This window comes from Microcaecilia unicolor, chromosome 12, assembly GCF_901765095.1.
Source record: "Microcaecilia unicolor chromosome 12, aMicUni1.1, whole genome shotgun sequence".
NCBI lineage: Eukaryota > Metazoa > Chordata > Amphibia > Gymnophiona > Siphonopidae > Microcaecilia > Microcaecilia unicolor.
The window spans coordinates 254,743-326,831 of record NC_044042.1 but is presented as its reverse complement, the minus strand read 5'-3'; the positions used below and the strand labels follow the sequence as shown (position 1 = coordinate 326,831).

Sequence of the window (72,089 nt, the reverse complement as noted above, 5' to 3'; positions counted from 1 at the left end):
CCCTCTCTTCCCTCTTTCCATCCAGCATCTATTTTCTCCATCTGTGTAGTTTTTCTCCTCTCTCTCTCCTGCCCTCTCCCCTGCCCTCCCATCCATACTACTACTTATTTCTATAGCGCTACAAGGCATATGCAGCGCTGTACACCATACACAAAAAGACAGTCCCTGCTCAAAGCGCTTACAATCTAGAACCAGATGTATCCATCATTCTGTGTTCACTGCAGTGTGGCACAGGTGAAGAGTAACCATACCACACATTTATACAGAACCCTGTCTGATTTTGCAGGGCACTTTCTCCACATACCATGTTCCAAGACATAAAGCAGCTCTGAGGCTCTGGGAGGAGCAATAAATTCTGTGCTTTTTATTCTACATTTCATCCTATTCTCATTTGAGATTGTATTTCAAAGGAAACACTGTGCATATTTTACTATTTATGGATAGTTCCCTGGTGCAACCACCATTCTTCAAATTATGCTCAGAATACAATGTATAGTCTACTACACAAAGCTCAGGAGCAGCTGGTTCCAATAGTAAAGGAATAAGGCTTAACATACCCACTCCTATTAAAAGTGCAGCACAAAGACATTAACCCTGCCCGGATCCTTGCTAGCCCAAACTTCTGAACAGGCTACTTCTTTTCAAAATGCAAAGTGATTTTTCTACATTCTCTGGCTACAAGAACCATAAACTCTTCTTTAGCATTTCAATTAAAATTTTAAAACCGAGAACAAAAATGTTTTTCTTGCCATTGCACAATCTCCTTTTGGTTTCTCATCAGTTATGTGTCACAGCAGTTTAAGGTTCAAACGACATTTGACCTTTTTAAACATTTGTAACAGTAGCCAGAGATAAAACAAAGCACCATTTAATAGGGAAAGACTCAGTGCTTGCAGCAGTCTGTTTCAGGGGTGTAGGCAGGAGTTCAAGGAACGTACAGCAGTATGTAATGAAGACAAGGCAGGAGAAATGTATTATAAATATTAAGACAAATAATATTCAAATCTGAGTTAATGTAAAACTCAAACAAGGAGATAGAGGTTTAGAACCATGGCCATTAACTGAAAAGAAAAAAAAAATAACCCTAAACATGAGCCCTTAGGACACTTTAGTCTCACTTTCAAAGACACATTTTTTCATGAAATAAGAGGACGACACAAATTAAACTTTTTTCTACCTCCTGTTAGTTTAAAATCTATTGCTTTGATTTACCTGACTGAAGGGCAGTGAAAGCAAAGCAGAGCAGTGCACAGCAGCCTGCCTCTTGTCTTCTCTCCTTATCTCTCTCAGCCTCCCGCCCTTGTGTAAACAGGAAATGAGGGCGGGACGCTCAGAGAGGCAGTCTGCTGTGCTCTGCCCTGCTTTGCTTTCACTGCTGTTCAGTCAGGTAAAATCAGTTTTAAGCGCTGGCTGAGCTGCAGGAAAGCAAGGAGGGCAGGCTTCAAAATATTAGGGGTGCTCGAGCACCCACAGCACCCACAGAGTCGGCACCTATGCCTTCAGGTCTATGGCAGGGGATGTGCATGTAACTTAAACCTGTAGGCAACCAAAGACACCCTCTAAAGGCAAACATTCCTCTCAATCTCCTTCCAATCACCTCCTCCTCTCACTCTTCAACCCCAGGGCACGATCTCAGCATTTTCTTTCAAAACTACTTCCTTGGGCTGGGCTTCCTCCCAGTCACTCTCCCCCAGTGACTCTCCACAGGGACTTACTCTCCTTGTAATCCCCAACCTAACAGGGAATTACACTTCAGCCATGTTGTTTGCAGTGTGGGGACCATTTCAACACCAAATCACTTAAATAACTGCAACTCATGATTGTGACCAATAAGCACTGCTGCAAAAGCAGGTTGCCCTTAGCATCCCCTTCTTGGGTCCAGGTTGCCATAGAAACTTACCCGGTCCCCTGATGCTTGTCATCCTCAATCACCTAGCCATCCAAGCGGGGTGGGGTGGGGGATTCCTCACTTCTACCTTGGGCATACCCTCCATTAAAGAGGGGCTACTATTTTCCAACCCTTGCAAGAGTTCTCTCTCTGGAGGGCACTTTTCTTGAAATATAACCTTACATGGCCTCCGGACAACCTTTTTGGGTCCTTTGGGTTACATCCCTTGCACTACAACAGGCAAGGCCTCCTAAACTGACAAGGCCACCTTGACTGAGGCCACATCCCAAGAGAGAGAGGGGGGAGTCTGTTTGCCTCTGGCCAGCCTTGCAAATGGCAGCACTGAGACGCGCATATATTTTTAAAATGTTGCCGCTCTGGCTTGGCTTCTCCTCTGTCCCACTGGATTGGCCCCTGTCCCACCCACCCCATTCCCTTCACCGCCCAGCCCCATGCTTCCCCCCTGCCCAACCCTAATCCTCTCCCCTCTCCTCCCACTCCCCTTTTTGAGCCCAATGCCATCACTCTATTTGTGTGAGACCTGTACTCAGCATTTCGGTCATGATCTTTCTTCTGGTTTGTGTTTGTTTCATAAGTTGCAGGTTGTGTGTGTAAGTATGTTTGATGGATAACCTAAGATCGCAGTGGTAGGAAAGTGTAGACTTTCCACACAACTTGGCTTGGCTTCTGCATGGAATATTTGGATAACTTATGTTAAAATGAGTTTTGTGTGCAACCTAGCTATGCATAAAGACGTGAACTGACATCAGTATACAGCTCATTTAATGAAGGCATTATTAAACCAGACGCAAAGAAAGGAAATGGATGGGATTTGATACACTGCCTTTCTATGGTTACAATCAAAGTGGTTTACATAGTATACCACTATGGAGGAGTGGCCTAGTGGCTAGGGTGGTGGACTTTGGTCCTGGGGAACTGCGGAACTGAGTTCAATTCCCTGCACAGGCAGCTCCTTGTGACTCTGAGCAAGTCACTTAACCCTCCATTGCCCCATGTAAGCCGCATTGAGCCTGCCATGAGTGGGAAAGCGCAGGGTACAAATGTAACAAAAATAAAATAAATAAAAATAGACAGGTACTTATTTTGTACCTGGGGCAATGGAGGGTTTGGTGACTTGTCCAGAGTCCTAAGGAACTGCAGTGGGAATCGACCTGGTTCACTTAGCTCTCAGACCACTGCACTAACCATTAGGCTAGTCTCAAAGGCTGATTACAGGGTTTTGTTTTGGGGTTTTTTTTTTTAGCACTGGGCTTTTAATAACAGGTCTGAGAGAGTAAAAACAAAATTAGCTTGTTCTTCTACGGTCAGTGTTAGTGAGGATTACCTATCACAATTTTTAATGGGTTTGTTGAAGGGGATGAGTCTAAAAAGAAAGCAACCTGGGACAAGGACCTGAGAAGAGCTGCGCTGGGACACAGTAAAGAGCGAGATGACTGACTTTATAACACAGCATAATAATATTTCTGGACAGAATAATATGGTTTTGAGTGGTTAGGAGAGGCTTTTGCCCATTTAAACTCCACTCAGAGGACCATCCCCAGATCTTGAGCTGCACCTCAACTTCATAGCTCTGACCACTGTCTGGTTAGAATTGAGCCAGTCCATGGCAACGTTGAGGAGGAGATGTTATGCCCACATAGGAATACAGAACAGAGAGTCTTCTCTTTGCCAGCTTAGCTATGGGGGTGCATACACTGAATATCAGTGCTGGCTCAACAGTTGATTTATATGTTCAGTACTGGAGTCGGCCCTGGCAGTTAATATCAGGAGTAGATTTAGACCGTAGTAGTATTCAAGCACTTTTAAAATCACTGATCGCCATGGGCCGAATGTCGAGGGATTTGTAAGAAGCAGTATAATGTATGTACATTGCAAATGCCATGTGCAAATTTCAAGATACAATATTTATGCACGGAATAGCATTCCCAACAATGAACAAATTTCTACTGAAAAATTATGAAAAAGGGATCCTTAGAACAGGTGCAACTCTTAAGTGTTGATATAATCTTTTCTGTACAAAATGTAGCTACTTTTAATTCAGACCTGTGTGCATGTGCTTCTAGCCTTCTCTCCATGTTAGCACACCTTTTTTGCCTGCATCTTATTTCATACTCTGATCACTGCACTGGGAAGCAAAACTTTTTCTCTATGATTGCATTAGGTAAAATATACAGTGAGCTTAATGTGTGGCTCTAATGCAAGGTTACCACATCATCCCCTGAGACTGTTGCAGACAAACCCTCCCTTCCTTTCTTAATTATGTTTTCTATTCTGCCACTATATCACCACGTCCAGGCATTACATCACAAAATAGACAATAAAACAACTGTTCTATGGTACACTGAGAAAATAGAATACATAAGTCAATTAATTAATATCAGAATTCAAGAGGCCAAATTTGTGAAAAATAACAAACCCTTCATGTTTTCCCTAAAAGATAGTGTCTGTAAGCCCTGAGAAATAAAAGTAATGCATTCCAAATTTCTGCCATTTCATATTGTAAAGATGCAAAAAAAAAAAAATGTTTAATTGACTTTAGCATAGTTGCTTTCAGAAAACACAACAACTGATTCTGGATGTGATATCTTGAAGTAGCATCATGCAGCAATGAATGGTTTCATCATATATGAATGGGCTTCCCCTGTTAAAATTTTAAAGGACATAACACACATTTTGAAGTGGATCCATGCCACAATCGGCAGACAATGCAACCTAGAGTAGTAACTCCTGAGTCAAATTTGGTTAAAGCAAAAACAATCTGACTGATTTTGAAAAATCTGTAATCAATTAATCAGAACTTTAGAACAACCTATGAGGGCAAGATTACAACAGTCAAGCTGAGACAACAAAAGTGACTGAACAAATGCCCTGAAGGTATCTGTGGTAAAATACTTTATAGACCTCAGCTTCCTGAGAGTATAATAAGATTTCGCCATTGAGAATACATGATGTTGCATTCTTAGCAAACTGTCCACCTTGACCCCTAGAATGTTTGAGTGTAAAATCCAATGAAAAAACATTACCGTCAATGGTAAAATCTTGAATATACATAGAGTCATTACTGATGCCTAAATATAGAAACTGCCCCTCTTCGTTTACTAGGCCATGCCTAGTGGCTATTGTTTTGCTAATGCCAACACAGCCCATTCATTTTGAATAGGTGGTGTTGGCACTGCCATGCTGCACCCACTAGCATAAGCTTAGTAAACGGGGGGGGGGGGGGGGGTGTCAGTTTTATCTTTATTAATTTTAAAATGGTGAACTAAAATCCAGTTCTCTATTAATTCCATACATGTTTGAATGCATTTCAGTTTTGGGCCAAGATAGTGACAAAGGCAAAAAAAAAAAATACCCAGTAATATCATCTGCGTAAATAAAATGTGAAAAGCCATAATAATCTAGCACCTTACTAAGAGATTGCAATTGCATGAGTAAATCAAAAAGCAGTGGTGAAAGGGGAGAGCCCTGTGGAACATCCCCAAATGCCTTCCACTTTTCTGAGAAAATGCCATCTTTTTAACAGTATAAAGATGATTCTCAAAAACAAAACAAAACCCCGAAACCAGTTTAAAACCTTACCTTGGATACCACACTGGTAAAATATACTCATCATTAACTCCCAATCAACCAAATTGAAGGTGCTAATGCAAAAGAACAGCACATTGGCCTTCACATAATAGTTGTTTTCCATAAGTTACCAAAGATCCTATTGCTGTTTCTGTGCAGTGGTTCCTCCTAAACCCCGAGGGGCATGAAGTCGGTAACAAAACCCTCCGTCACCTTTATGAAAAGGGGTATACAGGCCAGCGGACAGTAATTACTTACTTCTGATAAACTTATCTTTTCTCAGAATCTCGCTTCTCTCATGTCTTTAATATTTCATCTGCCTCTTGTCCAGTAATTTATTTCATCCCCTCTGTTGTATGAGAGACTCCTGATTTCAGAGTCCTTCTGTTCTGTGTGTCTGACTTTCTGTGTACATATGATTTTCACTTTAGATTTACTTCTTGTGTCCATAGTTGTGCTGGGACGGCTTTGCATTTTTTTCTCACCTTTTAGGGTGGACTCTTCTGACTTGCAGCAAGGACAAAACTCATTCACCCACCAACAGACAAGCTTCTGAGCTCCACAGATCAACACAGGTAGTGGACAACTCAGTCTCTTGCTGGTAGCTAAAACAATGGAATTCCATCGTTCTTGGGTCACATTCAGGGAACAGTGTTAAAGACAAGGAAGAGAGAGATGAGCAGAGATCAAACTCAATCTGTGATGTGTGCAAACTGAGCAAAAAAGTTCTTATCTGCCAGTAAGCTTACTGTTACCCTAGTATGTAATACACTTTAATGTGGGGGTACCCAGGGGTGGATGCATTCCTCTCCCCCTCCCCCCATACTGTTGCCAGCCAAATACAGTGCTACTGTGTAACATACTTTTAATATGGGGGTAGAGAGCTCTACCGAACGAGGGTCACAAGAACCCTCTGCAGTACTCACTGGCAAATTCTGATGCATTGCGCAATGAACAGTATTTTAGGAATTCATTCCACAGGATGAAAAGCAGAACATCTAATTACTTTTATTATTACTTCCAATTCTATAGTGCCTTGACTGGGGCTCTTTACAGTAGCAATGAGAGTATAAGGTAACCCAACGACATTACGAAACAGCTGGATTTGAATCAGTTAATTAGTAGGGCTATGTAGTGTGGAATAAATACTTTTAGTTTTAATCAGAAAAGAGGGGTGAGGCAAGAAGGACCATGAGCCTAGATAAGTGGGGGAGCTTACTGCACATCCATTCCAGAAGTGCCTCTAGTTGTGTCTAAGGTCAAAACCAAATGTGTGTGTTTGAGGGGGCGCCTGGGTCTCTATATATGTGTGCCTGTTTATTTTCTGTACATACCCTGTATGTGTCTGGCTATGTTTTATGTGTGTCCCCGTGGGTGCACATGTATGTGTGTGCATGTATACATGTATGTCTGTGTGAGTATATGCATGTGCATGTATGTGTGTGCATGTTTGTATATGTATGTTTGTATGTCCATGTGAGTAAATGTGTGCATGTATGTTTGTGAGAGTATGCATGTATGTGTGTGCGTCTATGTGAGTATATGTGTGTGTTTGTGTGAGTAGATGAGTGTGTGTTTTTGTATGTCTGTGTGAGTATGTGTGTGCATGTGTTTGTATGTCTATGTCCATGTGAGTAAATGTGTGCATGTCCATATATGTGTGTATGTTTAAATGTCTTAGTGCATGTGTGCGTGTATGTTTGTATGTGGGTTTGTATGTATGTTTGTCTCTGTGTGTGTGGCTGTATGTTTTGTATGTCTGTATGAGTAGATGTGTGTGTCTCTCTCTCTGTCTCTCTCGCCCTCTCATTTTCTTTTCCTCACTTTGTTGTTATTTGCCCTCTCTCCCTCTCTCTATCCCCCCACCCCCACTCCACCCAGATTTCATTCATCTGAGACTGTCCCAGCTGGGTGTATTGGAAACTTTTGCTTGCCTTTCTCGGTACCTACCAAATCTATTTTCAATGTCTCTCTACAGAACTTCTGCCCCTCAATACTTTGAACTGATAATGACAAACTTATTTGGAAGATGATTACAATGGCAATGATATCCATCAAAGCCATAGATATCCATCTGCATGTGTGTGTATAAATATAGATAGATATTCTAATTTATACGGTATATTTAATTTGTACATGACTGTGTAAAGTTTACTAAACCGGCATTTCAACTGAAACGTTTTTTTGAAATGCTTCCCCACAGACAGACTAATGTTCTACATGTTTTCAAGTGGAAACTCTTTTTAAAGATCTCACATACTCTGTAAAATCGAGGAAAACAGGTGAACTGGGGACATTTCCTCTTCCCTGCACAGCACCAGGCGATGATCTGCTCTGATATAGGACTCAGCATGGTGGCAATGAGCACCTAGAAGAGGTTCCACGGGGGACAATATTCAGTTGACGGGAGGTGGTCAGTGCTGATCCCAGATATGCAATGCCGGGCTATTTACACTGACCAGCACTGAATATCTGGGATTTTGGCTGCCGTAACGTAACCGGTTAAGATAATATTCAGCACTAACTGGTTAAGTTCCTAGTGGTTAATGGTAGAACTGCTATTTTCGTCGTCCTTTTAACTGCTAAACCCAGCACTGAGTATCAGCGCTAACTGGCTGTGTCATGTGATATAGCTGATTAGCCGCTATGCGCTAACTGTGAATATTCAGCGGAGATGATGGCTATCTCCTGCTGAATATTAGCAGTTAGCCGGCTAAACACTATTTAACTGGCCAGGAGCTGAATATTGGGGAATTCCTTATTACAGATATATAACATTATATCTGTACGGGAAGAAACACTACAGGTTTAATTGGTGTTTATGTATGTTAAAAATATGTTTACTTTTCTAGTGATAGATTGTCAACAGTCCCTTCTTCCAGGGAGTCACACTGTTCTGTTAGTTTCTATGAAGGTGTGTTATTTTTGTTATTCAATTTGTGTGAGTTCAGTCCTGTGCGATACATCACCTGTTTTTCTCTGACAGTACACAATGAGCACCAAAACCAATGAAAGATGAAAAGACCAATGTCTGAAATGTGTGTATTGTTGTCCGATACCTCACAGCACAACACTGACAGTGCACTGCTCTATCCACCCTCACAACGCAGCACTGATAATAATGCACTGTTCTATCCACCCTCACAACGCAGCACTGATAATGTACTGCTCTATCCACCCTCACAACACAGCACTGATAATAATGCACTGTTCTATCCACCCTAACACAGCACTGATAATGTACTGCTCTATCCACCCTCACAACGCAGCACTGATAATAATGCACTGTTCTATCCACCCTCACAACACAGCACTGATAATGTACTGCTCTAGCCACCCTCACAACGCAGCACTGATAATAATGCACTGCTCTAGCCACCCTCACAACACAGCACTGATAATGCACTGCTCTATCCACCCTCACAGCACAACACTGACAGTGCATTGTTATTTCTATGATCACAGCACAGCACAACATTGGTAATAGATTTATATCCACTGTGACAGCACAACAGTAACAATGCCTTGTGTTCACACTCACAGCACACTAATTCACAATGCACTGTTATCACCATGAACATGGCACAACATTGACAATGCAGATATATCCACAGCATAACACTGATGGTACTTTGTAACATCCACTGTCACCAACCTGCAACACTGTTGCTTCGCACAATGCTAATGGTGCCTGTGTTTGATCAAAGAGGAGCGCACTTGCCATCTTAAATTCATGGGCACAATATAATACTGATTGAGAGCACAAAATCCACTATGACGGTTCTCCTCATTACTGATGCACCATCTTCCTTTCTGATACAATTCGATTCACTATTATATTCTAGCAACTCATGTGAAATCTTACTCTACAAAGTATCTGAATCCTTCCTGGCTAGTATTATCTGTAATGTGTGTGAGACGGACTATTTGGATTACAACCCTAATTTATGACATGTATAATGTATTTGGCATTTCACTTGATCCTTCTTATATCTTTCTGCTCAATTGTAACTGTGTAATGATTTTTTTTTTATGAGTTGCTTGTGTGATATTTGTAGCAGGGACTATGTTCCACTCTTTGCTATTCTTGCAGTCTCTACAGCTGGGGTAGGTGTGTAGTGACAGGATACAGAAATGATGGCTTTCAAGACTGCATCACATCACAGTGTGGGCAGCAGCTTTCAAGAGAAACAAGTGCTGGTTGGCCAGTCCAGCTTTTCTGTAACGTGCTGTGATATGATTTGTAGTGATAACGTTAAGAAAACCGTGTACAATCTGAGACTTGTGTACATTAAAAGTGCTCCTCTGATAATCCATACTGTTTTTAACTAATTACAAAATAATCCAGATGCAAGAACAATAAAAGCTTGTTCTAATGAAAAAATATTCTGTTGTATTTATTCTTCATGAGTCTCCTCTAATAGCCAATATAAAACAATGTTTTGTTCTGGATTAGGAATCGGTTATTGGACAGAAAACAGAGGGAACGGTTAAATGGCCATTTTTCTCACTGGCAGAGGGTGGAGTGCCACAGGGATCTGTACTGAGACTGGAGCTATTTAACATATTTATAAATTGATTTGGAAATTGGAATGACAAGTGAGGTGATTTAATTTGCAGATAACACAAAACTATTCAAAGTTGTTAAAACACAAGTGACTGTGAGAAATTGCAGGAAGACCTTAAGAATCTGGAACACTGGCCATCCAATGGCAGATGAAATTTAATGTGGACAAATGCAAAGTGATGCACATTGGAAGGAACAATCTGAATCATAATTACCCAATGCTAGAGTCCACCTTAGGAGTCAGCACTCAAGAAAAGTGTACAGAATACACTGAAATCTTCTGCTTAGTGTGCAGTGGCAGCCAAAAAAAAATCAAACAGGGTGCTAGGAATTATTAGGAAAGGGATGGTGAAAAAGACCGAAAATACTATAATGCCTCTGTATCGCTCCATGGTGCGACCGCACCTTGAGTATTGCGTTCCTTTCTGGTTGCCATATCTCAAAAAAGATATAGCGGAATTAGAAAAGGTTCAAAGAAGAGTGACCAAAATGATAAAGGGGATGGAACATCTCTAATATGAGGAAAGGCTAAAGAGGTTAGGGCTCTTCAGCTTGGAAAAAACAGCTGAGTGTGGATATGATTGAGGTCTACAAAATGAAACTACAAAGAAATACTTTTAAACCAAATAGGAGGACATGTTTTTTTCACTCAAAGAATAGTTAAACTCTGGAACTCGCTGCTGGAGGATGTGGTCACAGCGGTTAGTGCATCTGGGATTAAAAAAGGTTTGGACATGTTCCTGGAGGAAAAGTCCGTACTCTGTTTATGAGACGGACATGGGGAAGTCACTGCTTGCCCTGAGATCGGTAACATGGACTGTTGTTACTAATTGGGTTTCTACCAGGTACTTGTGACCTGGATTGGCCACTGTGGAAGCAGGATACTGGGCTGGATGGACCTTTGGTCTGACCCACTATAGCTATTCTTATGTTCTTAAAGATCTCAGCTGCAGAAGACAGCACAGGAAGAAAATCCTCTAAACCATTTCATAACATTTCCATCGGTGCCAATTTGATTTGAAATAGACAAAAAAGCGGATGGTCCACTAGGTCGAATGCACTTGACAAGTGGCCTTCTGACCTCTGCATAACAGAGATTGTATTAGGTTCTTTATTAGCAGAAGGACAGTTTCTGTGCTGTATTGTTTACAGGACCCCAACTGTAATTAGTGCAAAACATCTAAAGCTTCTATATAAAAGAGTTTAGTTGATTTATTACCAAACCCTCCATGAGCTTTATAAATATGGCAACTGAGGCCACTGGTCTATAATTGGTGACATCTGGTCCTACCTTGCTATTTTTAATAATTGGTATCAACATTATATTATCTCCTATCTGGAAGGCTACTAGTGGTGTGCCACAGGGCTCCCCACTCTCCCCGACTCTCTTCAACATCATGCTGGTCCCTCTGGCCACTGCCTCGTCCAAACCCGTTTATTTATGCCGATGACATCACAATCTCTATTCCTTTTGCAACTGACCTTAGCGAGATCCATGCGGAAATACGTCTCTGACTACAAACTGTGCTTAACTGGGCCAACTCCTTTCAGCTAAAGCTCAATACTGAGAAAACCCATTGCCTCATTCTCTCCTCCCCTTATAGCAAATACGCCCCACAAGCTTTAATTACTCCTGAGCTTACCCTCCCCATCTCTGAATCCCTGAAAATCTTAGGAGTGATAGTTGATCGAAACCTAACGCTAGAGCAGCATACGACTTCTACCATCAGAAGCATGTTCTTCACTCTTTGGAAACTTAAACGTATAAAACCATACTTTCCTAGAGGCGTCTTTCGCACTTTAGTGCAATCACTGGTCCTCAGCCGCCTTGACTATTGCAATGGCATCTATTCAGGGTGCAGAGATGAGCTCCTGAAAAAACTACAGACAGCTCAGAATACTGCTGCCAGGCTAATTTACGGTGCAACTAAATTTGAAAGTGCAAGACCATTGCGAAAGAAACTGCACTGGCTTCCCATCAAGGACTGTATCACTTTTAAAATTTGTGCCCTAGTACATAAAATCATCTATGGCGAAGCCCCAGCATACATGGACACCCTGATCCACTTGCCACCGAGGAACTCGCACAGGTCTGCACAATCGTACTTAAACCTCCATTACCCAGTATATTCTGGACTTAAATACAAAAGAACCTACGCGTCAACTTTCTCCTACACTAGTGCCCATCTCTGGAATGATCTACCTAAGCTAGTGAAATTTACCACTGATCATCCTACCTTCAAAAAGCGCCTCAAGACCTATTTTGCAAAGCGTACACACCACTACCGTCTGGCACCTCTAACTTCTGAACTGTCTTCCTCGCTGTCATATTACCACCTCTGCTTCTCTTTTTCTTCATCTGGCTTCTGTCCTTTCCCATTATACTTCTAGAACATTAACTGTTTTGACCTTGCCTGCTGTATGATTATGTAGATTGTTGTAAGCCACATTGGGCCTACCCTTGGGTGGGAAATTGTGGGATATAAGTGCTGTAAATAAATAATGTTCTGGAAAGATGCCCAAAGCAAACAGTGAATTCAACCAATCTCTTAACATATAAAAAAACAATTGAGGAGCCTCTTTCATAAGATAAGGAAGACAGCTGTCCAATGTGCAGAATGATGTACTGTATTTCCTAAAGGTCTCCCTAAGTTCCTCCATTTCAATAAATTTGAATTCATTGCACAATCTATCAGCTGGAATGCTATCCGTGTCAATATTATTATACTCCTGAGTCATTATTAGATTATTTTTAACAATAAATTCTGATGAATAATTTCTACTTTATTGCTGAAATATTTAGCCAACATACCAGCTGTAGGAGTATTTTATTCCTATGGGCCCTAATGCAGATAACTCGAGCTAAGCTTTAGAAAAAAAAACCCTTTATTTTCAAATTCTGCAATAACCTCGCAGTTCTACGCAGATAATCATGAAAACTGAGTATTCCCAGCTATTACAAACATTTAAAACATCAACAGTATCTTAACATAATCACACTATGATTGGCCACATACAAATTTCTGAAAAAGATAAGTTTTAATCTGTCACCTAAAGTTCAAATAGCCATTAGTGCAAAAAAAAAAAAAAAATACAGCAGACATTACCCAGTTTCACCACCTGATAAGCAAAGTCTCCAGTTGCTTGAGCCCTTATAGAGGGAAAGGTGATTTACTATCTGACATCATTTTCTCAGATCCAACTTTACCTCATTTATCTCTTGTTTTTTCATCTTCCAATTGTTTGCATTGACTGATCGCAATCCTCCAACTGGATCTATTTATGTCAGTTTTATCTTTTCTCCACTTCCTTTCTAGTTTTCTACAGAATTGTTTTTGGATTAATAATTCATTGCCAAACCAGACATTGGATCTCCTATTCATTCTCATGTTTTTTTTTGTGCAATTTCATCTAAACTTTCTGAGCTAATGGAATACCACCTTGCGATCATGGTAGTTGGCCCATCTGGTTCCAATATAGCCTGAGCATTAAATTTATTCCAAAAATCTGCAACATCAATTCTACTTCTCATAGAGTGTATTGTTTTACTCGGAGGATGTTTCAAGAGTTTTCTCTCCATTGAATCACTAGATCTAAGAAATAGTGATGTAACAAAACTAAAAAGTAATGGTCAAAGCCAGATGGATTCAGGTGCATAAGGAGAGGGATGACCAGTGGGAAAAAAAGAGGTGATAGTGCCCTTGTAAAAAGTCTCTGGTAAGGCCCCATTTAGAGCACTGTGTATATTTCTGGAGCCTACACCTACAGAAAGATATAAACAGGATGGCGTCGGTCCAGAGGGTGGCTACAAAATTAGTAAGCGATCTTGAACACAAAACATATAGGGACAGGCTTATGTACCTGAACATGTATATGCTGGAAAACAGGAGGGAGAGAGACGTTTAAATATCTTAAGGGCATTAATGTACAGGAAGAGGGCCTTTTCCAGTTAAAGGAAAACTCTGGAACAAGGGGGCATACAATGAAGTTAAGAGGGAACAGGCTAAGGAGAACTCTAAGAAGGTACTATTTCACGGAAAGGGTGGTAGAAGCGTGGAATGGCCTCCTGGTGGAGGTCATGCAGACGAGGAATGTGTCAGAATTTAAGAAAGTGGGGGAGAAACACATGGGATCCCTTAGGAAAAGGAAGAGTTAGGGGTTACAGAGGATGGGCAGACTGGCCTTTATCTGCCATCATGTTTCTATAGGCTTTATTTATGTGTTTAATTTATTTATAATGCTGATTTATTCCAACATATCCATCCATGATGTCTATGCAGTGTACAACAATAATAAATAATTATTATATGAAAAAAAATAATATATAAATAAATAAAGTGCACAGAAGGGAACAGGGGAGGGGAAAAAGCAGCGGATCACCTATAGGGGAGCAATTAAGGAGCTTATAGAAGAAAATAAGACTTAGGTAAAGGTTTGGGTTAGAGGGGAGGGTTGGAACTGGGTGGGGGATGAGGCTGAAGACCTCAAGGAAAAGGTGAGCTTTAAGTAGAGCTTTGAATTTACAAAAGGAAATTCAGACCTGAGATAGGGGGGAAGGGAGTCCCAGTGATGTGGACCTAAATAATCGAAAGCTGTTTCAAGAGAGATGGTGAAGTGAAAAGATGCTAAGGAGAGGAGAGCTAAAAGATTATTTTTGGAGGAGAGGAGGGTGATATATTCTCAATCTTAAAATTATTAGACAAATGTTTGTTATACACTAATAGAGCTAAATGATGAGCTTTTTCATGCGATAGTTTAAATTTTGGCCAAGTAAGACTTAATGAATCTACAAAATCTAATAGCTCAGAGACTTTTGGGTCCACTAAGTCTTTCAGTTTCAAATGTATATCTCCAACTAATAAATGCTTCAAAGCAATAGCATTTCTGGTTAAAAAATCATGAAAATCATCTTTAAAACTTAGCTATTTCCCAGGAGGGCAATAAAACAATATGGAATTAAATGCAAGGAAGCATCAGAGATCTCACAGCCTAAATTTTAAGTGCTGAACAAACGATGGAACCTAACATGAAAGATCTCGTCCTCCCTAGGTAAATGTAACCACTTGGGCAGAAGCTTCTGATTACTGGGTCTTCGACATACTTAGCCAATTTTATGTGATCAGCACAAACCCTGGTTGTCTCAGCTCCGGCCAGTCTCTAATTATATCAGCCTTATTTGCCACTGATCTACCATCTATATAGAAATAATAGGGGTGTACAAACCAAAATCCCTATTCTGCCATTTCACAGAAATTAGTTTCCTCTCCTCAATAACAGGTTTAGACTTACACCTTTTAAAACTGAGCTTAATAGAGTAAACATGGTTGGCCACTGCTAGAATAGGTTCTCATTACATAGGTGCAATTTATTAGAGAGAGTCATAAGTAGACTTAATACCTGCAAAGTACAAGCAACACCATAAACAGATGAAATCGGAATTGTAATAACATAGATGACGGCAGAAAAAGACCTGCACGGTCCATCCAGTCTGCCCATGACAACTCATGTGTGCTACTTTTTGTGTATACCCTACTTTGATTTGTACCTGTGCTCTTCAGGGCACAGACCGAATAAGTCTGCCCAGCACTAGCCCCGCCTCCCAACCAACAGCCCCGCTTCCCACCACCGGCTCTGCCACAGACCGTATAAGTCTGCCCAGCACTATCCCCGCCTCCCACCACCGGCTCTGGCACAGACCATATAAGTCTGCCCAGCACTATCCCTGCCTCCCAACCTCCAGTCCCGCCTCCCACCACTGGCTCTGGCACAGACCGTGTAAGTCTGCCCCGCACTATCCCCGCCTCCCAACCTCCAGCCCCGCCTCCCACTACCGGCTCTGCTATCCAATCTCGGTTAAGCTCCTGAGGATCCATTCCTTCTGAACAGGATTCCTTTATGCTTATCCCACGCATGTTTGAATTCCGTTACTGTTTTCATCTTCACCACCTCCCGTGGGAGGGCATTCCAAGCATCCACCACTCTCTCCGTGAAGAAATACTTCCTGATATTTTTCTTGAGTCTGCCCCCCTTCAATCTCATTTCATGTCCTCTCGTTCTACTGCCTTCATATCTCCGGAAAAAGTTAGTTTGCGGATTAATACCTTTCAAATATTTTGAAATGTAACCACCACCCATGACATTTCTTGTGTATACTCAAGACTACCACATATTTAGACAGTAGCACCAATGCTGTTTATGCCATGGAGCAGGGAGGGTATTTAAAACAACAGCTAAAAAAACAATTCCATTATTCAGTACCAGTATCTGGATAACGGCCAGCAATGCACATCTGCATACTGAGATGAGTGGCACCACTGTCCACACAGCAGTAAAATTCAGCACAAAGCACATCTGGATACTGTGATCAGTGGTTCCACTGTCTACACAGCCGTGATATCCAGCATGGCACACATCTGGATACTGCGATCAGTGGCACCACTGTCCAGACAGCAGTTTCAGCATGGTGAACATCTGGATACTGCAATCAGTGGCACCACTGTCCAGACAGCAATGATATTCAGCATGGTGCACATCAGGATACTGTGATTGGTGGCACCACTGTACAGATGGCAGAGATATTCAGCATGGCACACATCTGGACACTGATCAGTGGATCCACTGTCCAGATATAGTCAGCACAGCACACATCTGGATACTGTGATCAGTGGGGCCACAGCCAAGACAGCAGTGATTTTCAGCATGGTGCACATCTGGATACTGTGATCAGTGATGCAGTTGTCCAAAACAGCAGAGATTCATGATGGTATACGTCTGGATACTGTGATAGTCAGCACAGCACACATCTGGATAACAGCAGATTTATTCAGCATGGAACACATCTGGATACTGTCTTCAGTGGCAATGCAGTCCAGACAGCAGAGATATTCAGCGTAGTATACATCTGGATACTGTGATCAGTGATGCTGCTGTCCAGACAGCAGTTTCAGCATGGTGAACATCTGGATACTGTTTTCAGTGGCGCCACTGTCCAGACAACAGTGATTTTCAGCATGGTGCACATCAGGATACTGTGATTGGTGACACCACTGTACAGATGGCAGAGATATTCAGCATGGCACACATCTGGACACTGATCAGTGGATCCACTGTCCAGAGATAGCACAGCACACATCTGGATACTGTTTTCAGTGGCGCCACTGTCCAGACAGCAGAGATATTCAGCATAGTGCACATCAGAGAGATTCATCACGGTATACGTCTGGATACTGTTTTCAGTGGCAATGCAGTCCAGACAGCAGAGCTATTTGGTATAGTGCACATCTGCATAGTGTGATCAGTGATGCCACTGTCCAGACAGCAGTGATTTTCAGCCTGGTGCACATTTGGATACTGTGATCAGTGACACCACTGTCCAGACAGCAGTGATATTCAGTATGTAAGCCTTGTACTCAGCGCATGGTTAGACTCTGGAACTCATTGCCGGAGAAGGTAGTGACGGCAGCTGGCCTTGCTGAGTTTAAAGGGGGTCTGGACAGATTCCTGAAGAAAAAGTCCATTGATCGTTATTAAATTTTGGGGTTTTGCCAGGTTCTTGGGGCCTGGATTGGCCACTGTCGGAGATGGAGTGTTGGGCTTGATGGACCTTTGGTCTTTTCCCAGTGTGGCAGTGCTTATGTACTTCTGGCTGCTTTCAGTCAGAGCCTGGGTCTCCTTCTGCTGTGTCCTGCCCACAGAAAATTGCATCACAGGAGGCAGGGTTGCAGAGGGAAGACCCAGCAGGGCCTGGCTGAAGGCAGCAGCTCACAGGAGGTTTACAGGACTACTGGAGTGTGGGGGGGGGGGGGGGGGAAGAGAGAGAGAGAGAGAGAGAGAGACCAGGTGAAGGGTAGGAGAGACACTGGGCCCACAGGGAGGAGGAAGAAGAGAGAAGGCTTTAAACATTAGATCAGGTGATGTCAAAGTCGAGGATTTTGCAAGTGGTGTTCAAAGTACTAGGTCAAAGTACTTAAGTATGAAAATATACATTTATTTTTACTTAAGTAAAAAGTATAGTGAATAACAGTAAAAAATGTACTTAAGTGACAGTAAAAAAATTAAGACAATATTTTTTTCAGTAAAAAGTAAAGGTACTGCAACTACTATTAATGTTTTATCCCAATAACTTTACTGCTCTACAATTCAATCCACTTTGCTTTTAGTAAAACTAAATTTTGATAATGAGTCATTATTCCAGCATAGCTGAAAAGGTGTTGAAAAACTGCACTGGCAGCTTTGTCAAGGGAATACTCTTCATACACGGTCTTACTCCATTGACAAAGCTGTCAATGCGAAACAGGCTCCTGTCGGGACCACGAGTATACCTGGGACTCAGTACAGATAAGTGACACAGATTGAATATATGACCGCAGTCAGTTCGGGCAACGCACAATATTGAGAGATATGTGCCTGACACTGTGAAGACTGTGGCCACATAAAGCTGAAAGACACAGAATCGCTTCCTGCATCGAAGAGAAATTAAAGTACCTAGTGCTGTAGCTATGGCAAGCGATTAAACAAATAAAGAAAACAAATAAACAAATAAAGAAAATAGAAAAAAGAAAGAGGAGGAAAACATAAGAAAGATAAAAGGAAAATAAGAATTAGGTGTAGAGCACTGCACACTTCTGCACGTCAAAATTGCACTGTGGAAGGCTGGGGGCAGTCGATGATTATAAATATAGTCACAAAGTACAGGCCCACCTTTTGGTAGTTAAAAAGTTGCCTAAGTGACCGTATGAGACTTCCTCATCACAAATTAACAATTAGAAGCACGGAGTACTACAGGATCTACCACTAGTTGGTTGTATCCTAGAAATAAGCAGTGAATTTTCCATCTTAATAATGGCTTATGGACTTTTCTTTTAGGAAGTTATCCAAACCTTTTTTAAACCTGCTAAGCTAACTGCTTTTACTACATTCTCTGGCAACAAATTCCAGAGTTTAATTACATGTTGCATGAAGAAATATTTTCTCCAATTTGTTTCATTGCATGCCCCCTAGTCCTAGTATTTTTGGAAAAATTAAACAATCGATTCATGTCTACCCGTTCCATTCCACTCATTATTTTATAGACCTCTATCATCTCTCCCCTCAGCCGTCTTTTCTCCAAGCTGAAGAGACCTAGCCACTTTAGCTCATAGGGAAGTCATCCCATCCCCTTTATTTGTGTCGCCCTTCTCTGCACCTTTTCTAATTCCAGAATATATCTTTTTTGACATGCAGTAACCAAATTTGCACACAGTATTCGAGGTACGGTTGCACCATGGGGCGATACAAAGGCATTATAACATCCTCATTTTTGTTTTATTTTATTTATTTTTGTTACATTTGTACCCCGTGCTTTCCCACTCATGGCAGGCTCAGTGCGGTAGGCAATGGAGGGTTGAGTGACTTGCCCAGAGTCACAAGGAGCTGCCTGTGTCGGGAATTGAACTCAGTTCCTCAGTTCCCCAGGACCAAAGTCCACCACCCTAACCACTAGGCCACTCCATTCCTTTTCTAATAATACCTAACATTCTATTTGCTTTCCTAGCCACTGTCGCACACTGAGCAGAGGGTTTCAAAGTATCATCAATGATTACACTTAGATCCCTTTCCTGGACGGTGACTCCTAACATGGAACCTTGCATGACGTAGCTATAATTCGGGTTCCTCTTTCCCACATGCATCACTTTGCACTTGCTCACAATAAACATCATATGCCATTTAGATGCCCAGTCTCCCAGTCTCGTAAGGTCCTCTTGTAATTTTTCACAATCCTCTTGCAATTTAACAATGTTGAATAGCTTTGTGTTGTTAGCAAATTTAATTACCTCACTAGTTACACCCATCTCTAGATCATTTATAAATATGTTAAAAAGCAGCGGTCCCAGCACAGACCCCTGGGGAACCTCACTAACTACCCTTCTCCATTGAGAATGCTGACTGTTTAACCCTACTCTCTGTTTTCTATCTTTTAACCAGTTTTTAATCCACAATAGGACACTGCCTCCTATCCCATGACTCTCCAATTTCCTCTGGAGTCTTTCATGAGGTACTTTGTCAAATGCCTTTTGAAAATCCAGATACAGAACTGGCTCACCTTTATCCACATGTTTGTTCACCCCTTCAAAGAAATGTAGTAGATTGGTGAGGTTATAGTCACTGAACAGGAAAATGTAATATGAGCTGATCCACTGTTTGCATGACACGGCTACCACACTCCTCTACTTCATGACAGGTTTGCAATTGTAAAATCCTGTTCCAGGTTTTGCTCTTTCATTTGGTTTACTGAGGAATCGTCATTTATGTCTTGCTTCTACTTTTAACTGCAAGTATTAGACGCAACTGAGCAAAAGTTGTAAAAATTTGTGAAATTATTAGTTCAGTAAAAGTAACAAATGTTATTCTGTACTTCTTTACAAGTAACAGAAAAAAACTTTTATTTAAGTACAGTAACTAATTCCATATACTTAGTTACTATGCAACACTGGATTTTGATGACCCCCCTGAGCCACTGCCTCACCAGGTCTAGTTGTTAAGTTGACCTTGATCATAGGCGCCCCGTATAAGAGGCTTGGGGAGGCTTAACTGCAATCTTTCCTGGACCCCACTGCCCCTCCTATCCTGTCTTATCCCATCTCTTTCCCCCCCCTTTTCATCCACCCACCTTTCAGCACAATATATCTCCCGCTTGGTCTGTGCGAATAAACATGCATGCCAGAGGCGCGGGACCATGGCTCTCTGCCTGCCGCTACTGCTTCTTATGCCAACCCGGAAGTTAACCTCAGAGGAGGCAAGAACGGCACAGGAAGCAGTAGCAGCAGGCAGAGAGCCATGGTCCCGTGTCTCTGCCATGCATGTTTATTCACGCCAGTAGTGATCCTAGCCAGCATGACACCCAGGGCGGAGCACCGATGCGCCCCCCCCCCCCGGGTGCAGCGCAGCCTCCCCCCCAGTGAAATGACACCCACCCCGGGTGCACGCTGCTGGGGGGGGGGGTGCCAAGGAAGTAACCTGTTCCGGGGCAGAGGGAGCTGCAGCGAAGTTAGCGAAGTCAGCAAACTCAGCTGACAGGCGCGCGCTGCAGCACCCCCCCAGTGGCGTGCACCCGGGGTGGACCGCCCCCTCCTTGGTACGCCACTGATTCACGCAGACCAAGCAAAGTGCAATGGGAGAGATATTGTGCTGAAAGGTGGGTGGATGAAAGGTGCAGAAAGAGATGGGATGGGATAAGTGCAATGGGAGGGATGTTTATTAGCGCGGACCACGTGAGGTGCAATGGAGATACTGGATGGGGGAGATGGAGAAAGGAAATGCTAGCTAGCGGGGGGGGGGGGAAAGGAGAGAGAGACAAATTAAAAGAGGATGCTGGCTAGCAGGGGGAGAGAGAGAGAGAAAGACAGGAGAGGAATTGATGTTTGGCAGGGGGGAAGAGACAAAAGAGAGGCTGGATGGTTGTAGGGGAAGGGAGAGAGAGAGAGAAGATGCTGGATGGAAGGGGAGAAAGGAAAGAGTTAGTGAAAGACTGGGGAGTACGGGGAAGGAGAATGGGAGGGCCAGAGTAGGGGAAAGAAATGGAAAGCTGTATGTAGACGCAGTAAAAAAAAAAGGGAGATTAAAGTCTGGATAACATGAATGAAATACCTGTGTTTGAAAAAGGCTGGGTACTGATTCTGTGTAGGATTAATCTGTACTAATCCAGCTTTTGTAGTTTTCCATTGGGTGTATTAATGTTCTACTGCCTACTGTAATCCTTAGGATATGTCATGATATATAAATCCATTTTTACATGCACATGAAGGCGTTTATTGCTTGTCAATACCTTCCTTAGGACTCAATCTCTTCTCCTTCTTGACAAATTGTATACACCGAATGCACTGCAAGAAAACCCTCACTAATTAAAGGTAGCACTTCAATGTTTGGGAAAGACTACTCTTAGCATCTCTGTGCTTTGGTCCAGCATCTTCCTTCCCTCCCATTTTACTTTTTGTTTCTGGGTGTTGTAAGGCAATTATGGAGTAGGGCCTATCCCTGACCCCACCCCCTATCCTGCCCCCTTTAGCCTCCCTAAACAGCTGGGTCACCCACCGCCTATGGCCCTGATCTTTGCATATACAGTGGTGTGGCTATATAATGCAAAGCCCACAGGACAATGCCCCCCCCCCCCCCACCCCCAACATAATTCCCTTTTTTTGCTTTTTATGGCTGTATGCAGACTTCAAGCCTTGCATTGAAGAACAGTGTGTGGGCCCAGTTTCTCTCTCACTCTTCCTGTCTAGTCTCTCCCTACCTAGTGCATATGGATAGAGGGGAGGCAAAGAGCGAGAGGAAATGGTGCACCTGGATGGATGGAGTGGAGGAGAAGAACTGTAAAACCAGAAGGTGCCAAAGTCATGAGGAGAGAAAAGAAACAGCAAATACAGTAGGAAGACAGAGGGAAGCTGCTTAGAAAAGTAAAATCGCCAGATCCCAAGGTAGGACCAAATGATTTCATTTTCCATTTAGTGATTGCAGTAGCTCAGTTTTGAGATTTTGCATTTCTATTTCTCTGCGGTTGCACTGCTTAAGTTTAATTTTTGCCTCCACTAAGGCCAGGTGTGGAAGTCGGTTCTCCTTTAGCCACTTGAAAATGAGGGGGGGGGGGGGGGGCGGCTCTAGGTGTGGTCTGGGGCTGCCGCTTCCCCATGAAGTAAACAGCAGTGAGTGAAGTTGGAAAACACCGACAAGGGCGGAGGCTCGTTCATCCCTCTGCGCCTCCCTCCCTCCCTCTGCTGCTGGGATTTGAGAAGAGGCTGCGTAATGATGAGCCCACCGGCCCCCGGGAGCATCACTTAGCAGCAGGGAAAGTGGGGCAGGTGTGAACGGGAGGAGTGGGGTGCAGGAGCCATGCAAGTGATCGGGAGACCTTTAGGGAGTTTCACAGGTTGAGCCAGGGAGCACCGGAGCCCGAGGGAGGCAATTCTTAGCCGTCTCTGCCCCACCTGTTGCACCGATGCTCAACTCCGTGTGTGTCTCCTCGTACCGGGGCCGCAAGTCCGCCGGCAAAGCGCCCTCCAAGCCGTGCCTGAAGGAGGAGCTGGCCCGGGGCGACGAGTCCGACAAGATGGTGCTGAACGTGGGGGGCACCAGGCACGAGACCTACCGGAGCACCCTGCGTACGCTGCCCGGCACCCGCCTGGCCTGGCTGGCCGAGCCCCAGCCCACCCCCGGGGGCCACGAGTTCTTCTTCGACCGACACCCGGGAGTCTTCTCCTACGTGCTCAACTACTACCGCACGGGCAAGTTGCACTGCCCGGCCGACATCTGTGGCCCGCTGTTCGAGGAGGAGCTGGCCTTTTGGGGCATTGACGAGACGGACGTGGAGCCCTGCTGCTGGATGAACTACCGGCAGCACCGCGAGGCCGAGGAAGCGCTGAACAGCTTCGTGCCGTCCGAGGACGCCCCCCGGCGGCCGGGCCGGGAACAACGGCCTCGTGGCTGCTGGCGCCCTTGGCAGCTGCGGACCTGGGCGCTGTTCGAGGATCCCTACTCTTCCCGGGCAGCCAGGGTGAGTGAAGGAACGGGGGTTAGGGGGAGGACTGAAATAGGAAACGTGGGGGGGGGGGGGGGGGCATTGTAGGCTAGGAATGAATGCTAGATGAGGGGTCCAGGAAAGGAACAGTTGGGGGGGGGGGGGGGAGCAGTGCACCCAGCAGTGGGGAAGGGAAGGAACAGGGTTAGGGATGCCTGCTCAGGAGATAAGGACGGGGATGGAGAGCCACTGATATTTAAGGGTGGCACAGAGGCAGGTAGGATTTTAGTAGCTCTAGGGATGTATACTGTTAGCTACCTGAAACAGACTATGAAACACAGGCTCCTAAAACTGTGAAACAATAAAGGGCGTTAGATATTAATTTGCAGATCTCTTCAGGTCATGAGAGGTGGTGGGGGGGGGGGGGGGGGGGGTAAAGTTTCTAGATGCCAGAAAGCAGTTTCTGAAGCTGTACCTGGATAGCCCCTAGCCAGTCTGCTTTACAGGATATCTACAATGAAAATATGTCAGAGAGATTTGCTTGCACTGCCTTCACTGCATGTACATGAACTGACTTGAAAAATACTAGCGTGAATGGCAGCTTCAAGGAACAGCTGATCACAGAAATAATCATTCTATTCTATATCTAATATACCACTTTTATCAAATTTCAAAGCTGTTCACAAGAACAGTAATATCTCAAGCAGATATGATCAATAAATTACACATTACAATGCCTATTAGGTAGAAATTTACACAATGGTCAGATACCAATCATAGAGCCACTGGAGGACTATTCCAAATTTTTGGACCCTGAACTATAAAGGAATGTTCCCATTGACGGTATATCAAGAGTCAAATTTTTTGAACACCTTAAATAATCCCTAGATACGGGATATAATATTAAATCTCCTGCTATAGAGGAGTTCAGACCATGTTAAATTGAAGACGAGTCCCTACTCTTAACCAATGTAGCTTCCTCAATAATGGACTAACCACTATATTTCCCCAAGCTAAAGATCAGTCGAGAGGAATAGACTTAGTTTCTGTACATAAGCAGCACAGAAAAATAAAGGCAGTCCAGACCATCTAATATCCCTCTCTCTCCTTTAAAGATCCTGTGTATTTGTCCCAGGCTTTCGTGAATTCAGTCTTTATCTCTACCGCCTCCAGTGGGAGGCTGTTCCACAAATTCACCATAAAAGAGATTGGTCTCCTGTATATTTATGCCACAGTGGTGTCTCTAATCATATCTCCCCTCTCCTGCTTTTTTTCTAAAGTACACATATTGAGATCTTTGGCCTCATATGGTTTAGGATGAAGACCACTGACTAATTTAGTCTGGACTGATTCCATCCTGTTTATATATTTTGGAAGTTGCAGTCTCCAGAATTGTACAGGGGCATCATCACCTCCTTTTTCCTACTGGCCATTCCTCTCCCTATACACCCAGGCATCCTTCTGGCTATTGCCGTTGCTTTATCAGTTTGATCACTTAAAGATCATCGGATAAATCACCCCAAGTCCCACTTCTCTTTCATGCGCAAACGTTCTTCACCCCCTAAACTGTACCGTTCCCTCAGGTTTTTTGCAGCCCAAATGCATGACCCAGCATTGTTTAGCATTAAATCTTAGCTGCCAAAATCTGAACCATTTTTCAAGCTTTGCTATCCACACCATCTACCCTATTGCAGATTTTGGTATCAGCAAAGAGGCAATCCTTCTGCAATATTGCTTACAAATAAAAGAACATAAGGTTAGCCATACTGGGTCAGACTAATGATCCATCTAACCCAGTACCCTGCTTCCAACAGTAGCCAATCTAGGTTATAAGTACCTGGCAGAAACCCAAAGAGCTGCAATATTCCATGCTACCATTCCCTGTTTTAATAGCAGTCTATGGACTTTTCCTCCAGGAACTTGTCCAAACCTTTTTTTTTTTAACCCAGATATTCTAATCGATGTTACTACATCCTCCAGCAAATAGTTCCAGAACTTAACTATTGTGCATTAAAATCAAAGGTCAGCAACCTAATTTACTATAATAAAATGCTCCCTCAACGTTCTGACAACGTTCGGAAGCCATCAGCTCACTCCCTGTCCCACAAGGGTTCGTAAGTTCATGGTGGTGAAGCCCTCCAACTCACCATGTCTGTGCCCCGCCCTCGTGTCAAACGTGATGACGTCGAGGGCGGAGCAAAGACGGTGAAGGGACGCGGATGGCGGAAGAGAGCAAGACGGACGCCAGCCACTGACAGGAACCGAGAAGAGGGAGGGTGCGCGACACACGGCACCATCAGGGGAGCAAACGCAGAGGAGGACGCAGCCTTCAGAGCCGGGGGAATGGTGAAGGGACATGGACGGCGCTCTACAGCAAGATGAGCACCACGGACAGGAAAAGAGGGGGAGGGTGCACGACACACGGAAGCATCCGGGGAGCCGACGCGGAGGAGGCCGCAGCCTTCACAGACGGGGAGATGCCGTCTGATAGCGTAAACCCCAAGGAAAACGCACTCTACGACCCAGGCAGGGGGGAGGAGTAAGTTTCCCTACTCCTGCCCACGAATCGCTACAGACTCGCAGCAAACATCCCCAAACACCCGCACAATGCAGCAACACCCCCCCCCCCCCCAACAAAACCCCAGCGCTGCCGTCAAACCCGATCTTCATATTGCCCTGGGACAAAGCAGAACACAACAGAAAGACGAGAAGTACGTCAAACAACAACAAACCTTTACTTCTCTCTCCACAAAATACAAAGTGTGGGAGAGAATAAAGCAGCAATTGGGAGCCTAAGTACAGCCATCATTAGCTCTTGCTAGCTGTACTGAATGGAAAAAAAAAACAGGGAATTTGCATGTCTTCTTCCTCACCCCCCCTCCCCCCTTTTTAAAAGAAAAATACAAGGCTTACTATAAAGGACAGGCTGAGGTCCAATACCAGACACCACAGCAAAAGCAGACAAGTTACCCAGCTGCACCACACTCCATCCCTCCCTCACGCCCAAATAAACATCTAATATGCAAAATCTGCATCAACCACTCACACCCATATAAAAAAAACAAACTCACAACCCCCCACACCAACATACACACACTGCCATGCGCACACAGCATCTCTCTTTCACACTCACAGACACACACTCCCTCCCCCAAACCCCTCAATACAGAAAGTGTAACATCTCTCACACACCCACACACACCTACAGACTCCATGAGACTCAACCCCCCCCCCCAAAAAAAAAAGGCACAACCTTCCTCACAAACGGCATCATACACAAAACTTTCAAATGCAAAATCAACATCTCTCATACACACACACACACACCCACTGTGCCATGCACAGACAGCAGCTCTCTCACTCGCACACACCCACTGTGCCATGCACAGACAGCAGCTCTCACTCGCACACACCCACTGTGCCATGCACAGACAGCAGCTCTCTCACTCGCACACACCCACTGTGCCATGCACAGACAGCAGCTCTCTCACTCGCACACACCCACTGTGCCATGCACAGACAGCAGCTCTCTCACTCGCACACACCCACTGTGCACCTCAATCACCCCCACACACCCTATGACCCCCCAACTCCTCCACTCACACACTCTAAGGAAAACCTTGCTAGTCCCCATTTCATCTCTGTAAGAAACAGGCCTTATTTACTAGTACTTAATAATACCGTAATGGCACAGCGTTGAAGGTCAAGCAAAGCTCCTGACACCCACTATGAGGAGAGCATGGCGTTTCAGTTCAGACAAACCTACTTTAGGGGAATTTTTAATTGGTCATTGAGCAAATTGCAGACTGCTACACTTGGGTGGCAGCAGGCAAATGTCTTATTGCATAATTTATTTATAAAAGTCATTAAATTTTAAAATGTTATAATCAAATATAAAACCTTTACCACAGTATGGGAGGCAGATATTAATAAACATTATATGCTACAGATCTGGAGATCACATAGCCTATTTGAATTGCTTTTATGATGCCTCCCATCTGGTCTATTCTTGTTAAGTTTATTTGGACTTTTTGATAATCGAACCCATTGTTTCTCACTACTATTGTTCAGGTTTGTTTACTCCTTTTGCTGTCTCAGAGAATGTAGTAAAAGCAGTTAGCTTAGCAGGGTTTTAAAAAAGGTTTGGATAGCTTCCTAAAAGAAAAGTCCATAAGCCATTATTAAAATGACTTGGGGAAAATCCACTGCTTATTTCTAGGATTAGCAGCATAAAATGTATTGTACTATTTTAGGATCTTGCCAGGTACTTGTGACCTGGATTGGCCACTATTGGAGACAGGATGCTGGGCTTCATGGACCTTTGGTCTGTCCCAGTATGGTAATACTTATGTATTTAACAACAATACTATAAGAAATAAAACTACATCACATTGGTAGTAAAGGCAAGTACCTTTCCCAGAAATCTATGGTGCTGAAACAGGAAAACACTCAATCCCATGATACATTCCTGTGACAAGCAGATTCTATTAAAAGTACACATAAAATACAAATCACACGATACACAAAAGGATTTTACAGCTCTCATAAACCAGATAGCTTCACACCCAATTTATTAGAACCAAGGCTGATTTGGAAATAGTTTGTATCTTTGAAACCCTTTTTATTTTCTTAGTTTGCATGGCTAGATTTATCTGCAAAGCACTGGATCAAATGCATTTCATGTCCAAGTAAATTCTATAAGGAGAGAGAAGTACTTAGGAACAATATAGAAAAAATGTTAGCAGTAGTATTCATTCTTACTGTTTGCTATAACACTCAACCTGCTTAAAAGTTACAAACATTTAAACACAGCACCGACTAGTAGGGAAAATAAACAGGCTGTCACCTCTAAGAAAAGGTTATAAGTACATAAGTACATAAGTAGTGCCATACTGGGAAAGACCAAAGGTCCATCTAGCCCAGCATCCTGTCACCGACAGTGGCCAATCCAGGTCAAGGGCACCTGGCACGCTCCCCAAACGTAAAAACATTCCAGACAAGTTATACCTAAAAATGCGGAATTTTTCCAAGTCCATTTAATAGCGGTCTATGGACTTGTCCTTTAGGAATCTATCTAACCCCTTTTTAAACTCCGTCAAGCTAACCGCCCGTACCACGTTCTCCGGCAACGAATTCCAGAGTCTAATTACACGTTGGGTGAAGAAAAATTTTCTCCGATTTGTTTTAAATTTACCACACTGTAGCTTCAACTCATGCCCTCTAGTCCTAGTATTTTTGGATAGCGTGAACAGTTTTATGATTTCCTTATCTAACCCTTATACTGATAAGCTTTTGCTACACTCCATTGGGATGTGGCTGAAGCCTGCTTCCATAGTTACTCTTAAATCTAGCACACCTACACACAGAAGAAAAATGCTTTAACGCCTCTCTTTCTATAGATATACTTATTATACTCAGGAGAACTGATGGCGGGTTCTAAACCCAGATTTAATCCAGTTTCTTGTAATCTGGTAATCTTTTATCTTTAGTGTTCCATTTGTTATTTCTATTTTCTGTGAATCTAACGGATAGATACAAGGCATGAAATTGGTGCTTTTTATATCAAACGTTTTCACTATCTGTTTAACTATAAAAAGAATGCCCTTATCCAGGGGTTCCCAAACTTTTTGGGTTCATGGCACCCCCCCCCCCCCCACATGGGTCTCCGCACTCCCCCCCCCCCATCCACAGGTCTCCCTTTCCCTGCAGCCCTCTCCTCTCACACCAGTAGACCTCTGCCTCCCTGCAGCCCCCTCCTTGCACACCACTGCCTCCCTGCAGCCCTCTCCTCTCACACCAGTAGACCTCTGCCTCCCTGCAGCCCCCTCCTCTCACACCAGCACACCTCTGCCTCCCTGCAGCCCCCTCCTCTCACACCAGCACACCGCTGCCTCCCTGCAGCCCCCTCCTCTCACACCAGCACACTGTTACCTTCCTTCCTGCAGGTCCAGGATCGCTGCTGCTTCTTTCTTCTCCTTCCTCCACTGCAATGCTTGCAGTTTACATTTTTGGGCTGTCCTTGATTCACACAGGCACTCTGGGGCCTTCCCAGTCATCTGCGTCCGGCCCTCTCTGATGCAACTTCCTGTTGCAAGAGCCAGACGCGGTAGAGGGAAGTCCTGCAGTGCCTAAAAATGTAAGCTGGAAGCACTGCAGCAGCGGCGGGGGAGGAAGCAGCAGATACTGGACCTGCGGGAGGAGAATGTAGAGAGCGATGCGCCCTGGCACCCCTGAAAGTTCGCTGTGGTGCACCATGGTGCTGTGGCACACAGTTTGGAAATGGCTGCCCTTATCATTAGAGATCCCTATTATGATTCACCTGGAAGGGGTCGGGTGTTTCATTACTTATCCTGAAAATGATCACATAACCTACTAAACAATAAACTAATCTTGTACCTCTCTAGGTGCAGCCAAGGAGAGAACAATCTCCTCCAGCCACAGGCTCCTGGTACAGTCAAGAAATAAATGTCCACCTGCAACTTCAATCTTAAAGACTTTATTCCATGCAGGTTTCTAGTAGACCTGATACACAGTTTCAACAGCAGCATTCACCTTCAATCTTAAGCACATATAAGCCACCTGAAAGTGTGTGGCAAATACTCCCCTTTAAGCAGTAGGCTATCAGCACATACCAGGATTCAATACAGGCTCACAGTCAGCTCCAGTCTGGGCTCTTTATCCAGGGCACAATAAACAGTAGTTCAATTCCCAATAGAAGCAGTTCCTTCAATTCATCATCACAATTAAATCACAAAGCAGCAGTTTCTACCTTCTACTCTCTTTACCTTCAGGAGAGTTCAATACTTTAGAGACTCCTCATACCCAAGGGATTTCACCTTGCATCAGCTTCACTGGTAAATTCAATACTTTAGGGACCTTCCTTACCCAAGGATTTTCAGCCTGCAAATACTTTTGGGACTTCCTCACACCCAAGGGATTTCAGCCTGCTTCAGTACTTTAGGGACCTCTCTTACCCAAGGGATTTCACCTTGCATCAGCTTCACTGGTAAATTCAATACTTTAGGGACCTCTCTTACCCAAGGGTTTTCAGCCTGCAACTGCTTCTCTTTTCTGGGACTCCTTCCCACCTGCCTAATCAATCCCTGGCTTCTGCTCTCACAACCAATCATTCTCCTTCCATTAGCTTTCACCACACCCATACCAGCTGAGTTGAGCATTAGACTAATGATGAGCTCCTGCACACAGGGTTTCCTAACTCTCTTTCCCCCCTAGTGGCAGCCAGTCTACACGTCCTGCCAGCTTACACCCATGTCTTCCTCTATTGCAGCTAGGAGTCCAGTCCGGGTTCTTCATCTCACCCCTTGGCTCCTTGCCTGCAATGCCTTCTGGGACTTGTATTTCAAACTGACACTGCCTTAACCCAACTATCCTGGATGTGACTTTATCACAATCTCTAACATGTGGATGATAAAATCCATTTGCAAAGTCAGAAAAAAAAGTCCTAATAATTATGGGGGTTTTGTGTCAATGTACCAATCAATTTAATTTATGAATCATTCCCCTCCCCCCTTACCTCTGATGCTACACACTGACATACGGAGGTAACACTATTGAAAGCAAGGCATCTGGAAACAGCATGAAACACCACCAGGATGCAGATTCACCCAGCCTGTCTCCAAATCCAACTTTCAATTAGAACACCTACTCCTGGGGGCTCAGGAGGGGTGACAATGGAGACAGGAACAGTAAAGCACGGGGAATGCAGTGTAAATGTTACACTAAGGCAGTAGCCCTTCAGATGCTTAAACAGCATAAGTAATTACTTCATATGTTACATCACTTATAATTCAAACTCTTATAGCAATACAATTGTCAGCAGGGTAAAAGCAGAAAAACCTAACTCATAAGATCTCAATATACAAGTCTATCAGGAAGTTGTCTCTGCTGTTTTCCAGGAACACAATAAAACTAAGAAGTCCTAATTACATTATTTACAAACTTGAATCATCAAACCTACATACATGAATCCAGTCTACTCAAAGCTGAAAAGTCATTCCTGTGTCACTGGGTAATTAAAACCCACAAATTAATAGAAACACAGTACAAACTGATCTAGTTGACTTAGAGGGGCATAATCGAAAGGGACGCCCAAGTTTTTCTGAGGACGTCCCCGCAGGACGTCCCCGTGAAGGGGCGGGGAAACCCGTATTATCGAAACAAGATGGACATCCATCTTTCATTTCGATAATATGGTCGGAGACGCCCAAATCTGGAAATGTAGGTCGACCTTAGAGATGGTCGTCCTTAGACTTGATCATTTCTGATTTTCGGCGATAATGGAAGCAGAGGACGCCCATCTCAGAAACGACCAAATGCAAGCCCTTTGGTAGTGGGAAGAGCCAGCATTCGTAGTACACTGGTCCCCCTCACATGCCAGGACACCAACTGGGCACCCTAGGGGGCACTGCAGTGGACTTCAGAAATTGCTCCCAGGTGCATAGCTCCCTTACCGTGTGTGCTGAGCCCCCCAAAACCCACTACCCACAACTGTACACCACTACCATAGCCCTTATGGGTGAAGGGGGGCACCTAGATGTGGGTACAGTGGGTTTTGGAGGGCTCACATTTACCACCACAAGTGTAACAGGTAGGGGGAAGATGGGCCTGGATCCATCTGTCTGAAGTGCCCTGCACCCACTAAAACTGCTCCAGGGACATGCAAACTGCTGCAATGGACCTGAGTGTGACAGCTGAGGCTGGCATAGAGGCTAGCAAAAAATATTTTTAAAGAATTTTTTTGAGGGTGGGAGGGGTTAGTGACCACTGTGGGAGTAAGGGGAGGTCATCTCCGATTCCCTCCGGTGGTCATCTGGTCAGTTCAGGCACCTTTTCGTGGTTTGGTCGTAACAAAAAAAGGACCAAGTAAAGTCGTCCAAGTGCTCGTCAGGGACGCCCTTCTTTTTTCGATTATTGGTTGAGGACGCCCATGTGTTAGGCACGCCCAAGTTCTGCCTTCGCTACGTCTCTGACACGCCCCCAGGAACTTTGGTTGTCCGCGCAACGGAAAGCAGTTGGGCATGCCCAAAATCAGCTTTCGATTATGCCGATTTGGGTGACCCTGGGAGAAGGACGCCTATCTTCCGATTTGTGTCGAAAGATGGGCATCCTTCTCTTTCGAAAATAAGCTTGTTAGTTACATTATATTGTAGGTAAAGAGGATTCACGTACGTGGAGAACTCAATAGATCCCACGGGGCAGCAAACAGAGATAAAAGAAGTGGGAAAAGTAAACCAGGCTTATCCAAAGAACTGGGACCAAACAAATAATTAATAATAAAATCAACACAGTTTATTAATGTTTCCTTAGAAATGACTCGACACAACGTTGTGTTTCGGCCTGGCGGCCTGCATCAGGAGTCTTATGTCTTAAGGAAAGACTGATGGTCTAATTTTACATTTAGGTTGAAAAACAGAAGGCTTGAAATAGCAGCATAAAGTTGGTCTTAAAAAAGACCGTTGTGTCAAACTGTAAGGCAGTGTTTCACTAATGCATCAGTGCTTATTCCAGTGCCTTACGGTTTGACACAACGGTCATTTTTAAGACCAACTTTATGTTGCTATTTCAAGCCTTCTGTTTTTCAACCTAAATGTAAAATTAGACCATCAGTCTTTCCTTAAGACATAAGACTCCTGATGCAGGCCGCCAGGCCGAAACACAACGTTGTGTCGAGTCATTTCTAAGGAAACATTAATAAACTGTGTTGATTTTATTATTAATTATTTGTTTGGTCCCAGTTCTTTGGATAAGCCTGGTTTACTTTTCCCACTTCTTTTATCTCTGTCACATTATATTGTAGAGCATACACCAAGGATTTCACTATGAACAGACACCCCTCCCCCCCCCCCCCCCAGCATGCATAAACTGCAGAGGCATACACGATCAACAAACAGAATCCAAAACATTTTCTCCATGGCTTCTTAGTAAAAGGACAGAGAAGATAAATTCTCATTTGCCTTCTTTATGCAAAAATTCCACTAAACTGTTGACTCAGTCATAAGATCTCATTAATTGTTCATTTGTTCATTTTATTCTTGCACAACTAAAGTTTCGCTCAGGTTTTTTTTTTACACAGTCAGTTTGTCATTCAGTAAGTGCCAAAGGTCAGCTGACAGTTCATCAACAAATATTGTCACAACTCAAGTCATGTACCGTAACAATATCCCTCTAGAAATTCCTTCACAGAAATGAGATAAATCTTTTTTCCAATTCTGTTCACCCACAGTTCATTCCATGGAGGCGCTTAAAAGGCTGCTGTAAGAGATTTTCATGAACTTGGCCTGTGCCTTGCTATAGAATTTAGGAAAATTGCCAATTAATATATAGCTTAAATATAATTAGCAAATGGAGAATATATTCCACTCAACTAAAGTCTTCACTTATTCAAAAAAGTGAAGTAGCTAATGATTTTCACTGAGGAATCAGTATATTACCACGCATCACCACAAACTTAATATTACAGTATGACTCCGATTATCCAGATGTCCAGTTATCCGTAACGGCATCAGCCCCCCCCCCCCCCCAGTCTCCATTTCCCACAGATAGTTGAAAAATTAAAATTGCTCACCAGAAGGATGCAGAACCGTCTGGAGGTCGATAAAAAGAAGTCACTGCAAAGCTCCACTGTATCGTGCCATGCGTGCATGGTTGCATTTACGTGCATGCACATCAATATGAGGCTCATGCTACTCAGCGGAGCTTCATAGGACCTTCTTTCTATCCAGCTCCAGAAGGTGCCGAATCTTAGCGGAGATTGGGTGGTAACGTCGGTAATTGGGAAGCAAAACCAGTGCTGGGCAGACCTCCATGGTCTGTGCCCTAATCATTACTGAATAGATATGGAGGGGCTAGAGTATAAATTTTAAGGGGCTTCAACGTTAGTTTCAGAACTTTCTATGCCCTGAGAAAGGCAAAGACAAATCAAACTCAGGTATAAAGTATCACATACCATGCAGAATGAGTTTATCTTGTTGAGCAGACTGGATGGACCGTACAGGTCTTTATCTGCCGTCATTTACTATGTTACTATATCCTTCTGTTGAGCAATTTTAATATTTCATAGGTTTGTCCAGTCATCCGGATTTATGATTATCCGGACCAGCCCCTGCCAAGGATAGTCTGGATATTTATTTATTTATTTATTTATTGCATTTGTATCCCACATTTTCCCACCTCTTTGCGGGCTCAGTGTGGCTTACAGTATATTATGAATGATGGAAATATGATTTGTTACAACTTGGTTATGGATTACATTGTGAAGAGTTATGCGAGACAATCAAAGTATTATTAAGGAATATAAGAATGGAACAAAACCGTGAAACATTGGAAGGAGACAGCGGGAAGCTAAAAGGGCAATATTAAGAAGACATATGGTTTACATATTTCTGTGAGTAAAGGTATGGGTGAGGTGAGATTACGGGGGATGAGAGTTCAGAGGTGGATGTGTTGTTGCATTAATGGACAGTGAGTGTGGACTTTATATGTTTTGGTTCTTTCTGTAAATTTTTTCAAAAAGATGGGTCTTCAATAATTTGCGGAAGGTGGCTTGCTCATAGATCGTTCTCAGGTTGCGTGGCAGTGTATTCCAGAACTGCGTGCTCATGTAAGAAAAGGTTGACGCATGTAGCGTCTTGTATTTCAAGCCCTTGCAATTAGGGAAGTGGAGGTTGAGCAAAGTTCGGGATGATCTTTTAGCGTTTCTGGGTGGTAAGTCTATTAACTCAGACATGTAGGCTGGGGCTTCACCGTGAATGATTTTGTGAACTAAAGTGCATACTTTAAAAGTAATGCGTTCTTTGAGTGGAAGCCAATGTAGCTTCTCTCGTAAGGGTTTTGCAGTTTCATATTTTGGTTTTCTGAAGATGAGTCTGGCTGCTGTATTCTGGGCTGTTTGAAGTTTCCTCAGTATTTGCTCTTTGCAACCTGCGTATAGTGAGTTGCAGTAATCCAGATGGCTGAGTACGAGGGATTGCACTAGGCTGCGAAAGACGGATCTTGGGAAGAATGGTCTTATTCTTTTCAGTTTCCACATGCAGTAGAACATCTTTTTGGTTGTGTTGTTTGCATGAGTTTCGAGTGTTAGGTGGCGGTCTATAGTAACTCCAAGGATTTTTAGCGTCGTACTGTATTTGGAGGGAAAAAAGCCTCAGTTTCTGCTGGAAACCTTTCTTAGTGAATCAAATAATTTATTCCACAACTCTGACCATTTCCAGCTGTTGTCTAATCATTGACTCTAAAAAAAACCTCCTCCAAATATCTTCTTAATTCAGGTTTTGTTTTTTGTCATTTTGGACTTTCATTAATTCAAAACACTTTCAATGTCCAGATTCCTCTGTGAATAACACCAAATACTGGTATGCAAACTTTTGCAGGAGAAAAAAAATGAAGCTCTTAACTTGAAATAGGCAATCCCAACGGGGACCCACTTCACCCTCACTTCATCAGGGGATGTCCGTCTAAGCCTCTAAGCCTCTTTTTCTGCAAAATAAAAAACTTTTCTTCTAATCTACCCTTGCATAAGCAAGGGATCTGGGTGTCGTCGTCGATAACACACTGAAACCTTCTGCTCAGTGTGCTGCTGCGGCTAAGAAAGCGAATAGAATGTTGGGTATTATCAGGAAAGGTATGGAAAACAGGTGTGAGGATGTTATAATGCCGTTGTATCGCTCCATGGTGCGACCGCACCTTGAGTATTGTGTTCAATTCTGGTCGCCGCATCTCAAGAAAGATATAGTAGAATTGGAAAAGGTGCAGCGAAGGGCGACTAAAATGATAGCGGGGATGGAACGACTTCCCTATGAAGAAAGACTAAGGAGGCTAGGGCTATACAGCTTGGAGAAGAGACGGCTGAGGGGAGACATGATAGAGGTATATAAAATAATGAGTGGAGTGGAACAGGTGGATGTGAAGCGTCTGTTCACACTTTCCAAAAATACTAGGACTAGGGGGCATGCGATGAAACTACAGTGTAGTAAATTTAAAACAAATCAGAGAAAATTTTTCTTCACCCAACGTGTAATTAAACTCTGGAATTCGTTGCCGGAGAAAGTGGTGAAGGCAGTTAGCTTAGCAGAGTTTAAAAAGGGGTTGGACGGTTTCCTAAAGGACAAGTCCATAAACCGCTACTAAACGGACTTGGAAAACTCCACAATTCCAGGAATAACATGTATAGAATGTTTGTACGTTTGGGAAGCTTGCCAGGTGCCCTTGGCCTGGATTGGCCGCTGTCGTGGACAGGATGCTGGGCTCGATGGACCCTTGGTCTTTTCCCAGTATGGCATTACTTATGTACTTATGTACTTATGTACTTACAGTGGGGGAAATAAGTATTTGATCCCTTGCTGATTTTGTAAGTTTGCCCACTGACAAAGACATGAGCAGCCCATAATTGAAGGGTAGGTTATTGGTAACAGTGAGAGATAGCACATCACAAATTAAATCCGGAAAATCACATTGTGGAAAGTATATGAATTTATTTGCATTCTGCAGAGGGAAATAAGTATTTGATCCCTCTGGCAAACAAGACCTAATACTTGGTGGCAAAACCCTTGTTGGCAAGCACAGCGGTCAGACGTCTTCTGTAGTTGATGATGAAGTTTGCACACATGTCAGGAGGAATTTTGGTCCACTCCTCTTTGCAGATCATCTCTAAATCATTAAGAGTTCTGGGCTGTCGCTTGGCAACTCGCAGCTTCAGCTCCCTCCATAAGTTTTCAATGGGATTAAGGTCTGGTGACTGGCTAGGCCACTCCATGACCCTAATGTGCTTCTTCCTGAGCCACTCCTTTGTTGCCTTGGCTGTATGTTTTGGGTCATTGTCGTGCTGGAAGACCCAGCCACGACCCATTTTTAAGGCCCTGGCGGAGGGAAGGAGGTTGTCACTCAGAATTGTACGGTACATGGCCCCATCCATTCTCCCATTGATGCGGTGAAGTAGTCCTGTGCCCTTAGCAGAGAAACACCCCCAAAACATAACATTTCCACCTCCATGCTTGACAGTGGGGACGGTGTTCTTTGGGTCATAGGCAGCATTTCTCTTCCTCCAAACACGGCGAGTTGAGTTCATGCCAAAGAGCTCAATTTTTGTCTCATCTGACCACAGCACCTTCTCCCAATCACTCTCGGCATCATCCAGGTGTTCACTGGCAAACTTCAGACGGGCCGTCACATGTGCCTTCCGGAGCAGGGGGACCTTGCGGGCACTGCAGGATTGCAATCCGTTATGTCGTAATGTGTTACCAATGGTTTTCGTGGTGACAGTGGTCCCAGCTGCCTTGAGATCATTGACAAGTTCCCCCCTTGTAGTTGTAGGCTGATTTCTAACCTTCCTCATGATCAAGGATACCCCACGAGGTGAGATTTTGCGTGGAGCCCCAGATCTTTGTCGATTGACAGTCATTTTGTACTTCTTCCATTTTCTTACTATGGCACCAACAGTTGTCTCCTTCTCGCCCAGCGTCTTACTGATGGTTTTGTAGCCCATTCCAGCCTTGTGCAGGTGTATGATCTTGTCCCTGACATCCTTAGACAGCTCCTTGCTCTTGGCCATTTTGTAGAGGTTAGAGTCTGACTGATTCACTGAGTCTGTGGACAGGTGTCTTTCATACAGGTGACCATTGCCGACAGCTGTCTGTCATGCAGGTAACGAGTTGATTTGGAGCATCTACCTGGTCTGTAGGGGCCAGATCTCTTACTGGTTGGTGGGGGATCAAATACTTATTTCCCTCTGCAGAATGCAAATAAATTCATATACTTTCCACAATGTGATTTTCCGGATTTAATTTGTGATGTGCTATCTCTCACTGTTACCAATAACCTACCCTTCAATTATGGGCTGCTCATGTCTTTGTCAGTGGGCAAACTTACAAAATCAGCAAGGGATCAAATACTTATTTCCCCCACTGTATGTATTTCACTCTTGGCTTACTGAATCAACATCGGACTTCCATTTCAGTCCCGCTAGTTGCACTCAAACATGGCTCCCACGGATGAAGTAAAAGCAGGTGCACAAGAAGGTTTGTGATTAAAGAAACACTGACCATTCTGTCATGTTGTTTAATCCTGTCCGTTCCACAACTCGGGCATTCAGCACACACTCCGACATGTCAACCCACGCCTAACCCAAATACCACTCGTCAAGCCATAACCTCGTTCGATTTTGGATTTATTATGGCTGCAGCCAGGTACATTATATATTACAACTTAAATGCAATATATTTAACATCTTGAAATCACATTAACATCATATTAATACATCTCAAAATAAACCTTAACTCATTAACTAAAAAGTATATAACATTACAATAACCTTACATTACGTACATATTTCTACCTGGGTACACAGCTCCTAAGCTTAGTTAAATCTTCTGAGCCCCAGGCGACCATGCACCTGGGTCTCGTGTTGTCACCTGGCGTCTCCCGTTGAAGGAGGCACCAGCCGCTGGTTACCAGGTGACGCTCATGGCCTCCCAGCCGTCTAAGCCAGGAGACAAGCAGTGGCCATGTAGTTTGCTTATCATAAGGCTGCATCGCCTGCGAGCCCAACATTTATCAACTTTGGAACTTTCAAACAGCTTGCAAATAAATCCTTCTGCAGCAGCAGTTACCCCAACGCTTGTAACTGCTAGCTGTGAAGGTGCTGTGTACCCCTTGCTGTCTGTGCGTAAGCATTGTAGCCTAACGCCTCGCTGTGACAATCTGCCCTTCGTATTGGGTGGGTGGGAGGGATCATGCTGCTCTTCTCCTGCCTCCCAATTCGAAATGGCTCTTTCCTATCCTCCCTTCCCTTACTACTCCTTTGTCCCCTCCCTCGCTCCACCCCTGTCCCCTCCTCTCGCTTTAGCTCCTCCCCTCTTCCCTTTGCCCGTCCCCTTGCTTCCTTTTGTTTCCTATCTGCTCCTCCCCGCCCCTCCCCCCTTCCCTCTTTGTCTTCATTGGCCTTCAGCCCGGTTGTGTTCGGCCCCCTTTAATGGGTGTGCCTTGTTCTTTACACCTAAACAGAATACCTAACACTGCTGCATGCAAATCTCTGTCATGAATATTCATTGTGGATATCCTGAAAACCTGACTGGTGGGGTGCCTCCAGGACCAGGTTTGGGAATCACTTCACTAGGATATTTTTAAGGCTGTGGAACACAAGACGAGATGGATGCATTGATTATATGTTCTAGTACTGGGCAAATCTCGTTCATAGCTTTAAAGATAGCTGATGAACATATGTGGATATACTTTGAATTCAAAGAGCCTGAAACTGACATAAGCATATTATATTACCTCCTCAGAATTATCCCAGATTACCTCAACTCTGTCAAAAGTTCAGGAGTAGGTAACTTATAAGTCACTGAATCATTTAGAAATTGTAGTAATTTTCTTGGTAAAAGATGGCAGGATTTTCACATTGCATTTGTCAAAAAAGATCTCGGGGGTGGTTAGTAACTGATCGTATTTTATCCTGATAGAACCTAGACCTACTGTCATCTACTGCTTTCCTATAAGCCTCAGTGATTTGTACTCATTCAGAGATTTTCTCTCAAACTATCCCACTCACATTAGAAAGGAAAAGACCACGGCCCATCTAATTAAAAATAAATCATATACAAAAGCTCCCATATTGAGATCCTACTAATCATTTCTTTAGCTCTAGTATATGTACACAGCTCTGTACACATTATATGTAGGTACTTTCTCTGACCCTGGGGCAATGAAGGGTTAAGTAACTTGCTGAAGGTCACAAGGAGCTGCAGTAGGAATTGAACCCAGGTGGCCAGGATCAAAGTCCACTGCACAAGCCATTAGGCCACTCCTCTGCTCCATATAAGCCTGCCCTGCAACTAATACCAAACTCTTTGGTCCCCTAGTGAGCAACCCAGGAAAGGGGAGGGGGTATTTAAATGGAAAGGATGCTGTAGAATGAGGGATCATAATAAATCTCAATAAATACATAGGATAAGAGTGATCTAAAGAAATATTTTGTACAGAAAAGGTGGTGAATGCTTGAAACAGCCTCCCAGTGGAGGTGATGGATATGTGGACAGCATTTGAATTCAAAAGAGTATGAGGCAACCATTGAAGATCTGAGAAAGAGGAAAAGTTTGTAGAGCTGAGTACTTGGTGTGGGTAGGCGGAGTAGACAGACTGTGTGTGGGGGGGGGGGGGGGGGGGGGAGGTTCTGCCATCATTTCTTTGTTTCTGTGCCTGCTGTGGGTGTGGCCTTTATAAATTCCCTAATGACATGAACAGGAAGGGGTTATAGGAACATAAGAGTAATCATACTGGGTCAGACCAATGGTCCATCTAGCCCAGTATCCTGTTTTCCAAACAGTGGCCAGGCCAGGTCACAGGTACCTGGTAGAAACCCAATTAGCAGCAACATTCCATGCTACCAATCCCAGGGCAAGCAGTGACTTCCCCATATCTGTTTCAATAGCAGACTATGGACTTTTTTCCAGGAATTTGTCCAAATGTTTTTTAAACCCAGATACACTAACCGTTGTTACTACATCCTCCAGCAAAGAGTTCCAGAGCTTAACTATTCGTTGAGTGAAAAAAATATTTCCTCCTATGTTGTGTTAAAATTATTTCCATGTAACTTCCTTGAGTGTCCCCTAGTCTTTATACTTTTGGAACGAGTACAAAAATCGATTTACTTCTACTCGTTCTACACCACTCAGGATTTTGTAGACCTCAATCATTGTCTCCCCTCATCCGTCTCTTTTCCAAGCTGAAGAGCCCTAACCTCTTTAGCCTTTCCTCATACGAGAGGAGTTCCATCCCCTTTATCATCTTGAACACTCTTCTTTGAACCTTGTCTATTTCCTCTATATCTTTTTTGAGATATGGCGACCAGAACTGAATGAAGGAATGGCCTGATACTGGATTAAGCCCAGCATCAGACCATTCCTTCTGTAATGACTTTTCCTGTGTCCTAAATTTTTTTTTCTGAGTTATGAGAAATGTTTTTTGACACCCCCACATATATTCCAAACAAACTTTTTAATGATAGTAACTATTGAATTTACAGAGATATTTACTCTCTGGAGACAACGATAACTGGGTGTGATTTGACTCTATGGTCAGAAAACTACAGCAAATAACTAAAAATGGAAATGATTAAATTTTTTTGCACTAATATGTAAATTGCATTGTGGGATATTTTTTCTCCTTCTGTTTTCCGTGACAATTCAAAGAAATGTTGATATTAAGCCTATGATTGGATTCTGCATTATTTGTCTTCAAAACTAGAAGAAAATGTGATGTTTTACTGTACAATAGTTCTCTTCATTCCTAACATTTTGATTTTTTTTTTTATTTGCAGTCAGTTGCTTTTGTTTCTCTCTTTTTTATCCTTGTTTCCATTACAACTTTCTGCCTGGAGACACATGAAGCATTTAATGTGTACAGAAATGTCACAGAAATGGTGACTGTTGATAATATCACAGAGATGAAAGTTGTACGAGAGGTGGAGACTGTGCCCTTCTTGATATATATTGAGGGTGTCTGTGTTCTTTGGTTTACCGTGGAGTTCTTGCTTAGGATTATCTCTTGCCCAGACAAGCTACTGTTTCTGAAGAACTTACTAAACATCATTGACTTTGTGGCCATCCTGCCTTTTTACCTAGAGCTGGCTCTCAGAAGACTGTCCTCCAAGGCTGCCCGGGATGTGCTTGGTTTCTTGAGAGTTGTCCGTTTTGTTCGCATTCTGAGAATCTTTAAACTGACAAGACATTTTTTGGGTCTCCAGGTTCTGGGGCACACCCTTCGAGCTAGCACTAATGAATTTTTATTGCTTATCATTTTTCTAGCATTGGGTGTTTTGATTTTTGCTACCATGATATACTATGCTGAGCGGATTGGTGAAAAGTCTGTGAAATCTAATGGCAGTTTTCACACTCATTTCAAGAACATTCCTATTGGATTTTGGTGGGCAGTGGTGACTATGACAACACTGGGTTATGGGGACATGTACCCCCAGACCTGGTCTGGTATGTTAGTGGGGGCCCTATGTGCCCTAGCTGGGGTATTGACCATTGCCATGCCAGTCCCTGTCATTGTGAACAATTTTGGAATGTATTATTCTCTAGCCATGGCAAAGCAAAAGCTCCCTAAAAAGAGAAAAAAGCACATCCCCCAACTAGCTCAACCTGACTCTCCCGCTTTCTGCAGTTCTGAGGACACCTGCCCCAACAGCACAGAAAGTGACACCTGCCCTCTGGCTGCTGAGGAGATGATGAAGCAAAAGGAGTCAGGTAAGATACAGGCTACGGGGCAAGATGATCAGAATGTGTTAGAGACGTGAATGGGAGTTGTTTAATCCTGATCTAGTATTTGACACTAGCTGATCAGTGAAGTACAAAATTAATTATTTACAGGCATTTGCTCTGCCTCTGCTATCCCAAGAAGAGAAGTCAGTACACTCGGAGTGCCTTGCAGAGTGATCTTCTGTACAGAAATGTGGTTTAATGGGCTCCATCTGTTAGTATTTCTTCCACAAATTGGGCCTTTGTTTTATGCATATTATAAAGTCATTATGTTCTGATGTTGTACAGTAGACTGTTTTTATTATTGGCATATCACAGGCCAAGCTGCAGCTGGACAATACAGCAGCATGGTTTGTAGTGATATATCAAAACAAGAGACTAGAAATCCAAACACTGCTACATGTAACAGGAAATTTTACATTTTTATATTAGAATGTTAAGAAGGCAAATATTGTGCTCAGAGGGGTAACTGTTATGAAGTGAATAAAAACATTATCACTAAACACTCTCATTTCCAATCATTGCAAAGAAAGCCTATATATATCCTATATAATAAAACTCACCCTCAACGTTCTGAGGACACTGACGTCACTGTCAGGTCCTCCGGGCACTTCCTTCCGGTTCGAAGCCTTCGTGGTGGTGAAGCCACCGAAAACACTGTGTTCGGGCCCCGCCCTCGCGTCAAACATCATGACGTCGAGGGCGGAGCAATGACAGCAGATTGAAAGTGGCGTGCAAGGTCAGCAACAATGGCGGACGAACGCCGACAGAGTGAGTACGGAGGGGGGGGGAGGTCCGGAAGGAAACCGTGCTAGCGCCCGTTTCATTGCCGCAAGAAATGGGCATGTTTTACTAGTTTTTTATATTAGAATAGCAGTTTGCAGCAAAAAATAGAGCTGTAAAATAAAAAGTATTTATCTTAATAGTAGTGAGTACAACTCTAAGAAAAGCAAATGATCCTCTTAAGAGACTTTGCTTCAAAGATGGTGTTGCTTCTTGATAAAGAGTATTAATAATCATTCCCAGGAAAAAAAAAGATTGGAGCAGTTCCAGTTTAAATTCTCCAATTTCTCCAACATTGTCCGTGTTTCAACGCCTACCCCCAGATTCTATACATTGCAGCCTAAACTGCGTGACTGCGTGCAACTTAATTAGCTTAACAAGCCAATCAGCATCGATAATTGAACTTAACATGCAATCATTGACACTAATTAGCATTAATTCAAATTTATGTGCCCAACTGTCTAAGCGTAAATTCTAAGATGAGGATATGAAAAGGGGTGTGGCCATGGGCGTTCCTTCAAATTACACGCAGTTATACAATATGCTCGTTTTGCGTGTAATTTAGGTGTTTTTGAAAATTTGAAAATATTTGTACCCCACATTTTCCCACCTATTTGCAGGCTCAATGTGGTTTACATAGTACCATCAAAGGTGTTTGCCCAGTCGGTGGATAGCATATGTCTCTCTGTACCCTAAACTAGACCTTAGCCAGGGCCAATATTTTGCAGGGTGGAAGGAAGGCAAGCAGGACAATTACCCTGAGCTCCAGTACCACAAGGAATCCCTTGGCCAAAGCTGAATGACAACAGTCAGGGCTGCAGAGCGGCTGATACTGGCCAGACTATTCCATAGACAAAGTGAGGCACAGGGCAGAAAGCAGTCTCAGTATTCACGAGTGGGAAACTGGAAGCTTAAATGGCAGTGTGACTGGGCTAAGGAAACCAGAGTCCCAGGCCCGCTCCTAAAACCCAGACCAGCATGCCCATGAGCACACTTGTACCACAATTCCAGGTTTTCATTATCATAAATGGCTGTGACTAAATATTTAAATTTAGGCACAGTTCATAGAATACACTTAGGCATATTTTTGGCATGATATAACATAGTAACATAGTAGATGACGGCAGAAAAAGACCTGCACGGTCCATCCAGTCTGCCCAACAAGACAACTCATGTGTGCTACTTTTTGTGTATACCCTACTTTGATTTGTACCTATGCTCTTCAGGGCACAGACCGTATAAGTCAGCCCAGCACTGTCCCCGCCTCCCACCACCGGCTCTGGCACAGACCGTATAAGTCTGCCCAGCACTATCCCCGCCTCCCAACCATCAGCCCCGCCTCCCCCCACCAGCTCTGGCACAGACCGTATAAGTCTGCCCAGCACTATCCCCGCCTCCCAACCACCAGCTCTGGCACAGACCGTATAAGTCTGCCCAGCACTATCCCCGCCTCCCAACCACCAGCCCCGCCTCCCCCCACCAGCTCTGGCACAGACCGTATAAGTCTGCCCAGCACTATCCCCGCCTCCCAACCACCGGCTCTGGCACAGACCGTATAAGTCTGCCCAGCACTATCCCCGCCTCCCAACCACCAGCCCCGCCTCCCCCCACCAGCTCTGGCACAGACCGTATAAGTCTGCCCAGCACTATCCCCGCCTCCCAACCTCCAGTCCCGCCTCCCACCACCGGCTCTGACACAGACCGTATAAGTCTGCCCAGCACTATCCCCGCCTCCAGGAAAAAATGACATCTAAACTGCCAAATGTTAAAGTTCTAAAAATTCAAAATAAATAAATAAATTTACAACTGAAATAAAAAAGTTAAGGGTCCTTTTACTAAGTCACGCTAGAAAATGGCCAACGCTGCAATTTGCCTCATGCTCCAGCCACTGAAAAATTGCCACGTTTCTTTTTTTTTTTTTTTTTTAATGGCTGTGCACTAATTTGCCCATTAGCCTGTAGCCATCATCACCGGGAGCCCTTACCATCAGCTATTTAGGAGGCGGTAAGAGCTGCCGTACTGCTCCTGTGCTAATCTGAACCCACACATCCTGATTAGCGCAGGGCATGCCTACTCCCCACTTCTAGTGCGGGGATCACAGCAATACCATGGGATGCCTCAGTGTGCATGTTTTTGGTGCACACTACCTGCGCAGTAGCCCTACAAGCCTCTTAAATATCAAATATTTAAAAAATTAATATTATTAAACCTTCACTGTGAAACAGAACTTATTCTGAGTTTTTATACTACCAATTAAAAATATACACCCAGATCACTTGGTTCCTATAACCAATAGGAGAGAACCATCAGTACCCATGGTCCAATAAAATGAACCCAAATTGGTAAAAAAAAAAGACTCTACCAATTGATCTCACAGTTAAGACCATAAAGATCCCCTACTATTCCACCTAAATATCCAACGTTCTTTTCTTCAGTAAGACTGAGGCAATGTACCACATTAAACACTACAAATTGCAAATCTGAAATGGTATGTGACCACTGATGGACCAATAGGGCATCTTAGATCCTAAGTTTTATTATCCATTTCATTTTTCCTATATGTATTAAGGCAACATAGATTTTTAATAAACCTGTCTTGTCTCACAACCCATACTACGATGATGAAAGTGCATGAACCCAATTGAGGGTGAGTAATCATAATCAGTCTTAATAGCAAATTCACAATAAAGACAATGTCCGCATTTCCAATAACCATTTAACAGGTGGCACTGATAAGTGATTACTTGGCAAAAATGAAGGAGTTCAAGATTACAGCCCCTGCGAACTGCTATTCTAGGAAGCTGTTGGAATGCTGAATGAACTTGCATCAGACGCTCTGTACCAGCAGACCAGCTGGAGAAGAGACGGCTGAGGGGAGACATGATAGAGGTATATAAAATAATGAGTGGAGTGGAACAGGTGGATGTGAAGTGTCTGTTCACGCTTTCCAAAAATACTAGGACTAGGGGGCATGCGATGAAACTACAGTGTAGTAAATTTAAAACAAATCAGAGAAAATTTTTCTTCACCCAACGTGTAATTAAACTCTGGAATTCGTTGCCGGAGAAAGTGGTGAAGGCAGTTAGCTTAGCAGAGTTTAGAAAGGAGTTAGATGGTTTCCTAAAGGACAAGTCCATAAACCACTACTAAATGGACTTGGGAAAAATCCACAATTCCAGGAATAACGTGTATAGAATGTTTGTACGTTTGGGAAGCTTGCCAGGTGCCCTTAGCCTGGATTGGCCGCTGTCGTGGACAGGATGCTGGGCTCGATGGACCCTTGGTCTTTTCCCAGTGTGGCATTACTTATGTACTTATGTCCTCTACTTGGCTCACTTTTATTACATAGAGCAGTGATTTAACCTATTGTGATGTCATAGTGGCTCATTCCACCAATAAGAGCCAACCTCATTAGTGATGTCACAATGGCTTGATTGTATAGAATGTTTGTACGTTTGGGAAGCTCACCAGGTGCCCTTGGCCTGGATTGGCCGCTGTCGTGGACAGGATGCTGGGCTCGATGGACCCTTGGTCTTTTCCCAGTGTGGCATTACTTATGTACTTATGTCCTCTACTTGGCTCACTTTTATTACATAGAGCAGTGATTTAACCTATTGTACATAAGTACATAAGTACATAAGTAGTGCCATACTGGGAAAGACCAAAGGTCCATCTAGCCCAGCATCCTGTCACCGACAGTGGCCAATCCAGGTCAAGGGCACCTGGCACGCTCCCCAAACGTAAAAACATTCCAGACAAGTTATACCTAAAAATGCGGAATTTTTCCAAGTCCATTTAATAGCGGTCTATGGACTTGTCCTTTAGGAATCTATCTAACCCCTTTTTAAACTCCGTCAAGCTAACCGCCCGTACCACGTTCTCCGGCAACGAATTCCAGAGTCTAATTACATGTTGGGTGAAGAAAAATTTTCTCCGATTCGTTTTAAATTTACCACACTGTAGCTTCAACTCATGCCCTCTAGTCCTAGTATTTTTGGATAGCGTGAACAGTCGCTTCACATCCACCCGATCCATTCCACTCATTATTTTATACACTTCTATCATATCTCCCCTCAGCCGTCTCTTCTCCAAGCTGAAAAGCCCTAGTCTTCTCAGCCTCTCTTCATAGGAAAGTCGTCCCATCCCCACTATCATTTTCGTCGCCCTTCGCTGTACCTTTTCCAATTCTACTATATCTTTTTTGAGATACGGAGACCAGTACTGAACACAATACTCCAGGTGCGGTCGCACCATGGAGCGATACAACGGCATTATAACATCCGCACACCTGGACTCCATACCCTTCCTAATAACACCCAACATTCTATTCGCTTTCCTAGCCGCAGCAGCACACTGAGCAGAAGGTTTCAGCGTATCATCGACGACGACACCCAGATCCCTTTCTTGATCCGTAACTCCTAACGCGTGATGTCACAGTGGCTCATTCCACCAATAAGAGCCAACCTCATTAGTGATGTCACAATGGCTTGATTGTATAGAATGTTTGTACGTTTGGGAAGCTTGCCAGGTGCCCTTGGCCTGGATTGGCCGCTGTCGTGGACAGGATGCTGGGCTCGATGGACCCTTGGTCTTTTCCCAGTGTGGCATTACTAATGTACTTATGTTAGAATAAGGTAAGAGACAAAACTGGTGCAGATGAATCAACATTATTCATAGGTTCTAGCAGTATATAAAGCTCAGTTGTAAGCACATTTGATCACTTGGGGAGGATAACCTCTGTTCAAAAGCTTAGAACTGAAAATCTTGCATAAACCGCAACATTATATATATATTGACCTATTCAGATGGAAACTTCTGTATTAGACCAACATATTGCAATATGTATCTTTATGATGAATAGAGTTCTGGAAACCTGAAGAAATAAAAATTTGAATACCCAATATGATGGATGTTTGAATCAACTGTATATTGGTATCATTTATTCAACCATTGCAAAAAATTGGTTAATAAATGTTGTATTCTATCAATATGCAAAAAAATCATCAATATTGATAATTTATGTTTGATATTGGGGGTTTTAATTTGATTTTTTTTTTTTTTTAATTTTTAGAAGTTTAACATTTGGCAGTTTGGATGCATTTTCTCCCTGGTGAAGTTGCAACATGGTGAAACATGGACCATGTTGGAGAACTGGAGAATTTGGATTAATTGGAACCGTTACAATTTTTTCTCATGAGACGGTTGACTTAATACTCTTTATCAGCAACAATACAGGCTTTGAAGTGGACTGGATTACTGTATCGTCTCCTAAGGACAAAAGCATTTTTTGCTTTTCATCAAGTTGGATGGAAGTATTCAACAGTATTATTAAGATAAGTAATTACAACTCCATCTCTCTTTTTTTGCTGCAAGCTGCTATCAGGGCCGTGCCGATGCGGTAAGCGAGGTAAGCGCCGCAGGGGGGCGCCCACCTCTGGAGGGCGCCGCCGCGGTGCTTACCCTCGCCCCGCCGAGGACTTTAAATCTTTTGGCACCAGAGAGGGGGGTGCCGCCGCTCCCGCTGCTCTTCACGATCCTGGCACCCCCCCCTCCCGCACCAGCCCTTTAAATTTACCTCGTGTGCAAGTAAAAGAAGCGGATCCGATCATCTCATTGGGCCTTCCCTCACTGTCCCGCCCTCCTCTGACGCAACTTCCTATTTCCTCTAGGGCGGGACAGTGAAGGAAGGCCCAATGAGATGATCGGATTCGCTTCTTTTACTTGCACACGAGGTGCTGCGCTCGCTATCGCGTCGGCATTGGCAATTTCTTTTTAAAGACGGGTGGCAGGGAGAAGACGAGGCAGGGTGGGGGACAGATGGGGTGACCGTGAAGGTGGGGGGGGGGGGGGACTTGGATAGCAGAAGGGACTGGATGGGAGACAGATGGGGTGAGGGGGATTCGGATGGGCAGAAGGGACTGGGTGGGAGACAGATGGGGTGAGGGTGGGGGGCACTTGGATAGCAGAAGGGACTGGGTAGGAGACAGATGGGGTGAGGGGGACTCGGATGGGCAGAAGGGACTGGGTGGGAGACAGATGGGGTGAGGGTGGGGGGCACTTGGATAGCAGAAGGGACTGGGTGGGAGACAGATGGGGTGAGGGGGACTCGGATGGGCAGAAGGGACTGGGTGGGAGACAGATGGGGTGAGGGTGGGGGGCACTTGGATAGCAGAAGGGACTGGGTGGGAGACAGATGGGGTGAGGGGGACTCGGATGGGCAGAAAGGACTGGGTGGGAGACAGATGGGAGAAGGGGCATGGAGCTGGAACTGGGGTCTGAAAAGTGAGCAGGAGGGAGAATGGGGTCAAGCCTGGGGCAGGGGTGGATGGGAGAATCAATGGATCTGGAACTAGGGGCAGCCGCAGGTGGGAACTGGGAGCCGAAAAGAGGGGGCAGTGAGAGAGGGGGGATAGATCCTGGATGGAATGGGGAGTGAGAGGGAGGGCAGACCCTGAATGGATGGGAGGGCAGAGAGGCATGGATGGGAGGGCAGGGCCCAGGGAGAGGACAAATTGCTGGAAGGGGAGGGGAGAGAGGATTGCTGGCTATGGATGGAGGAGGGAAGGGCAGAGAGGGACAAGGATGGACATGGGGGCCCAGGGAGAGGACAAATTGCTGGAAGGGGAGGGGAGAGAGGATTGCTGGCTATGGATGGAGGAGGGAAGGGCAGAGAGGGACAAGGATGGATATGGGGGCCCAGGGAGAGGACAAATTGCTGGAAATGGAGGGGAGGGGAGAGAGGAGGATTGCTGGCTATGGATGGAGGAGGGAAGGGCAGAGAGGGACAAGAATGGACATGGATGGGAGGGCAGGACCCAGGGAGAGAGGAGAAATTGCTGGAAATGGATATAGAGCAAGAAATGAAGAAGAAAGGAGGAAAGGAAAGAAATAAATGGAAAGGAAGCCCTGGAAACGGAGTTAAGAGGACAGATAGCAGCAGAATCAGATACTGGGCCAGCATGATCAGAAAAAGAAAGTCACCAGACAACAAAGGTAGAAAAAAATCATTTTATTTTAATTTTTGTGTTTGGAATATGTCCACTTTGAGAATTTACATCTGCTATCTTATTTTGCAATGTATAGCAATTTGTTTCTAAGAATATTGCTGACAATTCCTTTCAGTGTGGCAAGTGGTGAGCGATCATTTTCATGGGGGGGGGGGGGGGGTGATCATTTTTACGGGGGGGGGGGGGGGGGCGCCAACTGATAGTCTGCAGGGGGGCGCCAGAGACCCTAGGCACGGCCCTGGCTGCTATTTTGATATAAAAAATTATATAGGCTTTGTTCATGTGTGATAATTGGAATTGAGGTTGTTTGGTGATAATGTTTTTATTCTCCTTGTTGCCTTCTTGACATTATAATATATAATTTAAAATAATTTGTTATATGTGGATGTGTTTGGATTTCTAGCCTTATTTTTAGATTTCTCGTTCTGGTTAGGAGCAATCATTTTGTTTGTTTTCTTGTACTTCAATGTTTTTGTGTTACTTTCCCTCACTGTGTGGCCCTTTTACTAAGCTGCGGTAAAAAGTGGCCTGCAGCAGTGTAGGTGCGTGTATGAAGCACACACCGGGCCTGTTTTTACTGCGGCTGCAAAAAGTGTTTTTTTAATGTGACAGGACAAGGGCATATGGTAAAACTGAAGCCAGTGCACATCTAAAACCGGCCTGAGCCCTTAACACCACCCATTGATCTAGCGGTAAGGGCTCTGGTCGGCACTCGCCAACTGCCAATTACCGCTGGAAGGAAATAAATCATTGTTACGGATGTGCACCAGATCTGAAATTTCTGCCTGGGGGCGTGTTGGCCTGGTGGTGGTCTCATTTGGGCACACGCTGTATGTGTGTAGAGCCTACCGCGGCTCAGTAAAAGGGACCCTAAAAACTCTGTGCATTGGGATGTGCTAAGCTTCCATTGATCTTCATGTATCATGGTAAGGGTTCTATTGTGCAGCGAAGCAGCTCAGAAATGCTTGATTGGTTTGTGCAGTGTGGGGTGATTGTTTGTTTGTTTTTTATTTGGGGTATTCTTTGTATATAAATTCAGCAACCAATAGCAGATTCTTTGACTCATTCTGGAGGGCACTGAGGTGTGATGCTAAAATATAGCCCAAAGAGAATGAAGGCAAAATACTGTATAATCTGAAATGTCAAGAAAAAAGCCCACACTGGCATAGTCAAGAGATAATGAACTGTACTACGCTTATCAGAGTAAAACATTGGTACTAACCAGAAGCCCATGCTAATCATGTCAGTGACCTGCATAGAGAGTTAATTCCAACGCAGCAAAGTTTGCTGAAAATTAGCAACATTTTTGCTTCCATTTTAATGCTTAAACTGTATTTCAACACAGTTTAACTTCCTTGTATTTCCATGGGAACTAAATGCAAGTTACATAGTAAATGTCAGCAGAAAAAGACCCGCATGGTCCATCCAGTCTTCCCAACAAAGTGTCAGAGTTGAATCTGGCAAACTGCATGGGTTCCACTTCTTCAGGAAAGTCAAAACAATCAGCCATTACCAGAAATAGAATCCACAACTTGGGATCCATAGACACAGGCCATCTGAATCTGGAACCCCCCAAGTCCAAGAGTCATACTCTCTAATTCCCCCCCCCCCCCACTCTACATTTAATCCCCTGCAATGTGTCTTGTCCCTTAAGCTCATCCATTTACTAATCCTCCCTCACTATTTAAGTTCGTAATCTCACCCACTTGTGTAAGCCCTTGTCTACCCACATCCTCACTCATTCCCACCCACCCAGTGACTAGAGATGCCAGCTAAAAACCTTTAACCATTGACATTAACTTTGATTTTAACTAACTTCACTTCCAATTTACCATTTCCACTTTTGTACACCATGGTGCTCATTTTCAGAGCACATAGACTTACAAAGTTACGTAGTAACCTATGTAATGTTGTAACATGTGCTTTGAAAACGAGCCTCCATGTATCTCATTTGCTTATTACATCGGAAATAAAGTCAACATTTACTTTAATAGTCAAACAAATAGGGAAAGCATGCAAAGCATGGCTTATAGAATTCTGTAAAACCCCGGTGTTTGTGTCTGTTGTCTCTGTGTGTCTGACCTGGAAGGAAGTTAAGAGGTTTAAATGGGGCAGTTCCCAAATATTCCATTGGTTTTGGAAAGCATAATACAATTAAAACAAGTATGATAATATATCTAGCCATTGTATATCACTGTGAATGGATTTCAAAGAATGCATTTTACATTTAAATCATAGGCAACAAGTATTTCCATGCTTCATCACCACTAGGAGGCAATATGCATAGCAACCAGTGGCAAACAACTTGCAAATAAAATTTAAGTTATTTATCGTAGTTTTGATCAGGGATCTGTCCCCATATCAACTACTGATACATTAAAATCTGGTGTCCTGAGAGACAGATGCCGGGCATCATTTCACATCGTTACTATTACTGATGTACCTCCTTTGATTAAAAATCTTTCTAAATCTCCTTGTTTTCTAGATGAGTGCTCAGCTTACATTTTGGTAAACCAACCAGAATTTGTTGTGGATTGGTTAACTTCTTTGGCTAATATCATGCAATCTGGTTGGTTTTAGCCTTCATTTGGGGATATTGTTCCGACACCCATTCGAAAAGCCATGGGACTGGACTTACCACAATCATCAAGTTTTAGACTGGTTGCGAGCATTACTTTTCTAACTAAGCTTGTTGAGTTTCTTGTACTTCTCAGCTTTTGGAATTTATCCAGCAATCAGACTTACTGTTACCATCTCAAAATGGATTCGGGAGGTTCCACAGTACAGAAACTCTGCTGGTTGCATTAAAGTCAATTGTTCAATCAGAATTGAGTAAGGGGAACCAAAACGACTCTACTGCAGTTTTATGTTTTCACTGCATTTGACACTGTGGACCACAATTTGTTACTGAATATAGTAGAGGGAATGCACTAAAATGGGTTCCTGATATATGGTCAGGAAAGATGACTAAAGGAATATTTACAAGACTACTGTGAGGAGTTTACATGTGCTGTTGGTCCCTCCTAGCACTTTGCTATTGGCACTCAAGCTAAATGAACTGTTCTGTTCTACCTGTTTGTCATCTATTTTGGGTTCCTACCCAGAACAAATGAACCTCCACTCACCCACCCACCCACCCCTGGTGATGTCTGAGAAGGGTGTCGAGACTATTTTGAGGCGGGCCTGAACCAGAGGCATCATGCCCCGATGAAGGAGCATGACAAAGGAGCGCTCCTTTGTGCAAACTTCAGGTGGATTTGGGACAGTATGCTTACCCTTTCTGAGCAGATGAACTTTGATTTGTTTGATTCTGTGGTTAATTTTTTGTATTTTTGTCTGTTATAATGGCTTGCACTAACCCAGTAATTACAGGTAGAGACTGTTATGGGGACTTGAATTTTTGTATTGCATTTACAGACTTCTATTTCACCTTTAACTAATGCTGCAAGGTGGATTACAATTAAAGCGAATGCTACATACCTGTAGAAGGTATACTCCGAGGACAGCAGGCTGATTGTTCTCACTGATGGGTGACGTCCATGGCAGCCCCTCCAATCGGAAACTTCACTAGCAAAGGCCTTTGCTAGTCCTCGCGCGCCCATGCGCACCGCGCATGCGCGGCCGTCTTCCCGCCCGAACCGTCTCGTGTTCGTCAGTCCCATATGTAGCAAGACAAAGACAAGGGAAGACACAACTCCAAAGGGGAGGCAGGCGGGTTTGTGAGAACAATCAGCCTGCTGTCCTCGGAGAATACTTTCTACAGGTATGTAGCATTCGCTTTCTCCGAGGACAAGCAGGCTGCTTGTTCTCACTGATGGGGTATCCCTAGCCCCCAGGCTCACTCAAAACAACAACCATGGTCAATTGGGCCTCGCAACGGCGAGGACATAACTGAGATTGACCTAACAATTTATCCAACTAACTGAGAGTGCAGCCTGGAACAGAATAAACATGGGCCTAGGGGGGTGGAGTTGGATTCTAAACCCCGAACAGATTCTGAAGCACTGACTGCCCGAACCGACTGTCGCGTCGGGTATCCTGCTGCAGGCAGTAATGAGATGTGAATGTGTGGACAGATGACCACGTCTCAGCTTTGCAGATCTCTTCAATAGTGGCTGACTTCAAGTGGGCTACCGACGCTGCCATGGCTCTAACATTATGAGCTGTGACATGACCCTCAAGAGCCAGCCCAGCCTGGGCATAAGTGAAGGAAATGCAGTCTGCTAGCCAATTCGATAAGGTGCGTTTCCCCACTGCCATTCCCTTCCTGTTGGGATCAAAAGAAACAAACATTTGGGCGGACTGTCTGTTGGGCTGTATCCGCTCCAGATAGAAGGCCAATGCTCTCTTGCAGTCCAACGTGTGCAGCTGACGTTCAGCAGGGCAGGAATGAGGACGGGGAAAGAATGTTGGCAAGACAATTGACTGGTTCAGATGGAACTCCGACACAACCTTTGGCAAGAACTTAGGGTGAGTGCGGAGGACTACTCTGTTATGATGAAATTTGGTGTAAGGGGCCTGGGCTACCAGGGCCTGCAGCTCACTGACTCTACGAGCTGAAGTAACTGCCACCAAGAAAATGACCTTCCAGGTCAAGTACTTCAGATGGCAGGAGTTCAGTGGCGCAAAAGGAGGTTTCATCAGCTGGGTGAGAACGACATTGAGATCCCATGACACTGTAGGAGGTTCGACAGGGGGCTTTGACAAAAGCAAACCTCTCATGAAGCGAACAACTAAAGGCTGTCCTGAGATCAGCTTACCTTCCACACGGTAATGGTATGCACTGATTGCACTAAGGTGAACCCTTACAGAGTTGGTCTTGAGACCAGACTCAGACAAGTGCAGAAGGTATTCAAGCAGGGTCTGTGTAGGACAAGAGCGAGGATCTAGGGCCTTGCTGTCACACCAGACGGCAAACCTCCTCCATAGAAAGAAGTAACTCCTCTCAGTGGAATTTTTCCTGGAAGCAAGCAAGATGCGGGAGACACCCTCTGACAGACCCAAAGAGGCAAAGTCTACGCTGTCAACATCCAGGCCGTGAGAGCCAGGGACTGGAGGTTGGGATGCAGAAGCGCCCCTTCGTCCTGTGTGATGAGGGTCGGAAAACACTCCAATCTCCACAGTTCTTCGGAGGAGAAGAAGATGGAACCAGATCTGACGCGGCCAAAAAGGAGCAATCAGAATCATGGTGCCTCGGTCTTGCTTGAGTTTCAACAAAGTCTTCCCCACCAGAGGTATGGGAGGATAAGCATACAGCAGACCCTCCCCCCAGTCCAGGAGGAAGGCATCCGATGCCAGTCTGCCGTGGGCCTGAAGCCTGGAACAGAACTGAGGGACTTTGTGGTTGGCTCGAGATGCAAAGAGATCTACCAAGGGGGTGCCCCACACCTGGAAGATCTGGCGCACTACTCGGGAATTGAGCGACCACTCGTGAGGTTGCATAATCCTGCTCAGTCTGTCGGCCAGACTATTGTTTACGCCTGCCAGATATGTGGCTTGGAGTACCATGCCGTGACGGCGAGCCCAGAGCCACATGCTGACGGCTTCCTGACACAGGGGGTGAGATCCGGTGCCCCCCTGCTTGTTGATGTAATACATGGCAACCTGGTTGTCTGTCTGAATTTGGATAATTTGGTGGGACAGCCGATCTCTGAAAGCCTTCAGAGCGTTCCAGACCGCTCGTAACTCCAGAAGATTGATCTGCAGATTGCGTTCCTGGAGGGACCAGCTTCCCTGGGTGTGAAGCCCATCGACATGAGCTCCCCACCCCAGGAGAGACGCATCCGTAGTCAGCACTTTTTGTGGCTGAGGAATTTGGAAAGGATGTCCCAGGGTCAAATTGGACCAAATCGTCCACCAATACAGGGATTTGAGAAAACTCGTGGACAGGTAGATCACGTCTTCTAGATCCCCAGCAGCCTGAAACCACTGGGAAGCTAGGGTCCATTGAGCAGATCTCATGTGAAGGCGGGCCATGGGAGTCGCATGAACTGTGGAGGCCATGTGGCCCAGCAATCTCAACATCTGCCGAGCTGTGATCTGCTGGGACGCTCACACCCGCGAGACGAAGGACAAGTTGTTGGCTCTCGCCTCTGGGAGATAGGCCCGAGCCGTCTGAGAATCCAGCAGAGCTCCTATGAATTCGAGTCTCTGTACTGGGAGAAGATGGGACTGGATAATTTATCACAAACCCCAGTAGCTCCAGGAGGCGAATAGTCATCTGCATGGACTGTAGAGCTCCTGCCTCGGATGTGTTCTTCACCAGCCAATCGTCAAGAAATGGGAACACATGTACCCCCAGCCTGCGAAGTGCCGCTGCTACTACAGCCAAGCACTTTGTGAACACTCTGGGCGCAGAGGCGAGCCCAAAGGGTAGCACACAGTACTGGAAGTGACGTGTGCCCAGCTGAAATCGCAGATACTGTCTGTGAGCTGGCAGTATTGGGATGTGCGTGTAGGCGTCCTTCAAGTCCAGAGAGCATAGCCAATCGTTTTCCTGAATCATGGGGAGAAGGGTGCCCAGGGAAAGCATCCTGAACTTTTCCTTGACCAGATACTTGTTCAGGGCCCTTAGGTCTAGGATGGGACACATCCCCCCTGTTTTCTTTTCCACAAGGAAGTACCTGGAATAGAATCCCAGCTCTTCTTGCCCGGATGGCACGGGCTCGACCGCATTGGCGCTGAGAAGGGCGGAGAGTTCCTCTGCAAGTACCTGCTTGTGCTGGAAGCTGTAAGACTGAGCTCCCGGTGGACAATTTGGAGGTTTGGAGGCCAAATTGAGGGTGTATCCTTGCCGGACTATTGAAGAACCCACTGATCTGAGGTTATGAGAGGCCACCTTTGGTGAAAAACTTTCAACCTCCCTCCGACCGGCAGATTGCCCGGCACTGACACTTGGATGTCTGCTGGAGCCAATCAAAAGCTTGTCCCTTGCTTTTGCTGGGGAGCCGAGGGGCCTTGCTGAGGCGCACGCTGCTGACGAGAGCGAGCGCGCTGGGGCTCAGCCTGGGCCGCAGGCTGTCGAGAAGGAGGATTGTACCTACGCTTACCAGAAGAGTAGGGAACAGTCTTCCTTCCCCCATAAAAACGTCTACCTGTGGAGGTAGAAGCTGAAGGCTGCCGGCGGGAGAACTTGTCGAAAGCGGTATCCCGCTGGTGGAGCTGCTCTACCACCTGTTCGACCTTCTCTCCAAAAATATTATCCGCACGGCAAGGTGAGTCCGCAATCCGCTGCTGGATCCTATTCTCCAGGTCGGAGGCACGCAGCCATGAGAGTCTGCGCATCACCACACCTTGAGCAGTGGCCCTGGACGCAACATCAAAGGTGTCATACACCCCTCTGGCCAGGAATTTCCTGCACGCCTTCAGTTGCCTGACCACCTCCTGAAATGGCTTGGCTTGCTCAGGAGGGAGCTTGTCCACCAAGCCCGCCAACTGCCGCACATTATTCCGCATGTGTATGCTCGTGTAGAGCTGGTAAGACTGAATTTTGGCCACGAGCATAGAGGAATGGTAGGCCTTCCTCCCAAAGGAGTCTAAGGTTCTAGAGTCTTTGCCCGGGGGCGCCGAAGCATGCTCTCTAGAACTCTTAGCCTTCTTTAGGGCCAAATCCACAACTCCAGAGTCGTGAGGCAACTGAGTGCGCATCAGCTCTGGGTCCCCATGGATCCGGTACTGGGACTCGATCTTCTTGGGAATGTGGGGATTACTTAAAGGCTTGGTCCAGTTCACCAGCAATGTCTTTTTGAGGACATGATGCATGGGTACTGTGGACGCTTCCTTAGGTGGAGAAGGATAGTCCAGGAGCTAAAACATTTCAGCCCTGGGCTCGTCCTCCACAACCACCGGGAAGGGGATGGCCGTAGACATCTCCCGGACAAAGGCTGCAAAAGACAGACTCTCGGGAGGAGAAAGCTGCCTTTCAGGGGAGGGAGTGGGATCAGAAGGAAGACCATCAGACTCCTCGTCAGAGAAATATCTAATGTCCTCCTCCTCCTCCCACGAGGCCTCACCATCGGTATCAGACACAAGTTCACGAACCTGTGTCTGAAGCCGTGCCCGGCTCGACTCCGTGGAACCACGGCCACGGTGGGAGCATCAAGAGGTAGACTCCCTCGCCCGCACCGGCGAAGCTCCCTCCGCCGACGTCGTCGGGGAGCCTTCCTGGGAGGCAACCGCAGTTGGTACCGCAAGCGGCACCGATGTCGGAGACCTCACCCCGGGCAAGGGGCCAGCCGGCGCCTCACTCGACAGTACCGGTGGTGCAAGCACCCCCGGTACCGGAGGGGAAGGGCGCAACAGCTCTCCCAGGATCTCTGGGAGAATGGCCCGGAGACTCTCGTGCAGGGCGGCTGTGGAGAAAGACATGGAAGCCGATGCAGGAGTCGAAGTCAGAGTCTGTTCCGGGCGTGGAGGCTGTTCCGGGCTGTCCAAGGTGGAGCGCATCGACACCTCCTGAACAGAGGGTGAGCGGTCCTCCCGGTGCTGATGCCTGCTGGGTGCCAACTCCCTCGGCGACCCAGAGCTCTTGGTACAGACGTGGGAAGGAGACCGGTGTCGATGCTTCTTTGACGAAGCATGTCACTGGAGCTTCCCGGTACCGACGAGGAGGACATAGAATCCAGCCATCGCTTCCTCGGGGCCAAGGCCGAAGAAGGTCGGTCTCGGGGGGGCTGTACCACAGAGGAGCCCTCAGGGTAGGGGGAGACCCACCCGAAGGCTCACCGCCACCAGCAGGGGAATGGACAGCCCTCACCTGCACTCCAGACGAAGCACCACCGTCCGACGACATCAGCACTAGTGGAGGTCCCGATACCACCGACGCTGACGCAGCCTTCCGATGTCTCAGCCCCGATGATGCAGAGGATCGATGCCTCGATGCAATCGATACAGTCGCGGCCGAGGGCGGAGGTCTTGACGCTGTTGACGTCAACGCACTCGATACTCCCGGTGCCGATGCCGACGAAGAGCCCGAGAACAAAACGTTCCACTGGGCCAATCTCGCTACCTGATACCTTTTCTGTAAAAGGGTGCAAAGACTACAGGCCTGCGGGCGGTGCCCAGCCGCCAGACACTGAAGACACGACGCGTGCCTATCAGTGAGCGAGATTACCCGGGCGCACTGGGTGCACTTCTTGAAGCCGCTGGGAGACTTTGATGACATGGGCGGAAAAATCACGCCGGCGAAATCAAAACTCGTAATTGCGGTAAGGCACCAAAAAGAGGGGGAGAAAAAAACTCGACCCGAGGCCTCAAAGGGGCCTACCCAGAAACCGAAAGAAAACTTATCGGGGCCAAAAACTAGAAATACGGGGAAGGGAAAAAGACCGTAAGGCCCTTCTCCGAAATCCCTTTTTTTTTTTAAGCGAAAAAGTCCAAAAGACGCGCAAGGGTCAACTTAAGGGGCGCGAACAGCGCAAACATGACCGTACCGAGCGCGGACAAAAGAAGACTGACGAACACGAGCCGGTTCGGGTGGGAAGACGGCCGCGCATGCGCGGTGCGCATGGGCACGCGAGGACTAGCAAAGGCCTTTGCTAGTGAAGTTTCCAATTGGAGGGGCTGCCGTGGACGTCACCCATCAGTGAGAACAAGCAGCCTGATTGTCCTCGGAGAAGAAGCTTTACGTTAGAAGGAAATTGCAATACATATTACAAACCTATACATGTGGAGGGGCATTTTCAATAGAACATCTAAATCTGAATTTGGTCGTTTTACACAAAACATTCAAATTCTGAACAGGAAAGAAGGTAATTTCCAAAAAACAAAACCGTCTATCTTTTGTTTTTGAAAATACTATGGATGTTTTGGATTTTGGACGTTTTTTTTTGTGGGGGGGGGCATTTAAAAAAAAAAAAGGTCCATGTGCAAAACATCAAAAATCAAGCCATTGGGATGTAGGAGGAGCCATCATTTTTAGTAGACTGGTCCCCCTGACATCCCAGGACAGCAGTAGGGCACCCTAGGGGGCACTGCAGTGGACTTCATAAGATGCTCCCATGTACACATCTGACCATTACTCCCTTCCATACCTTGTGTGCTGAGCCCCCCAAAACCCACCCCAAACCCACTAACCCCAACTATATAGTAACATAGTAGATGACGGCAGAAAAAGACCTGCACGGTCCATCCAGTCTGCCCAACAAGACAACTCATGTGTGCTACTTTTGTGTATACCCTACTTTGATTTGTACCTGTGCTCTTCAGGGCACAGACCGTATAAGTCTGCCCAGCACTAGCCCCGCCTCCCAACCACCAGCCCCGCCTCCCAACCACCGGCTCTGGCACAGACCGTATAAGTCTGCCCAGCACTATCCCTGCCTCCCAACCTCCAGTCCCACCTCCCACCACTGGCTCTGGCACAGACCGTATAAGTCTGCCCCGCCTCCCACTACCGGCTCTGCTATGCAATCTCGGTTAAGCTCCTGAGGATCCTTTCCTTCTGAACAGGATTCCTTTATGTTTATCCCATGCATGTTTGAATTCCGTTACCGTTTTCCTCTCCACCACCTCCCGCGGGAGGGCATTCCAAGCATCCACCACTCTCTCCGTGAAGAAATACTTCCTGACATTTTTCTTGAGTCTGCCCCCCTTCAATCTCATTTCATGTCCTCTCGTTCTACCGCCTTTGTATCTCCGGAAAAGGTTCGTTTGCGGATTAATATCTTTCAAATATTTGAACGTCTGTATCATATCACCCCTGTTTCTCCTTTCCTCCAGGGTATACATGTTCAGGTCAGCAAGTCTCTCCTCATACGTCTTGTTACGCAAATCCCATACCATTCTCGTAGCTTTTCTTTGCACTGCTTCGATTCTTTTTACATCCTTAGCAAGATACGGCCTCCAAAACTGAACACAATACTCCAGATGGGGCCTCACCAACGACTTATACAGGGGCATCAACACTCCCTTTCTTCTGCTGGTCACACCTCTCTGATACAGCCCATCAACCTTCTAGATACAGCCACCGCCTTGTCACACTGTTTTGTCGCCTTCAAATCCTCAGATACTATCACCCCAAGGTCCCTCTCCCCGTCCGTACCTATCAGACTCTCGCCACCTAATACATACGTCTCCCGTGGATTTCTATTCCCTAAGTGCATCACTTTGCATTGAATTTTAATTGCCAGACCTTAGACCATTGTTCTAGCTTCTTCAGATCCTTTTTCATGTTTTCCACTCCCTCCGGGGTGTCCACTCTGTTACAGATCTTAGTATCATCTGCAAATAGGCAAACTTTACCTTCTAACCCTTCGGCAAGGTCACTCACAAATATATTGAACAGAATCGGCCCCAGCACCGATCCTTGAGGCACTCCACTACTCACCTTTCCCTCCTCCGAGCTAACTCCATTCACCACCAGCCTCTGGCTTCTGTCCGTCAACCAGTTCCTAATCCAGTTCACCACTTTAGGCCCTATCTTCAGCCCATCCAGTTTACTTAAAAGCCTCCTGTGGGGAACCGTGTCAAAAGCTTTGCTGAAATCTAAGTAGATTACGTCCATAGCTCGTCCCTGATTCAATTCTCCTGTCACCCAATCAAAAAACTCAATGAGATTCGTTTGGCACGATTTCCCTTTGGTAAAACCATGTTGTCTCGGATCTTGCAACTTATTGGCTTCCAGGAAATTCACTATCCTTTCCTTCAGCATCGCTTCCATTACTTGTCCAATAACTGAAGTGAGGCTTACCGGCCTGTAGTTTCCAGCTACTTCCCTATCACCACTTTTGTGAAGAGGGACCACCTCCGCCGATCTCCAATCCCTCGGAACCTCTCCCGTCTCCAAGGATTTATTAAACAAATCTTTAAGAGGACCCGCCAGAACCTCTCTGAGCTCCCTTAATATCCTGGGGTGGATCCCGTCCGGTCCCATGGCTTTGTCCACCTTTAGCTTTACAAGTTGTTCATACACACTCTCTTCTGTAAATGATGCTGTATTCACTCCATTTTCATTTGTACTTTTTCCAGTCCATCGCGGTCCTGCTCCAGGATTTTCTTCTGTGAAAACAGAACAAAAGTATCTATTTAGCAAATTTGCTTTTTCTTCATCACTATCTACATAGCGGTTCGCAGTATCTTTTAGTCTCACAATTCCCTTTTTAGTCATTCTCCTTTCACTAATATACCTGAAGAAATTTTTGTCACCCCTCCTTACATTTCTAGCCATTAGTTCTTCCGCTTGCGCTTTCGCCAGATGTATCTCTCTCTTGGCTTCTTTCAGTTTCCTCCGGTATTCCTTCCCGTGTTCCTGTTCTTGAGTTTTTGTGTATTTCTGGAACGCCAACTCTTTAGCCTTTATTTTCTCAGCCACTTGTTTGGAGAACCATATCGGTTTCCTTTTTCTCTTGCTTTTATTTACTTTCCTTACATAAAGGTTTGTGGCCCTATTTATAGCTTCCTTCAGCCTGGACCACTGTCCTTCCACTTCTTGTACTTCCTCCCAGCCCATCATCTCCTTCCTCAGGTATTCCCCCATTTTAGTAAAGTCAGCACGTTTGAAATCGAGGACTTTGAGTTTTGAGTGGCTGCCCTCCACTACAGCCGTCATATCAAACCAAACCGTTTGATGGTCACTGCCGCCCAGGTGGGCACCCACTCGGACATTTGACACGCTATCCCCATTTGTGAGCACCAGATCCAGCGTCGCTCCCTCCCTCGTGGGTTCCATCACCATTTGTCTGAGCAAAACACTTTGGAAAGCATCCATGATCTGTCTACTTCTCTCCGATTCCGCCACTATACACCACTATCATAGCCCTTACGGGTGAAGGGGGCATCTACATGTGGGTAGTGTGGGTTTCTGGTGAGTTTTGGAGGGCTCAGTTTCCTCCACAAGTGTAACTGGTAGGGGGAGGTAGGAGCCTGGGTCCACCTGTCTGAAGTGCACTGCACCTGCTACTAAACTACTCCAGGGACCTGCATGCTGCTGTAATGGACCTGAGTATGATATCTGAGGCTGACATGTAATGTTCTTAATCACAATTTTGGGGGGTGGGAGGGGGTTAGTAACCACTGGGGGAGTAAGGGGAGGTCATTCCTGATTCCCTCCAGTGGTCATTTGGGGCACCTTTCTATGCCTTATTCGTAATAAAAACAGGTCTAGCTCAAAATGTCTAAGTTTTAGTCCTGGACATTTTTGTTTTGTGGAGGAGTAGCCTAGTGGTTAGTGCAGTGGACTTTGATCCTGGTGTTCGATTCCCACTGCAGCTCCTTGTGACTCTGGACAAGTCACTTAACCCTCCATTGCCCCTGGTACAAAATAAGTACCTGAATGTATGTAAACCGCTTTGAACGTAGTTGCAAAATACCATAGAAAGGCGGTATATCAAGTCCCATTTCCCTTTCCCTATTTGAGATTCTACATGGAATGTTGAAACTATTTGTAGATTCTACATGGAATGTTGCTACTATTGAGATTCTGTTGCTACTATTTGAGATTCTACATGGAATGTTTCTACTATTGGAGATTCTACATGGAATGCTGCTACTATTGGAGATTCTAGATGGAATGTTGCTATTCCACTAGCAACATTCCATGTAGAAGGCTGCGCAGGCTTCTGTTTCTGTGAGTCTGACGTCCTGCACGTATGTGACTCACAGAAACAGAAGCCTGCGTGGCCGCATTGATGATCTGCAAGGGCAGGCTTCTACATGGAATGTTGCTAGTGGAGGAGTAGCCTAGTGGTTAGTTCTTGGCCACCTTTAAATCTAGACTTAAAGCCCACCTCTTTAACATTGCTTTTGACTCGTAACCACTTGTAACCACTCGCCTCCACCTACCCTCCTCTCTTCCTTCTCGTTCACATTAATTGATTTGATTTGCTTAATTTATTTATTTTTTGTCTATTAGATTGTAAGCTCTTTGAGTAGGGACTGTCTTTCTTCTATGTTCGTGCAGCGCTGCGTACGCCTTGTAGCGCTATAGAAATGCTAAATAGTAGTAGTAGTTCAGTGGGCTTTGATCCTGGGGAACTGGGTTCGATTCCCACTGCAGCTCCTTGTGACTCTGGGCAAGTCACTTAACCCTCCATTGCCCCTGGTACAAAATAAGTACCTGAATGTATGTAAACCGCTTTGAATGTAGTTGCAAAAACCTCAGAAAGGCGGTATATCAAGTCCCATTTCTCATTCCCCCTTTCCCTTATGACATCACAATATCAGAAGTGAGCCAAGTATCGGGCATTCAAGCCATTGTGACATCACTGATGAGGTTGGCTCTTATTGGTGGAATGAGTGGAGGAGATTTGATATCAGCTCTGGAGTAAGTACACACAGGAAATCCAATACTTTAGCATTTAACTTTCAAAATGGAGACTATGATAAAATGAGAAAAGCAGTGAAAAAAAACTTAGAGGAGCAGCTGGATGCTGTTCAAAAATACCATCCTGGAAGCCCAGACCAGTTATATCCCATGTATTATAAAAGGAGGAAATAAGGCCAAATGACAGCCGGCAGGGTTAAAAAGTGAGGTGAAGGAAGCTATTAGAGCTAAAAGAAAATCCTTCAGAAAATGGAAGAAAGATCCGACTGAAAATAATAAGAAACAGCATAAGGAATGTCAAGTCAAATGCAAAGTGCTGATAAGAAAGGCAATGAGGGACTTTGAAAAAAAGATTGCATTGGAAGCAGAAACACATAGTAAAAACGTATTTAGGTATATTAAAAGCAAGAAGCCGGCAAAGATGACCAAGGGGTAAAAGGGGTATTCAGGGAAGACAAAGCCATAGCAGAGAGATTAAGTTATTTCTTAATTTATCTTTAAAATAAAAGCATGGTACTAGAGGATTGGAGGGTGGCCAGTGTAACACCGATTTTTAAAACAGGTTCCAGAGGTGATCTGAGAAATTATAGACCAATGAGCCTGATATCGGTGCCAGGCAAAATGGTAGAAACTATAATACAGAACAAAATTACAGAGCATATTCAAAAGCATGGATTAATGAGACAAAGCCAACATGGATTTAGTGAAGGGAAATCTTGCCTCACCAATCTATTACACTTCTTTGAAGGGGTGAACAAACACGTGGATAAAGGTGAGCTGGTCGATATTGTGTATCTGGATTTTCAAAAGACATTTGATAAAGTACCTCATGAAAGACTCCAGAGGAACTTGGAGAGACATGGGATAGGAGGTAGTGTTTTCTATTGTGGAGTAAAATAGAAAACAGAGAGTCGGGTTAAATGGTCAGTATTCTCAATGGAGAAGGGTAGTTAGTGGGGTTCCCCAAGGGGTCTGTGCTGGGACCACTGCTTTATAACATATTTATAAATGATCTAGGGATGGGAGTAACTAGTAAGGTAATTCAATTTGCTGATGAAACAAAGTTATTCAAAGTTGTTACATCGCAAGAGAATTGTAAAAACTTACAAGAGGACCTTATGACTGGGAATTAGATGACATTTAATATGAGCAAATGCAAAATGATGCATGTGGGAAAGAGGAACCTGAACTATAGTTACGTGATACAGGGTTCCACATTAGGAGTCACCGACCAGGAAAGGGATCTAGGTGTCATCATTGATAATACATTGAAACCCCGTGCTCAGTGTGCACCGGTGGCTAAGAAAGCAAATAGAATGTTAGTTATTATTTGGAAAGGAATGGAAAACAAAAATGAGGAGTTATAATGCCTTTGTATAACTCCATGGTGCAACACTCCTTGAATTCTGTGTGCAGTTCTGGTGATCGCATCTCAAAAAAGATATAATGGAATTAGTAAAGTACAGACTCCGTTCCTTTTATCTTGCTGCATCATATGCCTGGAATAGACTTCCTGAGCCGGTACGTCAAGCTCCATCTCTGGCCGTCTTCAAATCTAAGCTAAAAGCCCACCTTTTTGATGCTGCTTTTAACTCCTAACCCTTATTCACTTGTTCAGAACCCTTATTTTATCATCACCTTAATATTCCCTTATCTCTTGTTTGTCCTGTTTGTCCGTCCTAATTAGATTGTAAGCTCTGCCGAGCAGGGACTGTCTCTTCATGTTCAAGTGTACAGCGCTGCGTACGTCTAGTAGCGCTAAAGAAATGATAAGTAGTAGTAGTAGTACAGAGAAAGGCAATGAAAATGATAAAGGGTATGGGTTGGCTTCCCTATGAGGCAAGGCTAAAGCAGCTAGGAATCTTCAGCTTGGAGAAAAGACAGCTGAGGGGAGATATGATAGAGGTCTATAAAATAATGAGTGGAGTGGAACGGGTAGATGTGAATCATTTGTTTACTGTTTCCAAAAATACTAGGACTAGGGGGCACGCAATGAAGCTACAAAGTAGTAAATTTAAAACAAATTGGAGAAAATATTTCTTCACTTAACGTGTAATTAAACTCTGGAATTCGTTGCTAGAGGATATGGTAAAAGCAGTTAGCGGGATTTAAAAAAAGGTTTGGATAGCTTCCTAAAAGAAAAGTTCATAAGCCATTATTAAGATGGACTTGGGGAAAATCCACTGCTTAGTTTTAGGATAAGCAGCATAAAATGTATTGTACTGTTTTGGGATATTGTCAGGTATTTGTAACTTGGAAACAGGATTCTGGGCTTAATGGACCTTCCGTCTGACCCAGTATGGCAACACTCATGCACTTATGTACTCCCCAACATGCTCCCTAACCTGTCCCTGACCGACCCACTTTCATGGGGGGCCAGTCAGACGTAATATTCAGCGGCATTGCCAAGTTAAATGCTGAATATCGGCAATTAGGTGGGAACAGGCAATCTAAGTGAACCAGAACCACTGAATATTGGCCTGCTTGCTATTTCAACAGGCATTTGATACTTGAATAGTACAATGTCATTCCAAGGTTATACAGACTATCATTTAGTTAGAATGTGAAGATATATTTTGTTCCTGTCCTTGTTTTCATAAATGTATTTTTGTGAACTGCCGAGCACTTTTGGATCGTACGGTCTATAAATATTTTAAATAAATAAAATCCTCCTTTTGGGTTTCACTATGTGATCACCTATTTCCCCTTGTCTGTATAATGATTTTATGACCTTATTGAGTACTGTTATGCTGGAATTAGGTGAGTGGATGTTTTCATATGCAGATGGCTTTTTTTCTGTTGCTCTCTATAAATGATTAATTTGTTAACGGGAAAGCTGACATCTGCTACTGATAAAATTAAAAGCTGCTCAGTACAATGTCATTTAAATTGAATGCTTGAAAAAACTAAGTTACTGTGGTTTGCAATTAATTAGGGTTCTATACTGGATCAGATTATATTATTGGATGGGTCATGTCTTTCAGTGGAAGTCCAGGGTCTTGGGGTACATTTAGTCTCCTTAATAGTGGAGCCTCAGATTAATGCTGTAATTAAAAAAAAAATCTATGTTTAAATTGAAGTAATTGCACTTAATTTGATGTTTATGTTTTCCTCAGGACTTCAGAGTATTAGTTCAGGCTGTTAATTTGTCATCTCTGGACTATTGTAATTCACTATTTATGGGTATTTGCAGAATTATTGAAGAAGCTAAGGTTGACTCCGAACACAGATGCTGGGCTGATTACTAGGAAGAGTAGATTTGATATGTGACCCTGTTATTTGCTGGTCTTCATTGGCTCCCCATAGAAGCATGAATTGTTTTAAACCTTTGTTGTTTAGTTTTTAAAACATTATATGGTGATGCTCTGGAAGATTTTCAGGTACTTCTTTTTTTGTTGTTGTTACCTGCCTTGCACCTTTTCTTAAGGGATTTGGCGGGATACCTGCCTCTATAGTATAGTTTAGTTTAGATGTCACCATTTATAGCAACCATTAAGGAAGTTTAGTTAATAGGTTTCACAGCAAAGAAAATGAAATACACCTCTGAATCACTAGGAACCAGTTCAGCAGGGACAGGGAATGTTGTAGCAGAGGAACTATTTTCCAGCCTCTTTGTGTGTACGTTTGTGTGTGTATGTTTGCATGAGAATCTGTGTGTTCACGTACTTCACATGTATATGTGAAATATCTGACTGTGTATATGTATATCTGTATGCATTAGTGTTGACTTTGTGTATGTCTCTGACCAGGCGAGAAACAGAGACGGAAAGAGCATTTCCGTAACTGTTGCATTTCAGTGTAGAGAGTGACCGACATTCAGTTTCTTCGGTTTCGGCTGAAACTCAATTTGAGACCAAAATTTGCGGCTCAGTTTCAACAGAAGCCAAACCAAAACTATAACTGAAACTGGCTGCAAGGGTCCAGCTTACCCCTGCATAGAATGGCTGCCACCCCCTCCCCATGCACAGAACGAGCCAGCGCCCTTTCCAATCTCAAAATGGCTGCCACGACCTCCAGCAGCAGTTTTGTGACTGCTGCTAGAGATTACGGCAGCCGTTTTGGCAGCAGAGAGGACATGTAAAGGAGTGACTGGGGGTTTCTACGGCCCTAACTACCCACTAGACCATTAGGGGATGGATGGTAGGCCTGGGGAGGGGGGTCTATAAGTGGGTCTGAGAGGGGGCTCATTCTGTGTGGGAGGGAGGAGAGGGGGGGAGGAGGCGAGAACTAGGATACTCAATCTAAAGTTTTTGGTTCTCGCTGAAACTGCACTGGCAAAAAAGTGCAAAGGATCTTGGAAAGGCATTGCATTGTCCCCTAACCATGGTATTAGGTGCTCTCTGTGTATATTATGGTCTGTTAGTGGAGGATGCTAAATGGTGGTGGGATAAGTTTTATTTGAATGATAGGCCTTTTCTTGCTAGATCATAAGGTAGATTTTCTCTCCTCCAAAATGCTATGTAGATTATCCTGCATTCAGTTTCTAAGCAGAAATAATCATGGAAATCTTTCCTGGTAGGGCAGTTGCAGAAGTCAGAGATGCTAAGAACAATTTGTGTCATCTGCCAGGAAAGGAGCACATGTGAGGAAATTGTCTTAGAATGACATCTTTCTTTTCTTTTCTATTTTTTATGCTTTAAAAGATTCCAAATTGAATGGTGATGCCAATGCAGTCCTGTCAGATGAGGAATATGCGATCCTCACCCAATCCTTGTCATATGAAGAGAGGCTACCTGAGAGGCGCTCCAGTACCAGGGACAAGACCAAGACAGCAACCCCATGCTTTCTAAGTGCTGGGGATTTCTCTTCAGTAGTTGACGGCGGCATCCAAGAAATACAACCAAGATCCACAGACAATGAAACAGACACTTGAAAGAGAGAATGCAACAGGTGTACTAGAATATACAGTCAGCTGTTCATAGTACGCAGTCTTTACTTGTTCTTCCAAAATTAATGGAAAACTTGTTGTAAGATTTTCTTTCTTTTGATATTAGTTTCCTTCAGCCAGTTACCCAGGTCATACTAGTAGACTCTTCAGCCTTTATTCTATCATATATTCCACCAGAAACTAGAAAGGTAAATGCTACTAGTCCCAGGTAGATGGTATAAGTAATGGAATGAATATTACCTGTAACAGGGAATTGGGGTGAACGTAGTAAGATAGTAACAGATTGCAGATAAAGGCAAATTGTCCTTTCCCTCCCCTATAGCTTTCTATCACCTTAGGTACAATAAGCATAGCAAGTCAATTAACCCTGCCTTGCCTCCAGTACAAACTTAAGTTTGTAAGCTGTTTAGGGACATGACAATACCTACTGTACCTGAATGTAATTCATCTTGAGCTTCTCCTAAAAAAGATGTGAGCTAAGTCCAAAATCCCTTCCCCCACATTATTTGTTTAGATATATTTACCACCTTAATGAAACAATTCACCAAATGTAGTGTACAGTAATAATAAGCTGGACATAGGCAACAGGTAATTACAGCAGTAAACATTCAATTAACAGTACACATTATGGCATCATATCTCACTTACAATGTCAACACAATACACATTAAAGCATAAGTACATAAGTATTGCCATACTGGGAAAGACCAAAGGTCCATCAAGCCCAGCATCCTGTTTCCAACAGTGGCCAATCCAGGTCACAAATACCCGGCAAGATCCCAAAAATGTACAAAACATTTTATACTGCTTATCCCAGAAATAGTGGATTTTCCCCAAATTCATTTAATAGCATCTTAATAGACAACATTGGGTATAAGCAGAGGTGGGAGTGTATTAGGAGTTCAATAGAAATAAGGGTGACTGACTGAAGGACGATTTGGATATGAAGTCGGAAAAGGTGCAGGAAAATGATTTCAGGAGTAGAAGTCCTGCTTCAGTATATGCAGCTGGAGTTAGGCCTTGTATGCCTGACTAGCTAACCAGTTGCATCTTTCTTTAAAGGCTTGAGAAAAGAGCTGTCTTGCATTAAGAACATCCGAGTAGCCATAGTGGGTCAGACCAACAGTCCATTTAACCCAGTATCCTGTTTCCAACAGTGGCCAAGCCAGGTCACAACTTACAGTTCATTCACCTATAGCCCGCCGTTCACATATAAATAGTTCACAGCAGATTCTTCGAGATTCTAGAACAAAATATGATTACAAGACGTACTTGAACCTAAACAGTATCATAAGAGAAAAATAGATAATAAAGGTAACTGCAGTCAATTATAGTTAGTAGTAAGTTGTAAATTAATTGGTATAAAATTCCAAAATTTATCAGCTTGAAAGGCAAACAGATAATTTAAAAATTTCTTTGAAGTAATACCTCAGGGACTCGGGAAATCAAATAATGCCAGTTTTTGAACGTTTTTAAATAACTCACCAATGAGTAATGAACAACAGAAATCATCTATGATGGAACTTGTCCATAGGCAATTTTCCATAACAAGCAACCCAGCTTAAAAAGTATCCTGGCCTCAACAGTTAACCAGTAAAGCTTAACAAAGTAGGCAGTAATTCTGTCTGTTTTCTTAAGGGAGAATATTGGGCGTAAAGCCACATTTTGAACAGTTTGAATTGTTCTCGACAGATATTTTGGTAAACCCAAATAGATAATGTTTCAATAATCAGAGACTGTACCACTAATTAAAATAGATCTACTGACAAATATTTGCAAATAACCCTTAACTTTCTCATGCTATAAAATGAACTCCTTACTACAGAATTTATATGATGCTCCATAGATAATTTATTATCCAATATAACACCCAGAATTTTTATAGATTTATCAAGAGCAAAACATTTCCTATCAATCAGCAGATCTGATCTCATTTCCTGATCCTTCTGTGCCCCTATTAATAGAAATTTAGGGGGTTGTTTACTAAAGCTTAGCTCAAGTTATCTGCGCAGGGCCCATTTTATTCCTACGGGCCCTGCTGATCTCGCGCTAAGCTTTAGTAAACAACCCCTTTAGTTTTTCCCTTGTTTAATTTCAAATAGTGAGATGACATCCAATTGGTGATAGTAAGAGAGCAATGAGAAACAATATGAATTAGGGTCTGAAAAGTAGTAGCAACAGGAAAAATTATAGTAATATCATCAGCATAAATGAAACTTAAGTAACCCTCATTCTCCAAAATATGACCCAAGGAAGACATAAGAACATTAAATAATACTGGTGATAGTGGTGATCTCTGAGCCACAATGATCGCCCTCCTAGGCAACCGATAAGGAGCAGCA

At 44.3% G+C, this 72,089-nt stretch overlaps 1 protein-coding gene across 1 annotated transcript; it reads left to right on the top strand.

The window, feature by feature from the left end:
- Positions 1-22,835: 22,835 nt before the first annotated feature.
- Positions 22,836-69,732, top strand: KCNC4 (potassium voltage-gated channel subfamily C member 4). The gene is made up of 3 exons (XM_030221272.1): positions 22,836-23,571; positions 41,867-42,797; positions 69,503-69,732. The coding sequence occupies exons 1-3, from the start codon at positions 23,017-23,019 to the stop codon at positions 69,730-69,732; spliced, it is 1,716 nt and encodes a 571-aa protein (XP_030077132.1). The 5' UTR covers positions 22,836-23,016.
- Positions 69,733-72,089: the final 2,357 nt, after the last annotated feature.

What these genes read in the sequence shown, in the direction of transcription:
- KCNC4 (XM_030221272.1), top strand. Translation starts at nt 23,017, where the DNA reads ATGCTCAACTCCGTGTGTGTCTCCTCGTACCGGGGCCGCAAGTCCGCC. An exon ending in ACTCTTCCCGGGCAGCCAGG is followed by an intron (nt 23,572 to 41,866) that starts GTGAGTGAAGGA and finishes TTTTATTTGCAG; the next exon opens with TCAGTTGCTTTTGTTTCTCT. An exon ending in GATGAAGCAAAAGGAGTCAG is followed by an intron (nt 42,798 to 69,502) that starts GTAAGATACAGG and finishes ATGCTTTAAAAG; the next exon opens with ATTCCAAATTGAATGGTGAT.